The 71,701-nt window shown below is 48.2% G+C and overlaps 1 protein-coding gene across 1 annotated transcript; it reads right to left on the reverse strand.

Annotated features, from left to right (window-relative positions):
* Positions 1-44,064: 44,064 nt before the first annotated feature.
* Positions 44,065-48,539, reverse strand: LOC128110516 (alpha-1-antitrypsin-like). Its single transcript, XM_052738208.1, has 4 exons — positions 47,909-48,539; positions 46,220-46,490; positions 45,068-45,215; positions 44,065-44,274 (listed from the first exon to the last, which is right to left on the reverse strand). Exons 1-4 carry the CDS (start codon positions 48,537-48,539, stop codon positions 44,086-44,088), a joined length of 1,239 nt encoding a protein of 412 aa, XP_052594168.1. The 3' UTR covers positions 44,065-44,085.
* Between the last annotated feature and the right edge of the window lie 23,162 nt (positions 48,540-71,701).

The following is a 71,701-nucleotide window of genomic DNA, read 5'->3' on the forward strand; positions in this document are numbered from 1 at the left end:
CCTCGGGTCTGCTTCCTTTCCCTAAGAGAAGGGCAGTTTGGGAATTGAGAGTGTTTTTTGCTGATGCTGTTGAAATGAAGGCAGGGTGAGTTCTAGCAGGTCAGCTGCCCCTTCCGCTCCTCTTGTGGACACATCATAGACTTGAGTCATGGACCTTATGATTCAAGGAGGAATTTTATTTTATCTGAGTCCAACCCAGCCCTCTGAGGCTGGGATGGGTAGTTCCACAGGACAGGAGTGTCCAGGAGGATCTGGGCAGCAGGTACACTTTGCTGGGCTCTCGGGCTGTCTAGCTACAGCTGCCCTTCATCAGAGCCTTGGAAGTGGAGACAGGGCTGCTTGAGTCTTGTGAAAAACTCTGTGCTCAGGAGCCCTGACATCACACCAGACCTGTGGCTGGCCTCAGAATGCCACTGAGACAATTATGGCAAGAAAAAGCATGGTCACAGGCACCATTAGGGACCTGAGCACAAGGAAATGTGAGATGTCCCTGTGGCAGTGCCCCAAGTTGAGGGGGCTGGATGTCTCATGGTGAATGACTAACTGTGAACTCTGGAGGGTTAGGGGAGGTAATGTCCCCATCCATGTATTTGTACCAAGCATTGCTCTTTTGACAGAATAACTAAGACAGGCAGTATTTTCCTGCTCTATTAAACGTTAGTAAGTATTGTTTTGTTTGTGTTGATAGGGTCTCACATATCTCAAGCTGGCCTTGAACCTAGAATTCTCTGTATAGCCTAAAGATGACTTTGAACTTCTCACCTTCCTGTCATCATCTCCTAAGTGATGTGGCTAGAGGCATGCATCCCCACACCCAGCCTGTGTGGTTCTAGGGATTGGAACCCAGCATATGTGAGGCAAACACTCTACCAGCCGAGTCATATCTCTAGTCTAGCTTTTACACTGTTTTTTTCAGTAGCCCCTTAGCTACCAAGTCCCAAGACTGATTGACACTGGCTTGTAATGGATGACACTGATTGACATTGGCTTGTAATGGATGACAGTGGACATTCAGGGATTCCTCTCGCCCTCTCTAAAATATTTCTATATATACTTCTAACCTTGGAGTATACACAGTATTAGAAAAGCATCTGAGGAACAGTAAAACCAGTGGTATAAGAGTTTGAATGAAACCCAGAGTGGGTCAAAGATGGCACTCCCAAGGGCCGTAAAGTTTCTGGTAGAAAATGCCATTGCCAGGGGTAGGCAACCTCCCTATGCGACATTGTCCAGGGTGACATCTAAGGCCTCACACAATGCAGGCCTGGCCACTGCTGTTTGTTGTCTGCCAGAGCTAGACCCTGAGTCCCTACTGCTGGAGACACTGGAGATACTGGTTTCAGGAACAGAGAAATGGGGTTGGAGCTGGGCTGTAAACTTGCTCCCTACCTGCTGCTCCCTGAAGGCCAGAAAGTGCCCTGCATGCTGTTAGCTAAGGGAGAACTATTGCCAGTGGTCTGGCTATGGACTTACCAGACAAAATAGGCCTCTTGGTGCATAGTGGTTTGAATGAGAATGGTCTCCACAGGCTCATACATTTGAGTGTCTGGTTCCCAGTGGTGGACCATTGAGGAAGGATTAGGAGGTGTGGTCTTGTTGGAGGGGGGGTGGGCTTTGAGTTCTCAAAAAGCCTATGCCAGGTCCAGTCTCACTCTCTGCCTCCTGCTTGTGGCTAGATGTAAGCTCTTAGCTCCTGCTCTAGCACCATGCCTGCCTGCCACCTGGCATGCTGAACATGGACTCACCCTCTGAAACTATAAGCAAGCCCCCAATTAAATGCTTTCTTTTATAAGTTGCCTTGATCATGGTGTCTCTTTGCAGCAATAGAACAGTAATTAAGATATAGTGGAATAATAATATGGCTCATGGGTGGAGCCAACTGTTTTCTGACTGGATTTGAGATATGCACCACAGGAGGGAACCCTTATTTAGTACTATATGCCTGAACAAAAAACCTGTGGCTCAGGAGGTCAGAGGACCCACTGGGAGGTTAATGTTATTTGTTGTTGTTGTTGTTGTTAAACATTTGTGACATGTCTATCAATTTGCCTTCTAAACATGTTTTTTCTTTCTATAGATTACTGTTGCTTATAGGTGAAGTTTTCTTGCACTGGCAGCTGTCCCAAATAACCAACACAGAGACTTAATATTACTTATAAATGCTCGGCCAATAGCTGAGGCTTGTTACTAGCTAACTCTTACATTTAAATTAACTCATATTTCTTATCTATGCTTTGCCACGTGGCTTGGTACCTTCCCTTAGCAAGACATGCCCATCTTGCTTCTCCCTGCATATTCTGGCAACTCTTCTGACTCCCATGTCTCTGTGCTTCTTCCGCCCAGCATCCTCTTAGTCTGGTTTTCCCGCCTAACTTCTTCCTGCCCAGCTATAGGCCAGTCAACTGTTTATTAGCCAATGAGAGTAATATGTATTAATAGTGTATGGAACATTGTTCCACAGCAGTTGCTGGTAGCCTGGGTCAAGAAAGCTTTTTTGCTTTTTTTTTTTTTTTTTTCAGTGGATGGTGATTATTACACAGATTTACAACAAGTCTAATTGCTAATAATAGGTAACTACTAGGTAACTACTGCTGTTGCATAGTGGCCAAATGCTCAACTATAAATGCAAGAAAATGATCATACCTCCCAAGGCCTGGGGAACACAGTAGAAGAGGAGGACAAGGAAGGGGTGGAGTGTCGCTGCTTCCTCCAGATTGAAACATTTTCTCATGGAGGGAGAGGAACTTGAGAGGCTTAAGAAACAAGATTTCTGAGGTGACATAAGCAGTGAACAAGTGCCCAGATGGGTGCCTCTTCACTGGTGTAGCTGTGTGTAAGTTGTGTAAGGAACTTTGGTCACACTGTTTTTCCAGCGTTTCACTTGTGTTACTGTGGTAGGCTGTTCAAAAATGTAGCTTCAGAAAAGTCATCTATGTTCCTATAAATAGCCATGCACCTACACTCTCATAAAGAACCTCAGTGAATGGGTTGGGGGATTTAGCTCAGTGGTAGAGCATTTGCCTAGTCCCCATCTCCGGGGGAGCGGGGGCGGAAAGAACTTTAGTGAAGTCATTGGCTCATGTGTTCACCAAGCAGGACCTGGATAACAATCTTTTTTAAAATATTCATTTATTTATCTATTTATTTTGGTTTTTCATTGCCCTCTATACATGGGAATGACTAGAAATAGTCTCCCACCTCCTCCCCAGAAAATTATAAATGATGCCCATGCTTGAAGTAATCTAGGGAGAGAACCTGGTGGGGAAAGTGGGAACTGATGCTCAAGTATAATTATTGTGTTTTGGGATCCCCTATTTTGCCCACAATAAAAGGAAGATCTAAGGTTTTGTCTTTGATGATGACTAGAAAGGGTCTGTTGAACTTGACAGTGGGGACTTTAGGCGAGGAAATCTCGAATACATTAGAAAACTGAGCATTTTTTCTGTCTGTATCTTCAATTGCCAGCACAGTCTTATGCACAGCCTTCAAAGAGAGGGAGAGAGAGGTAAAAGTGGATCAGAAGCTAGGAAGTCCCCACTCTAGGCTGAAGCAAGACTATGTGGGAGCTTCAGTCAAGGAGAGACTCCCTGGGGCCTGTCTCCTCCTGGTCAGTCTTACCTTGTCCACGACCCCCTCGCTCTTCATGATCACTCAGAACCTTTCCTGACTTGGCCTGCTTTTCTATCTGTTCCCTTCATGACTCCCATCTCTCATACCCTTGGTGCAGCCTGAAGCCTTAGAGGGAACGACCTCTCTGAGCCCTCTGTTACATGTGTCCTGTTTCTATTGCACAGTTTTGACCTTCTTGAGACAAGGACTCTGAATGTGACCTTCAGAGGGCCCAAACTCCCAAAGTATGCAGCTCATGTTCAACCACTATTGTTTTGGGTCTACTGATTTTCCCTCATTAGTTAACTCACTCATAAATGGGACTTTGTGGTTCACATTTATGGAAGATTATAGAATGTTCTCTGAAATAACTGAGCCTAAGTAAGATTCTCTGCATAATTATGAGCAAACCAAATCTCAAACAGTAGAAGGTCTTGGGCAAAGATCATCAGGGAAACACCTCAGGGAAAAACCATGATACTACCTACATGAAAAGTAATTTCCCAGCTCTGACCATCCTCCCAGATACCTCCTGAGAGTCCTCAGAGTTCAACCTGGCCCCTACTCATGTGTCTTTATCTCCATCCTCAGCCTCATGCCTAAGTTGTGCTCTCTACATTTCCTTCTGACCTTCAGACATCGAGAACTACACACCAGTTAGGCAGCCTCACCTTGGATACCTTCACAGGAGCATCCTTTGTGACTTTTGAAAGATCAGCTTTGTTGCTGAAGATTTCGGTGATGCCCAGTGTCCTCATGACTGTCTCCAGATCATAGGTTGCAGAAACGGTAAACTTGGGGAAATTTAAGTTGACAACCCTGTCATAGTGGAAGAAAAACATAGGGGTTTCATGGCCTTCCCTGTTCTTCCAGCACTCACCATGTTGTGAAAGTGTTTTCTTTTCCCATTTACTGCCTTGTTGCTGTCTACAGCAGGACAGCAAGGCACCTTGGTGACCTGCCCTTGTAACTTCCTCTATATTTGGCATGGAGGTCTGGTGTTGACAATAATGGGACCATCTTGTCCTAGTAGCCCCAGAAGTGCCATCTTCTCTGAGAAGCTCTCCTGACAGATTCAGGGTGCTCACATGGAACCATGTCTCACCTCCTCCGTCATAGCTAGGGATACTCCTGAGAGTTGGTGGGGCCGATGCAGCTGGGTGACATCTAGTCAGACAAGAAGAGCAGAGTGACCCTGAAAGCTGGAGGTGGCCTGGGAACAGACTGTCTCTCTGCTTTGTGACTTATCAGAGTCCCATCTGGTTCTCTGCTCTCTGCTGGGGGTGCAGGGCCTCAGGGCTGTGTTCAACAGAGCAGCACCTCTGTCCACACTTGCCTCAAGCCCACAAACCAGACACCACGGCCTGGGATCACTGATGGAGAACACACTCTGACCTGTTGGTTCTCAGGGACCCAATGAACCACCCCGAAGAGTGTCAAAGGGCAGAGCATCCTGCAAATGTGACTCAGGTGCCCACTTTTAACCTTTCCCTCTCTAGGCCTCTCTAGCCAAACTCTGCCTGTGTCCACTGTGAAAGTCATGATACCCAGATGAACTCATTCTCTGAGAGAAGTGCCTTTTCAAGGAGATTCCAAGGCACAAGTACGGCTGAGGCACACGTCAATTTTTTTTTTTTTTTTTTAGCAGCCTGTATCATTTTCATTAAGAATGAAGCAATTCTGATAAGTGCTCTGGATAGAAAGTTTGCCCACCGATGATACCTATACCAATGTCTAGTCTTGCCTTCGGGCTCCACGGCCAGTAAACTGTGTATCCAAGAAGCTTATGGAAATTTCTCCCCCTTTTTCTTTTCTGTTTTTTTTGGTTTTTCGAGACAGAGTTTCCCTGTGTAGCTTTGCGCCTTTCCTGAATCTCCCTCTGTAGTCCAGGTTGGCCTCGAACTCACAGAGATCCACCTGCCTCTACCTCCCGAGTGCTGGGATTGAAGGCGTGCGCCACCACCACCCGGCTTCCCCCTTTTTCTTTAAAGCCCTTCCCTTGCATTGTTCTCCTTGACTGTCGTGGTGGGTGGTAGTTGTTTGCTGCTTGTGGGACAGTTATTCTATGGACATTCTCAGACTGGCATCCCTTGTGCACACTCTGTCCTGGAAATTGGACCAACTGGGGTCTTTGTCTCAAAGCCCATCTTCCTGTTCTTGGTTCTGTCTTAACATATGGCTCTGGTGACTGTCACAAACCCCAGCAGTGTGCCTTTGGAAGGCACAGTGTGCACATTGGGAAGGCAACTTCTAAGACTAGGACTTTAGAGTTCACAGTGAGCTTTGTGAGTCCACACAACCTGGCCAGCGCTACTTTCCAGAGGTTCCAGGTTGTGACTCATAACGGTGAGCCAGGGATTGGGCTCACCTGTCCTAACTGATGGCCAGTCCTGAGGGGTGACCTCAGGCATGTCATGGCTCAGAGAACAGGGCAGTTTTGAATAGGCCCCCAGACTAGGGAATCACCTTTGGTTCATGTTCCTCTGGATGCTATTGAGGTACTCAGGGCTCAGGTTTTGTAACAGTTGCTGCATCTTCTCCGGGTCTGGCAAGATGAAGAAGGCCATGGAATTCTCTACATAGTGCTGCATCAGCACCCAGCTGAACAGATGCCTATCCTTTTGCAGGTAAAATTTATCCAGGCGGTTTATCATAGACAGATAAACCACCTCTCCTGTATCCAGGTAGAACTCAGCTTTCATAGTATGATCAGCGTAGTTATCATTCCGGATTCCTGGGGAGAGAGAAGAGGGATTCAGGGAGGGGTGCGACCATAATTTAGGTGTCCGGGCAAGGGATTCCCGGTCCCCTGGGTGACACTTCCCTCTTAGCCATAGCTTCATCAAGCGTAAATGGGGTGAGTGTGGTCACAAAAGTCTGCTGAAGGTATTTTGTGAGGACCACTTGAAGCTGTAGAAGATACAGACTATTTTTGTATCAGACTACTTAGTGGAAAATTTGCAATTTCCTCCCTCCTTCTGTCCCTTTGCTCTTTTGGATATTAAGCATATTTGATAGTTTTATGAGGATTTGTTGTTTGTGGTAGAAATTGAACTTATGACCTCCCATATACTTAGCCCCCTCTCTATCACTGAGATGCAACTCTGCCCCTGTCTGGAGATTCTCAGTGAAAACAGGAACCTCCTGAGTCAAAGTTCCCTGCTGGAAGAGTCCTGCACCTTGCAGACAGTCATTTAGTCCGTACGCAGGGGAAACATCGTGTGTGCCGATGCCAGGACAGTGTCTCAGCTGTCGTGTGAGAGCCACCGCTGAGACCATCAGAGAAGGCAGAGTCCCAAGGATTGAGTTCATTGGAAAGGAGCAGGTGTTAGGGCTGGGGTGTGGACAAGGCCCACCTTTGTCACAGCAGAGCTAGGACCTCGGTTGTGCTGGATGTGGCCTGGGGTCTCTGTTCTGCAGGACTCTGCCCAGGGGCCAGGAAGCCATGGTGGAGAGAAGATTTTGCCTTTGATCCCCAGCCCCCTACTGTATGTAGGGGGGCCCCCTTCCCAGACAGGATGCCAAGCTGGGGGTAGGGGGTCTGATTAGTTACACTGGGCAACTATTAATTCTTTTGTCACCAGAAAGGAACAGTTAGCTTTCCTTACGAAGGTGGGATGATCATATCCTAAAGAGTAAAATGTTTTGTTTTGTTTTGTTTCTTTTTTCTTCTCTTTTGGATATCATGGTTATTAGATGGTTGAGTATCAGGGGCCTTTAAGCCTGATGATGCGAATTTGATCCCTGGCACCCAGATGGTAGGGGAGACCCGATTCCCACAGGTTGTGTGTGATGTGACTGCCCCATGTGCTCTGTGTCATACGTAGGCATGCACTTACACACACACAGCAGTAAGTAAATAAATGTAAAACCTCACCACTTCTCACTTCAAGCTGGTAATAGGTATGCTCCAAGTCATGGTCATCTAACTCATGATGTGACTTAATGATCATAAAATATGGGGCTAGTTAAATGATGTCCATGATACACACCACACTCATCATCATCTCTATGTTGATCCCATAGTGAGCAATACCCCACCTGTCCCAGGGTGATTATCACTCATGAGCCCATCAGGCTGCTCCCTAGCTTGTCTGCTTTGTCAAATACTGCCTCTTCTAAATAATGCTCTGACCTGCTTACTTTCTTGCCCATCTGTCCATTCTTTTGTTGTTGAGAAGAACTTGAATCCTGGGGTTCTGACCTCCGTGGTTACCCTCCTCAGTGTCAGCCCCACCTTACCTTCGAAGGAGAGGTAGTTCACCAGGGCAAGAGCTGTGTCTATCGGCAGGTCCTCGACCACCTCTGATATATATCCATAGCTTCTCTTCAACGTGTGTTTGTTGATTTGTGTCTTGGCTTCTTGAATGTCCCTGAAGTTGGTGGGGATGGTTTCCGAGTGGTACAACTCTGTAATCACCTTTTTGAACTTGTCTGCCACCTCCAGACGCTTATCAATGAACAGGCTGCTGCCAGTGATCATCTGGATCTGGTAGTTTGGCTGGAGGCATTTTTGGAGGAGGTGCTGGAAGCACCTGTGGATCTCCATTTCAGGCATCTTTAAGAGATTGAACCTCAGCCCACTGAAGATTTGCTTGTGAGTGTTGCCTTTAGCTCCCAGGGAGAGCATTGTGAAGGCTGCTGTAATGCTCACTGGGGAGAAAACAATATTGGTGTGTCCAGACCAATGGATTGCCTTCTGGAGCAAGGACAAGGATATGTTGGTAATGGTGAGGGCGAAATTCTGGCATTGGGGGCCCTTCTGTTTCTTGTCATGGCCTGAGTTACCTGTCATTTGATGACCTTTGGTCTGGGAGCCAGGGAGCAGACAGCACAGACCTGCTAGCAAGAGCAGGTTGTGAAAGAGAGAGGGTGGCATTGTCCTGTAAGACAGAGATGGGAACAAAAACCCCAAGTCAGCACTATGATGACTCGCTGACCAACCCAACCATTGACACCATGTAAAAGCACCTGCTTTCCTAAAGCTGGATGCCCAGCTGGGGCTAGGAATGTTGTACATTCTTATCATGGAAAGAACCACAGGAAACCATCACAGTCATGAGGGCTCAGATACATGAACTCATTACTTTAGTTTTCTTTTTAAAATTTTGTGTGTGTGTGTGTGTGTGTGTGTGTGTACATGCACGCGCAAATGTGAGCACCACATCAAGTACATAAGGGCCAGAAGTCAACTTGTGGGAGTTTGTTCTCTCCTACCATGTGCCTCCAGGGGTCACCAAGCATGGCAGTGACCATCTTACCTTCTGTTTTAAGATGTAAGTGCCATGGCCCAACTTTACAAGGTGTGGAGACTAAGACAGAGTGGATAAAATGGAATCCTAGAAAGTTACCCAACAAGGGGGTCAGACCAGGATGAGAAGGACTTCATTGCTTCATAGAAGGGTGGGTGGCTTCCATTGTCTTCATGATTTCGTGGGCAAAGAAGCTGCTGGCCAAAACAGGAAGGATCTTGTGGTGCCACACAGAGCCATAGCACAGAGTGGCTGTGCCACACCTCAGTCTAAGTCTTGCCCAAGCTCCCCAGAGGGCACAAACTTCTGCCACCCCCCTCTTCTCCCAACTACTGCAACCTTCACATTGTACGTCCCTTGAGCATGAATTTGTTGTTTTGTCCAAGTCCTGCGACATTCTGAGCCTGAGGATTCCTGTTGGTCAGAAGCCTATGAGACATGGAGGCATTTGTGCCTATTACCTATGGGTTCCACACATCAGGTTCTGTCCATTAGACAGGGCAAGGAAAGCAAAGCTCAGGGCAGCTCAGCAACTCCTTCAAGGTCACACAGGCAAGAAGGCTGAGCTGGGTCAGACTAGTCTCCAGCTTCTGGCATGTGCTCTGTGTGCAGCTGAGGCCCCATGACACTGCCTCCATTGAGCATGCCACCTAGGCTCAGGGCTGGGCACAGAGGATAACAAGAATTGGAGGGGTCAATTAACGTGTAGTGTGAGGTCCCCCTGGCAGCTCAGCAGTCCATCCAGGCCACTGGCAGTGAGTCAAAGAGAATCCAGACTCTAGGGAAACACCATTGTGGGGCATGTGAAGAGGTGAGAACAAGTTTGGGTTCCAATTTGGACTCTGACAACAGTCCTTCTGTGACAACAAACATTTAAACCTCTCTAAATCTCATTTTAAACAGAGCAGTTAGGGAAAATAAGAGTTAAAGGCGATATCAAACTTTCACCAAGATAGGACCTCAGGGCAGTTCCTGGGGGAGGAAGGAGGTGGGGTTTGTGAAATCTAGCCATCAAAGCTAGCTGGGGGCATAGAGCAGAGATGGAATTTGGGGTTATGAACCCAGATAAGAATGAGGGAGGAGGAGGGAACAGAGGGGCACGAAGGTTATCTGGAGAGTTAATGAACATCTCTTCCTTGGGGGCTGAGAGTTCCCAAGAGGAGATCAGGGCAGATGGTCGCTGGGCAGGAGGGTGGAGCCCAGAGAGCAGAGGGCGAGGACCTCAGACTGAGCTCTGGAATTTAGATTTGAAAAGCTAGAGCTGAAAGGAGCCCCTTTCTCTTCTAAGGCAGTTGAGGGTCATTGAACCCCAAAGTCACACACTAGGTCTGCAGTTGGGCCTGGGTTCTAAAAACACCAAGGAGTAAGAACCCCCAAAGCAGAGCAAATTCAAGCGAGAAGAGTGGGGTTCTCTGAAGCAGATCCTCTAAAGCCAGTATCCAGAGGAAGGCAGGAGGCCTAAGGCTAGCCCAGGCCTGGGAGGCACTGGAACAGACTACTAGCTCAGCCCTGCCCAATGCTCGACAGTGTCCCTCCAATGCGCTGGGTGTGCAGAAAGCAGCCACTCTTGTATCCTGGCTCTGCCGGAACCAACTATGGCTGGTGCCTGTTTCCCCTTTGTGCAGATTGGGCCAACCCAGCTAGGGAGGTTGATTGATAGTGCCCAGGTAAAGAAGAGGCTAACGCTAAAGAAGAGGCTGGTGAAGGACTTACTGACCAGAGTCGTCTGGGGCCGGTGGGAGGCCTGTGGGCTAGCTGTGCAGCGGTCTGTCATACTCTTATCCTGGGGCTTTATAGGGCAACAGAGGGCGTGAGATACTTGGTCCCTACGTGCCCTGGACCCTCTGTGCCAAAGGAGAACGTGGGGCAGCATGTGAGCCTGGCCAGATGATGGTGTGACCTGAGGGCATGGTTGTTCTTCCCTGAACTGACTTAGTGTAGTGTAACCAGCCAGAGCCATCCATCTGGAAGGCGGAAGGTGAGGGAGCCCTGTGGTCATTGCAGCCTACCTCAGAGAACTACTGAAGAAAGCCATGGGCCATCCAGGATGGTCCCCTGTACACACAGTGAAGACCTCTGTGAAGCTTCTGGCCTCTTGTTTCTCTTTCCTACACTTCACACATCCTTAAAATCTCCCCACATGCTGAGGCTGGGTCCAGGACCAACCTGGGGGCTTGTTCTTCTCCATGTCACCTATTTCTCTTCTGCCCTCTGTGGCCCACACCTCACCTTCCTGGAAGGTCGGGCCCCGGGTGGGCTCTTGGTCCCAAGATTGCAGTGTTAATGACATGGAAAAGGGCACTTGATGGTATAATCAGGCTAAGAGTGTTCACACGGGGAGAGTCTTTGGACTTGGTCTCAGAATGCAATCCCAAGGACTGTCATTGGAGAGTGGCTGAGTGAGTACATATGCAGAGACAGAGGAGACAGGGACAGGCCCATTCCTTAGAGGGTGTGACCAGCACAAGAGGGAGCCTGAAAAAGGAGCCGTGTCAGAGTCTTCATGGAGACACTGCGTATGGCTATTGATACATCCTCAAGAGAGGACCCCGAGGGCAAAGACCGCAAGGCACAGAGCTGCTGAGGCCCCTATGTCAGGCCTCACAGCCTACTCTCTCTCCCTTTGTAGCCCACACGACATCTCCCAGATGGTGCTTTTGTCCTTGCTGTGAGGAGGCTTGCCTCAGGGAGAGCACATTTCCCTAATTCCTGTACAGAAGCCACCACGTGGCCTCCAAGATGTGGCTCTGGCTCAGGTTGGCACTGAGCTGAGAGGGGCTGCGTGTTGTCTGTTGCACCCTGGGGACCTTCCTAGGACCTCAGAAGCCTTGCTCAGCTTGTGCTGGGGTATTGGAGGTGAGGGGGCTGCTGTTGGCTGTTTCTTGGGGCTCTAGAAGGGGTTTGAGCTGCATGCTGACTCTGTGGCCTATTCTTGACTGACTGATGCCCACCACCATGGAGCAACACCCCTCCATGTAGTTGGAAGGTTTTTCAGTCTTGTCATGAGGATAGAACCGGCATCAATGTGTTTGTTGTTGGCTAGAAGTCTACTCTTGGGTATTCAGAGAGTCTTTTAGCAGACTTCTAGGAGGAGACTTGATGTGTAAGCTCTATCTCCCGTTTCTGACTCAGTTTCTATCTAGGAGCCCAGAAACACTGGCCTCTGTCCCTACTTCACAGTGGGTCTCAGTGGGGCTCACAATGCCAGCCCAGCTCCCGGTGATCAGGCTCACCCCTGATTCCCACGCTGTTTCCCCTGCACAGGGTAAGGGAACATAAGGGCATGGTTAGGTTGTCCTTCGCTGAGCTTAGAGTTTTCTTTGTGTGGCCCACTTTCATTTCTCTGTCCTGGAGCAGAGCAGACAGGATCTTTGCCTGTAGGGGGACACTCACTTGGGGCACCCAGCACCCCAGCAGTGTTGCAGGAAGTTTGTATTAGCCAGAGCAGTTGGCTGTGTGCACATGGGTACAGCGATGGAGCACGTGACCAGCCTTGGGCAAAATGTGAAAAAAGCCATCCAAGGCTCCATTTATTCACTGTTAAACTTGAAAAGCACTCCATAGCAACAGATCTTCTTGTTGTCACCTGAGTGATCCTGGTTTTACAGACACCCAGAATGCAGGAGTTGAGAAGAGAAACCTTGGAAGCAGGTTATATGCCAAAGAGACAGTCTTTAGCGGAGCCCTTGGTGGGGCAGTCCATAGTGGTGCTGTGTGATCCAAGTGCCCTGGAAACTAGGAAGGTAATTTCCTAGGCTCCAGCACAATGGATGCCCACCACTGAAAGCTGTAGGCTGCATGCAAAACCAACCCCAGAGAGGAACCGTGTGGGCTTCAAACAGCAAAGTCACAGGGGCAGGATGGCCCAAGCCCTTGGGCTGCATCCCACCCAGTGTGACTCAGATGCCATCATCAGCGCTCTCTCTGCTGGGTTTCAGTTTTGCTTTGAACTGATTCTCACTTCCTGTCTATTTATCACGCTAGAAATAGGACTGTTGACCCTGTGGCTGCTCCACCATTGTATCTTGGAAGTTACTGCTTATTTTGGCTTTTTCCAGGAGGTCAGCTCAGTTTGCCGTGAGTATCAAATGAGACAATGGACTTAGGTTTTGAGTAATGATGCAACAGTTATGACTTTGTGGTGGAATAAACCCGCTTTGGTTTGTGAGATACACAGACCTACAGCAACTAGGAGCAAAGTCCTTTGGCCTGGGTGTTGACTGTCCCCCAAAGGCACCTATGGTTAAGTCCCGCTGCCTATGGTGGGGCATAGTGGGAGGTCCTTAAGTCATTGGGAGCATGGTCATCAAGGGGACTGTGGGATGCCAGCCTCTTTGGTTTGCAATATCTGTTCCCAAGTATGTTTCTACCATGATGTGCAGCCTTCCGCAGGGGCTAAACAGATAAGGCTGCCTGATCTAGGATGCAAACCACCAAAACTGTGAGCAAAATACATCCCATCACTCTGTGAACTCAGTTGCTTCAGGGATTGTGTTGCAGTCATGCGAAGCTGAATGCAGGTGCCTTTTGCTTTTCCTTCATCTGCAGATGGCACTTCCTGTGAATCACACTGCTATGAACCCTGCTTATAGATGCCGTGTCCAAAAGCAGTCAGGTACACAGCTGGGTAAACGCCCTAAGACTGGTTCAACCTAACAAAGCATATCTGAGCATGGAGGCGTTTTCATGACTAGGCATCACTGTGACCTCAAGAAGCTTAAGACCACTCCCTCTATGAATGGATAGAAGAAAGGACAGCAGGTTAGCTGAATGCACTCACGTCTCACCTTGTTTGGACATAATTTGGCAGACTTCTGCCTGGGCCTGGTTAAGATTGAGCTGCTGTGATGGTGCGCCGAGGCTCAGTTACAAGGTTATTATGGGCTTGCATAGATTAGGCTATAGTTTATTTGTCTATTAATCCAGGTTCTAGTTTTCCTTTAAGAGAGGTCAATTTGGACCACACATATCACCCAAATACATTAATCATTTGGGGCCAAAGTAAATTCTTTTGAGCATTTCTGCCTTCTGTTCTTCCAGCAAAAGGACCAACAGCACCATGATGGGTCACCACTGGTCATGGGAGTGACTACCATTTTCTGCAGCTATCACCAGATTCTTCTGGATTTGGGGACAGTATTCACAACTTCATAGTGCCGGGTTACTTAGATGATACTTTCATTTTATGTTGTTGCTGTTCCCATGACTAACTAAGACCATTTGATATACAAATGACAATGGTTGAATATGGGCTGTAAACTTACTAAAATTATTATTAACATATGTGATGTGTATGCTCATGCATGTGTCACAGCATGGGGGTTGGCATTCAGAGGACAGCTTTGTGGAATGGGACTCTCTTGCCTTTGTATGGATTCCAGGAGTAGAGCCCAGGATATCAGGTTATGCTTTTACCTGCTGAGCCAGGTCCCCCGCCTAGGTAGGTCACAAGCTTTTGAGTGAGCACAGCACTCTGCCATCAAAACTAAGAACACCATGGAAATGGCACGATCTTTCAGTACCATTGGGGAGAAGAAATACTACCAGGGACAGAAGACCTCAGACTGACTGCACGTGTCCCAGCCCCTGAGCAGTTTGCTTCTTGTATCTCATGCCCACGAAATGGAAGCATTAGCCATCCTGAGTTAAGTGCTCCAGGGTGTTTCCACTGAGGAACGCAGCAGCAGCAGCACCAGCATTCACTTTTATTCAGTACCAGGTACAGTCCCACAGCCAGGACAAAGTGGAGATCAAAACCCCCTGGAAGCATGAAGTGCTGTGGTGGGCAGAGACCTAGTTGCCACAGGGTGATCTCTCTGCATCTGTCTGATAGGTTACAAAGTCCAATTTTTCTTATTTATTTATTTGTTTGTTTTTTCGAGACAGGGTTTCTCTGTGTAGTTTTGGAGCCTGTCCTGGTACTCACTTTGTAGACCAGGCTGGCCTCGAACTCACAGAGATCTGCCTGCCTCTGCCTCCTGAGTGCTGGGATTAAAGGCTTAAAGGCATGCACCACCACAGTCCTGCTCTTTTTTTTATTTTTTTTTGGTTTTTCGAGACAGGGTTTCTCTGTGTAGCTTTGTGCCTTTCCTGGATCTTGCTCTGTAGACCAGGCTGGCCTCAAACTCACAAAGATCTGCCTGGCTCTGCCTCCCAAGTGCTGGGATTAAAGGTGTGCGCCACCACCGCCCAGCTTCTTCTTTTTTTTTTTTTTTTAATTTTTGTAGACAGTCTCATGCAGCCCAGGCTGGCTTCCAATCCACTATGTAGCTGAGGATAACCTTGAACTCTTCCTCCTCCAATCTCTTTCTTCCAAGTGCTAGGATTACAAGCATGTGTACCATGCCCACCTTTCCCAGCTGTCTTTAAATTCTATACATCAGCATTCTGTTATCATCATCAGTCAGCCCTCAGGAGCCTCGGTGGGGCCAAGGAAAGCTCTGGTAAAGTCACATGACTTATTGACTACCTGATTAATGACACTGTTTTGAAAAGCTAAGAGAGAAATCTGCTCAGGAGAGAGAGAGAGAGAGAGAGAGAGAGAGAGAGAGAGAGAGAGAGAGAGAGAGAGAGAGAGAGAGAGAGAGAGAGAGAGAGAGAGGCAAAGTCCTAAACCATGTAGGGGTGGGATAAAATAGGCTCATTCTAAGTAACCTTCTGAGATGGAACAGAGTGCCACCTAGTGGTGCTCATGGATCACCTCTTTTGAAGACAGGATGTTTGTTAAATTAATTCACCATGTGCAGCCCTGGTTCTAATCCCACATTTCTTCTTTACAAGTTTTCTACCTCATGTGTTTTTACATCAAAGGAAATCTGAGAACATACAGAGAATTTTGTTGTTGTTACGAACCCTGGAAGGAACTGGATTTCACAGAAGTGTCCCTTTTCTTGTTTGTGTGTTTGTTTGTATGCTTGGCATTAGCCCACACACCTCCAATCATTTTGATTTCCTCCTACAGTAGAAGTCTTTGGTAAAGACATTCACAGATTTGTTACCCTTTGGTTTCCTTCTGAGGATTTAATAAAGAGTTTTAGAGTGGCCAGAAATGTAGGAGATATAAAGAAGAAAGTGTCACCATGGTGGCAGACTTCGAGATTTGCCACATTGGGAAAGCCACATGGCTGAGTTTAATTCCTTATGCTGTGACAGAATACCCTGATAGAAAGCAACTTAGGGGAGAGAGGGCTTGTTTTAGCTCCCAGCTCTAGATTTCTGTCTGTAACTGTGCGGAAGTCTAGGCAGGGGCTACTCATCACACCCACAGTCGAGAGCAGAGAGAAAAGAATGCACACACACTCACCTGCTTGCTCGTGCTCAGCTTGATTTCTCTGCTCTCATACCGTTCAGGGCCCTGTGCATAGGGAATGGTGCTGCTCACAGTGGACTGGGTCTTTCCACATTAATTAAATTAAGAAAATCCCCTACAGACATGCTCAGAGGCCAACCCAACGTAGACAATCCCCAGTGAGATTCTCTTCAGGGATGATTCCAGGTTGTGTCAAGTTGGCAATTATATCTAACTAGTATATGACCTGTGTCTTACTAGGCTGTCTCCTTCTTTGAAGAATGTCTGTGCCTAGCTTCATCTTGATGTTTAATGGTTGTGTATTCCTGGAGGCTAAAAGACTTCATCTTCAGTTGTCAAAAGTGGACCCCATGTTTCAAGGGTCTTAATTTTAGCTGCAGTACATGCAGTGAGAAGAAATTGGTGGGCTTTTTTCCAGTGAGGTCAAGAGGCAACTGACCTTGGATGTCATTTCCAGGAGAATCAGCCTCCAAGCTCTTAACTGTGAACAGCCTGGCTGGTGTCAGCCAATGGGTCATGAATAGCTTTTTTTTTTTTTTTTAATTTGATGAGAATAAACCATTGCACAATATACATTTAGTCACCAGAATTCAGAAGGGTGGGAAATGCTTGGACCTTTATTCTTTAGAGATGAACCTTCCAGTAACTATCTCCTAAGGACTCCTAAGGCATGCTTAGGATTGTACCACTAAAGGGCGCCACTGCTGCAGCTTCTCCCTGTCTGCCACGACCACTCCCAGCTGCCAAACACTGACAAAACCACTGAGCACTGTAGCATGAGTCTTAAAGGTACTTATTAATAAAATCAAACCTGAGGCCAGGTATTGGGATGAATGCTGGAAGATCAGAGAAGCAGAACAAGCCACGGCCACCTCACCTTGCCAATTCCTCAACTGATCCAGTTTCCTCAGACTGGATGCCTCTGAGTTCTCATCCAGAATGAATCTCAGCTGAATTGTTACTCAGAAGCCTGAGAGCTTAACCAGCCTAGTTCCTGGTCCTCATGCCTTATATACCTTTCTGCTTTCTGCCATCACTTCCTGGGATTAAAGGCATGAGTCACCATTCCTGGCTGTTTCCAGTGTGCCTTTAAACTCACAGAGATCCGGATGGATCTCTGCCTCCCAAGTGATAGGATTAAAGGCGTGTGTTACCACTGCCTAACCTCTATGTTTAATATTGTGTCTGTTCTGTTCTCTGACCCCAGATACGTTTATTAGGGTGAACAATATTTTGGGGAACACAATATCACCACAGAGCGCATCCAGGACTCAAACTAACACACCATATAATCACAGCTACCCAATCCCATCCATAGGAAACAGTCTTGCCATCAACCAAAGCCCACAAAGTTGGAGAAGATGGGTGTTGCTTTGAAGCAGACATATACACAAAGATTTAAGGAAAAAGAAAAGTTAGGGATCAGGAAATCTCCAATGGACAAAGGAATTCCCCTATCCCAGATTTCCCATCTCAAAGGAATTTAAGAGCCTCCTGAAAAAGGAATTCAAAATAATGATCTCATGAGTACTCAGGAACACCCAAGAGAATCCACATGAACAGTTCAATGAAATAAAGAAATGATTAAGCTTAGAATGAGAAACTATAAAAGATACAGATATCATGAAACAAAATCAACAAATTTTGGCAGATGAAGTCAATGTGTATATTTTTTGAAATACAGTTGAGAGTCATAGAAACCATCTAGATCAAGGGAAAAAAAGAATTTCTGAACACACACACACATATGTTTTATAATTTTTTAGTGTCAAAATTGAAGTTAGATCTTTGCACATGGTCATCTGGTGCTCTACCACTGAGGTACACTCCCTATGACCTGTTGTAGGCATATAAGTCAGAGGTTGTGGAGGGAGAGAGTTAAAAACATTATTTTTTATTATTTTTATTTTGTAATTTAATTTAATTTTACATATCAGTCACAGATTCCCTTGTTCTCCCCGCCCCGCCCCCGCCCGCCTTCCCCCCCCAGCCCACCTCTCATTCCCATCTCCTCCAGGGCAAAGATTGAGTTCAACCTGGTAGATTCCACAAAGATACTCCCACAATAGACTACTGGCAATGGTCGAGAGACAGCCCAAACTGACCTACTCTGGTGATAGGATGGCCAAACACCCTAATTGTCGTGCTAGAAACCCCATCCAGTGACTGAGGGAACCGGATGCAGAGATCCACAGCCTAGCCCCAGGTGGAGCTCCAGAAGTCCAATTGGCGAGAAAGAGTGAAAAATATTATTTTATAAGACTGGTAATACACCTCTATAAAAACATATATATTTCCATTATAATGATACAAGAGAGATGAGACAAATAGAAAATGTAATTAATGAAATAGTAGAAAACTTCTCAAGCCTTTGTGGGTGGTATTTTCTGTCCTGCCAGCCAGCTTTCAAATAATCACACAGAGACTTATTATTAATTATAAAGCCTCATCTGATAGCTTAGGCTTGTTACTAACTAGCTCTTACGACTTAAATTAGCCTGTATTTTGGCCCCTTTTTTCAGCATGAACAGCAAGTTCATCTTGCTTCTCCCCGTGCCTCCTGGTGACTCTGCCCTCCTTCATCCTGTGCTCTCTCCCTGTCCACAACTCCCACCTAACCTCTTTCTGCTTAGCTATTGACTATTTACCTCTTTATTAAACCAATGAGAACAACATATCTTCACAGCACACAAAAAGGGCATTCCACAACACAGCCTTATGAAACTCATAGACTCCAAACTGCATTCAAAGAGACCCTCTTCAGAATACATTCAGAACAAACTGTCAAAAGTCAAAGGTAAAGAATTCTAAAAGCAGCAAGAAAACACATGGTGGATATTTCACATAAAGGAGTCTTCCTTAAACTAATAACAGGATTCTCAGTGGAAGCCTTGCAGCTCGGCAGAGGATGAAATGATGTATTCAAAGTGCTAAAAGAAAGTAAGCAAAGAGAAACCTGTGATGCCTAAGAACATTGTCTCCTCCTCAAAGATGTCCTTCATAAGTGAAGTCTTTCTCAGACAAGCAAACCTCCTAGCTAATGCTGTGGTTTTCTGTGGCCTCTCTTCTTTATTTCAACCTCACTGCCTTTAGTTTAGGGATTCCAGGGATGCCTGATCGTAAAGACACTTGTTCCCTCCATCCCGACAGGGTGGAGGTGTCAGGTAGAATATCCCGTGATGTTTAACTACCTCCTAAGGATTTTCAACAGAGCACGTCCCACTCCTGGGTTGGAAGGAACTTTATTGACTCAGCTAGGTACACATACATAAGGGTTTGAGTACCCAGAGTCTCGAGGCTCCTCAAATCCCCACAGACATTTAACAAATGTTCAGGATCAGCCCCAGACACTGTGGGAGGAATTAATCTCAGAGTGGTAGCTGTTTGTGCTCTGCTCATAATGAGTGTTTAAATCTGATCCAAAACACAGAGCATCCCAGCTGGCATGGGAGAGCTTGACCAGCAACGGGAATGTGAACTCAAATTTCTGTGTGTGTGTGTGTGTGTGTGTGTGTGTGTGTGTGTGTGTGTGTGTGTGTACCTGTGTTAGAGATTCTACAAGACTCATTTACTGGTCAGAACTTCTTCAGCTGTGCAGCTGGAATGTTACAGGTCTGGAGGCAAATTATCCTGGGCTACCTTTAGCCCCTGTCGTAGCCACTTCTTGCCCACTCCTTTGCTAGACCTAGCATTCTTGTGACGAATAGGTATAACAAAAGTTAACTTTTGTTTAGCAAGGTGAAATATAATTGTACAACTTGATGGACCACATACCAGAACTCTGTAGATAAAGTAACTGTACTTAGCTATGTGTTTATATCAGTCTCCCATGTAAGGAGCATATTCCATAATTAAAGGAGGCTGCCAGATACTCTGTCATCAAACTCATAGTTTTAGGTATTTATTCAGACCACCCAAGTGGTGTCTTTGAAAACTTGGCCAGACAATCCTATAAAAATGTCTCAGTGGGATTCCATTTCGCTTTTAACTCGCCAATTTGATGCTGAGTTTACCTGACTTCTTCTACAAAGCTCCCAGGTGCTATTCCTTATGCAGGAGTCTGAAGTGACCAGCACCAAGCACAGAACCTGGGTAGAAAACCTTGAGGTCTCATGGAATTAGGGCCACCTGGGAGGAGTGACTGGCAACTCAGGTGAAGGTCCAGTGGCCTAGCCTACCTCCTCCTTATTTGAAGGAATATTAACATTTTTTTTTTTTTTGGTTTTTCGAGACAGGGTTTCTCTGTGTAGCTTTGCGCCTTTCCTGGAACTCGCTTTGGAGACCAGGCTGGCCTCGAACTCACAGAGATCCGCCTGGCTCTGCCTCCCGAGTGCTGGGATTAAAGGCGTGCGCCACCACCGCCCGGCTGGAATATTAACATTTAATAAGCCCATCTGTCATTGTTTTAAGCAGGCACAGTTGGAGTTCTGAAGATTACCATTGTTCAGCCAGGTATTGTGCAGCACCACCTTAATAAGAGAAAGTCGAATTCAAATGACACACTCAGAGTGATGCAGCAGATTAATATCACCTGTGTACATTCTGTAAAACAATTACACCTTGTAACTTTCCAGGTAAACCCTATAGAAAACATAAGACAGCTTCTATAACTTACGTTTCATGTAAAGTTTTTTTGTATCATGATTATCATTTAATTTATGTTTACATCATCTAACAGAATTTAGCTGAGGAAGCCCTATTAAAACCATGATGCTGGTGTTATTTTTGGGATTGTGGACAGAGGGTCCCTGTTGACTGGTTTTATTATAGATACTGTTGTACCATGAAATAAGCAATAGTAGCCTTTATTGACAATAGTTTACCTCTTAGCTGTTTTCAAGCACACAATGTCTTTTTTTCCTAGGGCTGCTTTGTTGATGTCTTTCTCTCTGTCACAGAGACAGGGGACCAGCCTGACCCAGGAAAGAGGCTTTGGAGGAAGCTTTGAATAAATATGCTTTGGTCTAAAGTAGGTAGGCCAAATCCCACTGCCAGATACAGCTTTTCAGTGAAGTAAAACAGCCCGTGACAATTTTTGAATATTATTCACACCCCAAAGACATTTGAATCTCTGTAAGGCTGGATCCAGAGAGTTATGTCTCCATAAGCGATTCACATGTGTCTGTGGATGGGGGCAGACAACCTGAAAAGCTTAACAAATAACTGAAAAGTGAAATAAAAGCAAGAATATGCAGGCTTGGTGGGGCAGAAACAAAGGCATAAGGTAAAGAAGTTCCAAGAACTTATCTTATAAATACCATCTTATCTAGCTAGGGGAAGCAGGCTTTGAAACCCACTAGAAACAGAAGGCATTAAGACCCAGTATATATTCTATCTCCAGTCTCTTTCCGAGCTATATTAAGCCTGGGCTCTGGGCCAGGTTGTAAGCCAGTGTTGAGTGGTAGGGATGAGAAGGGTTACAATGAGCTGGTTAAAATTACATGGGGGAAAGCTGGCTAGGTCTACTCAGATCATCAACACTGAAAGCTCCAAACTGAGGACAGTGATGGCCATATGTGAGCACTTGGGTCATATTTGGGTAGATAATTCAATGAGTTTGGTGGGCTGGAGCCTGCTAAGATGGAGCTTGGAGCCCATTTGAAATGACAAGCAGGACTGGTGGAGTGTCTCATCCCACTGCCTGAGGTGTCTCCAGGTTTGGGGGAAGATAAAAGTGAGCTGAAGTGTTAGGAGGGGGTGTATCTATATTCATAAGACTCAGGGAGTCACAAAGTCAGTCAAAATGTAGGAGGACTCTGGAACCTCCAAGTCTTTAGAGAAGGCATAAGAAGCTCCTGGAGTTTCTGGGGTCAGGGCAGGGGACCTTTGAGTCAGACTCAGATGGATGATTACCTGTCCTGAAGAATCTGAGTGTGTGCATGGCAGTGATCAAATGACAAAATGCCTCTCAAACTGGAGACCAGAGAATTGGGGAGGAACAGACCAGAGAAGGATGGATGGGGAGGGCTTGGAGGAGAACAGAGGATGAAGGTCAAGCTGAGTGTCTTAGTGTTCTACAGGGAAGGGTGTGAAGGGACACCATGACCACAGCAACTATTTTTTAGAAGGGTGTAAAGTGTTTAAGTTTGAAAGACATCAAAAGATAGTTTTCGATTGTTAATACAAGTTAGGATAGAAAGTGAATTAGGTACACTTTGGATTCACCAAAATAGGATAAATAATGGAGTGTTTTCTCTGGATTTGTCAAATGCTTATGGGCTGGACATTGTTAATGTAATTTTTGACTGTATATATTGTATACACTTATTGTACTTATTGTATATAGTTTTTCTTATATTAGTTATAACCTTCTTTTATTTTAGACAAAAAAGGGGAAATGTGGTGATATATTGTGTACCCAACAAAATTTGCCTGAAGATCAGAGAACAGAACAAGCCACTAGATTAAACATAGAGGCCAGGCAGTGGTGGCACACACCTTTAATACTAGCACTCAGGAGGCAGAGATCCATCTGGTGCAGAGACCCCCATGTCTGCTCGAAATGGGCAGTGCATACACAAGACAGGAAAATCTCAGGGGCAGGGGACAATGAGTGTCTTCAGTTGGATATCTGGCTGCTATTGCCCTTTTGCAGGGCGCTTGAGGGTGAGAAGAGGACTCCTGGGTTCTGTGACAAGGATTCATCTCAGGATCAACTAATACCATGTCACTACACCTGAGGCTGTCCCTGGAACACTAGGAGGAGGGATCTAGGTAGCAAGTGCCAGGTATATATGGCCTCATAATGAGCCCAGACTGGGGTGGGGTGGGAGATGGTTCTGGTAACAGGAGAAGCCTATTTTCCTCCTGCATCTAAGGGCCTTCCAGAACCAGACATATACAAAGGACACATGACTGGAGAGGACAGAGGGAGCATCTTTGGGCCCACTGGCCTGACTGGCTTGAGAAGAAGACAGAAGACAAGACTAAGATAATTTCCTGCCATACCAACTCCAGTGTCGTCTGTGTGACATGAACAATTATGTCTATAATAGCGGATGGGAGATACATGACCCACGGGACTAAGCTCCCTGGAGGTCCCTGGCAGAGTGCCCGTGTTATGCTTCCTTCTCGAAGGAGACGTGCTTCACGGATCATGAGCTCCCTGGGCTATGGGTTCTGTATAACTGCCTTTCTGATAATGTTCTAATTAATCTATAAAGCACAGCCAAAATTAATGAATCCTTGGGTTGTGAACTATGGAGGAAAGGGGAAGCTGGACATGGATCTTAATCATATATAAGAAAATGAGCTATTTTTTAAAGACCCCAAGCTGCTAGATAAAGAAAGTATAAAAGGTTCAGGCACTTCTAGGGAATGAACACTCACCCACTAGGAATCCTTTAAGAATCCCAACTAAAGTGATTTATGGTAAAAAAAACAAAAAAAAAACAAAAAAAAAAACAAAAAAACAAAAAAAAAAAAAACAAAAAAAAAACGTTATCTCATAGGAGGCAGATGGTGGGCCCCTCTGTTGAGGAAGTTCAGCATGGGAAACTTAAGGACTACAACAGAACCCCTTCCCCTTACAGGTGTAAAACTATACGAGTCCATATTTCAGCAGGTAAAAAGGTTTTATATTAAAGAGATATATGGTAAAGAACTGAAGAAAGACTTAGGGAGGATCTGCAGCATCCAGATTGGCTAAGTGGGTCATGAGAACCAGAACAGTAGAAGTGCATAATAAACTAGTGAGCGGCTGAGATAAAGATGAAAGATACAGCCGCAACCGCAAAGAAGCCTTCACAAGTCTGGGGACTGTACTAAGTTTAAAAAACACAGACTGCTCTTTGGGTCATAAAGTTCTTGTGGGTGAAGGGATATGTCTAGCGCCGATTAATAATTGTGTGCTTGCTGTTTTTTAAAGATGATGTAATTAATTATTGCCAAGCTCTTGTTCCTTGTATGACTTGATGGTTTTCTTTTCTGTATATAAACTACTGATTTACAGAAGTAAAATTGCAGCAGATTCAAACCACTTCTGAGTGTGTTGTCTGTCTGTCATTCGCCGAATCCTTGCCTTCCTGACTACCCAAGCCCTGGTCCCCCTACAGTCGTGGTACCCCTGATGGGCCAGTCCGTGGCAACTTCCTGTTCACTGGGGGATTTGTGAGACTCCTCTGGCAGGGAAGAAATGACAGGGAGAGAAGCTGGAGTCCTGCTCTAGCCCTGAGGAGTAAGAGCTCTCCCAACCATCTCCTCCAGGCCATTCTCAGGAAATTCCCGGTGAGACAGAGAGGACAGGCCCAGTGAGGTGACACAGTGCAGCCAGGAGGGGACATGGCCTTCTCCCTTCAGTGCTGGAGATAGGACAGCACGGGGTCTCCCAGGCACGGATGCAGGGCACACGGAGACGCGCTGTGACATGGAGTCCCCACACACCTCTGGGAACAGAGGAAGACACAGACACCACCAGGAGAGAGATTTGCTGGTCACACTCAGGAGTGAGTGAAACTATCCCGTGTTTAATGTCAGCAGGGAGGGGACATGCTGGGACAGGGTGGTAAGGATGACTGGAATTTAGAAGCAACTATTTTCTGTGGGATTTGTCACTCTTCCCACAATGAGGGGGACACCGGTATATTCATTTTTAATGATAATTAGGAAGGGCTTGTTGAAACGGATGGTGGGGACCTTAGTCAAGTCCCCCTCACTCAAACCAGTGTTCCTTGCAACTTTGGTTGATTTGTCGCTGAAGGTCAGTACAGTCTTGTGCAAAGCCTATGGGGGAGAAGCAGAGGAAGTTGGAGGTAGGTTGTCCCACCCCAGGCTAAAGCCAGGCCCCATGTGGGGTCCCCATCCATGGAGAGCCTCCCTGTGATCATGCCCTGACCATGGCCCCCTGAACCCTAATACTCAGTAAAGGCCTTCCCCAACGTGCTCAGTCCTTCCATTCTCAGACTGCTCTCCTCTCCTCTCCTTTCCTGAACCATCTCTCATAGACTCAGTTTCAGAGGGACCCCTGTACCTCATGTTCCCCATAAACAGTTCCTTTCCAGTGTGTGCTGAGACAAAAATTTTGGATGTGACATGAGACAATGTCTTTCTATATTAGTATAGGTAAGTTGAGTCTCAGGGAATCAACAGCCTTGGGCAAAGATAAAATTAAGGGTCCCCGAGTCCCCTTCAAGGAGATCTTTATGACAGCCAAACGAGTCCTTATCCTGGCTCTCCTCTCTGATCCTGCAACCCCCAAGGTGCATCTCTCGAGTCTGTGGGGAAAGCTGTCTCCGTCCCTTGGCCCTTTCCCCAGACTCATGTCTGATCTGCCCTCACATCCCCGTTCAAGCCCTGTTGGCAGCTGGAATACTGCCATTGCCATGTGACCTCACCTTGTTGAGCTTCAGCGGAGCATCCTGTGTGATCCCTGAGAGGTCAGCCTCATTGCTGAAGGCCTGGGTGATGCCCAGTGTGCTCAGGATGATCTCCAGGTCATAGGTTGTGGACATAGTCAGTTTGGGAAAGTACACACTTGCAGTCCTGGTATGCAGGAAGATATGAAGGAGTTCTTTAGTATCATGATCACATCAAAAGTATCTTCTCATCCTGGCACCTCCTGGAAGGCCACCCACCTCATCTGGAAAGGCCTCCAGGGAGATTCAATGTGTTCTGAGACTCATGTTTGTGACTCCCCAGGGTGAGGCTCAGCATTCAGTTTCCACAGACAGGGCAAGGACCCTGGAGGGTCTATGCTAAGAAAAGAGACCAGCCCTGAGACTGTTACCAGTTCATTCTCATCCTGCCTGACTCTTTGCTTTCTGTTGGGTGCAGGGCCTCAGCAGGTGTGGGGCTGGGCATTGAGACAGAACATCTGTCCACAGTTACCCCTGAGCCCACCTGAGCTTCTGTGTGTACATCACCTCCCCCCGACCCCCCCGCAAGGGAGAGCAGGGCCTGGACTCCATAAGAGCAGGCTTAGTGATCTGGAGGGGGAGGGGCACGTTCTAGACCTGGTGGTTCCCTGGGACCCAATAAACCTCACTGAAGGATGACAGGATCATAGTCTTCTATAGTTGTGCCCTGAGCTCTCTGTGGCTGACCCTCTCCTGTTCTAGGCCCTTCATTGTTGTGATATATTGTGTCCCCAATATATTGTGTACCCTAATAAAACTTATCTGGGGTTGGTCAGAGAACAGAACAGCCACTGGATTAGACAGAGGCCAGACAGTGATGGCACACACCTTAAATTCCAACACTAGTTAACCATAAAGGTCTGGAGGTCCGTACAGACAGACAGGAAATGACAGAACTGGACAGGAAGAGGAAGTGATGTAGCTGGGCAGAGAGAGGAAATGAGATGGCAGAACAGAAAGGCATATAGGCATGGGTATACAGAAAGTAGGTTTCTTTGGCTGAGGATCTCCAAGTGGTGAGAACGTGGCTGGCTTCTTTCTGCTTTTCTGATCTCTCAGTTTTAACCCCAATATCAGGCTCTGGGTTTTATTAATAAGACCGTTTAGTATTTCATGTTACACTTCCCCCCTTGTCTCTCATGACCTCCAGTTGCAGCTGAGGCTGAGTCCTAAGATCTGTCCCTTGTTTTTATTTCTGCCATTATGTATGCTGTTGTTGAAAACCCTGTGATGGGCTCTGGCTGCTAAGGATGGAGGCATGTCTTTGCCAAGGAGACTTTATTCTGAGCATTGTCTCTGTCTCTGAGCCTGTCCTACATTATGTCTGTCTATCTACTCTGGCTGAGGGATGGGAGCCAGTCCTGAAGAGCCCCAGCCATGTCATGGCTCAGAGGCTGGGTAGCCTAGACCCCTCCACTGGGACTTACCTTACGTTGGTGAGCCTCATGATATTTTCGAAGTGATTTTGATTCAAGGTTTCCTCTAGTCTCTTCATCTTCCCCTGGTCAGGCATCATGAAGATGGCGGTGGCATCACCCATATAAGGCTTCATCACCACCCAGGTGGACAGCTCTTCCTCTCGGTACAATAAATATCTATCTCGGCGATTGATCATGAGCACTTTCACGGTCCTGTACTTGTTCACATGGAAGTCCTCTTCCAAGGTGTGTTCAACCTCGGCTTCATCATACTCTTTGCCTGGAGAGAAGGGAGGGCATATGAGCCAGTGGTGGGGTCAAGGGGCAGCCAAGTTTTAGAGGAAAGAAGTGTTGAGTGCCTTGTGAGACACTCCCTCTGAGCCTCAGCTTTATCAGCTGTAAAACGGGATGGAAATGAACCCATCAGGATGCTTGACAGCACTTTAGAAAATAGCGTGAAGCAGTAGGAAGGGGCTGAGAGAAACATGTGGGCTAATTTGTGAAAACCTGGCTCCAATGAAGAAGCCGTTTTGTTTTGAATTCTTCTGGTAGTCCCCTGAGGATGCTAAATGGAGACAAGTGGGCATAATCCCAACCTCCTATAATCTTATATGTCAAATCTCATATGGGTATCTTTTCTGGTGTCTTCCTGTACTTTGTAGGTAGTGCTTCTAGGAAAGCCTAGTGGGTAGTTTTGGATCTCTGTCTCAGGCCCATGATAAAGTGCATGTACATAGGAAGACTCTGCTGTACAGGTGCCTTCTGTCAAGGCTGTCAGAGAGGGTAGGGACCCCGGGGAACCCCGAGCCTTCCTAGCATTGGACAGACGCTAAGCTCCCCTACATCAAAGCAGACCTGGGGGCTCCATGTGCTGACGCTCCCCTTGGTGCTCTGTAGTACACTGCTCTGCTTGGCAGTGTGGGGACTATGCTAGAAAGGTGCAGCCATTGCCTTGACTCCCATCCCCGTCCTCTGAGCGGATGCTTCCTGGAGGATGTGGAGCGTCTTTGGGATGTGGACTCGTGAGGCCCTGATATACTCAAAAGAAGCAATTCAGGCTAAAAAAATCAAGGTTATTTGATCAGCTCCTTGTTTTTGCTTCCGCCATTCCATATGCTGCTGTTGAAAACCCCGTGGTGGGGCCTGGCTGCTGAGGATGGATGTGTGTCTGCACCAAGGAGAAGACATCTCTTTATGCTGAGCATTGTTCCTGTCTCTGAGCCTGGCCTGCACTGTGGTATTGAGCATTGTGTCTGTCTACAAGTTCTAGACTCTCCCCCATAGCTCTGGCTAAGGCATGGTGGCCAGGCCTTTAGGGCCCCAGCTGTGTCATGGCTTAGAGGCTGGGAAGGGGCATTTTCCTCCCTGGATGAGGGGCTCACCGTAATAGACAAACCTGAAGTCTCACATTCTGTGTAGCTTGGTTAGGTAACTGTTGAGGCAAGAGTTTATACAAGTTGATAACAACAGTATTGCTTTCCCCCACAATAAACTAGGACACTCACATCCTGAACATTTATGTTAGCTCTCATGATATCGTGACTAATGAATGGTGAAGACAGAATTCAAACCCAGGTCTTGCACACTTCATTGCTAAACTCTGTTCTGTTACTCAAGACTTTACTAAAATTAAGTCACCCAAAGCACTATTTGTTCTATGCCATCTGTAGCAATTTGCATATATGACTGACAACTAAGGAAATGTCATGTATCTGGTATTCACCCCGCTTAGGGATTTCCAGTGAGCCTGAGTATAACAGTGTAACAGAGCCCACAAGGAATTAAAATTTCCCCAGGAAACCTCATGCTGAGAATGAGACTAGCTGGAAGCCCTGGCATCGGAGGAGGAAGCCATCTTCCAGAAAATGAATAATCTATGTTCTGAAAATGTACATTGAAGTCAACCTACATATGAATATTTCTCGGCTTTTGTTTCATTTTTTTCCTATTAACTGTGACACCACACAGACAAGGCAGAAGAAAGATATAGAGATTTTTCTCTCTCCAGTTCCAGCCAAGACTGGAAATAAGGTCATTTCCTTCAACCAAGCTTTAGTTCCTATTTTCCTGGCAAAGTGGCATGCAGTCACCTTCAGATTCTGATAACATTTTTGGCAAGCCAGCCAGGAGAAAGGGCTCCAGAGGAAGAGACTTAAGGCTTTTCATGGCAAGCTAGCCCTGTGTTTAGGATAATGACGGATATCCTTAGTTCCTCAGCTTTGGGGACATGTCTTATATACATGGATTTTCCCATTCCTCATTTAGATAGCATTGGCTGTGAATTAATAAAACTCACCAAATTGGTAGTAGAAAAAAGAGGTTGATTTTTTAAAATGGTATCCATACTAAATAAGGTAATGATACTGCCCCCAAACACAGACTGTGGGGGACATGTGACACTGGGGGTGGGGAACTCACTTCTGAGAGGCTGAGGGATGCAATTACTTATTCAATCTACACACATGTGTGTTTGTATATGATGCTAGATAAGGTCTCCCAGATGCCTCCTAGTTCACATGACTTAGGTAAATCTTTGACAGATCAGTTAATTAAATTTGTCATAAGATAAATGGAAAATGCTTTATTTTGTTAAAAAGGAAAGAAATCAGAAGATTGTCTCAAATTATATATGAAAGAACAAGAAGAAAGAAAAAAATGAGACAAGTAGGAAAAAGATATAGGGAGTTTGTTTGTTTGTTGAGACAGAAGGATCTTACTGTGTAGCCCAGGCTGACCTGAAGATCACTATGTAGTGCAGGATGGCTTCCGACTCATAATGACCCACCTGCCTCTACCTCCTAACCCTGAAGATCATATTGGGGTGCTGCTTGCTACATTCTGGTACATCAAGGAAGGAGTAAGTACTAGAACATGAGTGGCTTCCTTGAGGCCACTAACTCTGGTGGTCTTACCTTACCTTGGAAGAAGATGTAATTCATCAGAGCAAAAGCTGTGTCTTTCTCCAGATCCTTGACCAATCCCACTATTTTCCCTTGGGTTTCATCCTCCACATACTCATTGATCTGTTTTTGGGCTCTGTAGGTGTCATTGAAGTTGACAGGAATGGGTTTTATTGAGTTCAGCCAACGGATCGTTTTTACAAACAAGTCTACCAGCTTCAGATTCTGGTCAATGAATATGCTGCTGTTTATGGTTAGGTGCTGTGGCTTGTGGTCTGCCAGAAGGAGGTTATTCATAAGCTGCTTTATACATAATAGAGAGTAATATATTGTTTCTGTAACATTGATATGCAGTCCCTCCAGGATCTGGTTTTGGGTATTATTTTTGGCTCCCAGGGAGATGATTAAAGAGGCAACAATGATGTTCACTGGGGAGAATAAGATGTTGGTATCTTTTGTCCAACTATCAGACTTCTGATACAAGGTAAAGGTTAACTGGATGATGTTGTAGTGGAACCTTTCGCAAAACGCATACTCCACATGTTCATGGTCATGTTCATCCACATCTCTCTGCAAGGAATCTTGAGGCTGGGAGCCAGAGAAAAGGCAGCACAGGCCTGCTAGCCAAAGGAGTCCCCAGGAGACAGAGGATGACATTGTCCTGCAAGACAGAGATGGGGGCACAAGTCCTCAGTCAGGGCTCACAAGGATTCCTACATGTGCTACAACTGTCCTACATTCCTACAACCATGTGCTCAGCTGTCCCAATGATTCTCTCTCTGTGAAACACCATTTGCTCTAATGAATGTGGTTTGCTCCTTCAAACTCTGAAGAGTCACAGTTGCTGGGACAGGAAGGATGACAGCGGACTTGAGTTCTAGTCTAGATTCTGCTTCTAATGACTGTTTGACCCATACACACAAAAAAATCTCAGCTTTGAAATGAAATCATTGTGGGTAAATGAATAACTGCAGACAAATCACTGATAACATTCAGATACAACCTCACAGCAGTTCATGGGGGAAGTGGGGTGGTGGGCTTAGCAAACCGCCAACAGTTAGGACTAGCCAAGGCCCATGAATCCAAAAGAGAAAAAAAGGGACAGAGGGGGAGCCCAGCTATGCCAGGAGTTAGTGAGCACATTTCTCCCTTGAGGCTCTGGTGTTCTCACCAGGATATCAAGACCAGAGTGCTCTGGGGCAGGGGGTGCACTAAAGGAAGAGGCCTGAGGAACAGACTGTACTCTGGAATTTAGCTCTGAAAATCCAGAGCCGAAAAAGACTCCTTTCTCCTCTAAGATAGTTAGGGTTGTAGATGGTCATAGATTCACAAACCCCTTGGCAGGGTCTCTGGCTCAGTGTGGGTAGCCCTAAGAAGGACCCCCCAAGGCAGATCAGGTGCCTGCGGCAGGGTGTGGGGGGGGAGTGAGTTTACCCAAGGTGGCTTCTCACCACTCTATAGGCAGAGAACAGGAAAAGGCCAGAGATCCAGGGCCCAAAGCAGGTCACCAGCCCTGCCCTTACCAGCACACACTGTGAGCCTACTATATGTTGAGAAGACAGAGCAAGGCCTTACTTTATCCATAGGATCTAAGCTGGGTGCCTTGGTTTCCCATGTATAAACAGGATGTTGGGCCCAAGGGATGGAGGCTGACTGTGCCCACCCTGAGGACTCAAGTGGAGCATGATGAAGGACTTACTGAGTAGAGTCAGCTGAGGCCAGCAGGAGAGTCACAGGCTGGGTGTGCCCTGCACAGCCTTTCCCTGGAGACTTATAAGCTGATCTGATTGCAGAGGTGGGTAGGTATAGGGACACTCAGTCCCAATGCTTACAGAGACACTTCAGGCTGGAGAAGATCCTGGGGCTGATTGTGAGGCTGGCCATGGAACTGGGCCATGTACTACTATAACTCGAGGGCTTTGTCACCTTTCCAGGGATTGGCTTAGCCCAGTGCAAACAGAAAGTGGGGAGAGAGGGGGGGTTCCAGCGTCACTGCAGTTTAGAGTAGGCAATAGGTACACACTGTAACCAACTGGATAGGAGAGGAGATATTTCAAAGAGAGCAACTTCTATTATCAGACTATTGAAACAACAGACCCCAAATAAATAATTTTCCAGGAATTCCATGCCAGATAAAGGGAAACGCTAAAATCCTGGTGCCAGCCATAGCAGACACTTGCCTCCCCAGAGGAGATCTCACTCAGTTCTGATTAGTTAGGCTGACGTACTATATTTCCTGGCTTGTGTTATGTAGTGTCTTTACTCAGTGTTCTATTGCTGTGAAGAGACATTATGAGCATAGCAACACTTATAAAGGAAAGCATTTATTGGGGCTTGCTTACAGTTTCAGAGATTTAGTCCATCATCATCATGGCAGAGGGCATGATGGTGTGCAGGCAGACATGGTGCCGGAGAAGTAGCTGAGAGTTCTACATCTGGACCTACGGCAGCAGGAAGACAGAGCCAGTGGGCCTGGCTTGGGCTTTTGAAACCTCAAAACCAACCCCCAAGTGACACACTTCTTCTTCCAAAAGGCCACACTTCTTAATACTTCTCAGGTAGTGCTACTTCCTGATGACCAAGCATTTCAATCTGTGAGTCTATAGAGGCTGTTCCTGTTCAAACCACCACACGTATCTTCTATAGAATTCTAACACTACCGTGGGAAAGGTTATAAGCAAATGGGACCCTTTTCCTCCTTGGTTTGACTAAACTGTAGTAAGTCTGTTTCCCTTCATCAGTTTGCTCCCCAGTGTCTTTAAGAAGCAAGGGTCATGACTCTAAGCGCCCCACTTAACAACTGTAACAGAGCCTGTCAGAGGGGAACCCACAACTAACTGACCCCCTGGCTGGGAAAAAGGTCGATTCTGGTTCTGGGTACTTCCCCTCAAGAGAAGTCTGCTTTCCCTTACTTTTACCTTAAATAAAATTTGACTTTTGTGGGTCTTTGAGTGAGAATGGCTCCCATAGGCTCATATATTTGAATATTTTGGTTCCCAGTTGGTGAAAGTGTTTGGGAAGGATTAAGAGGTGTGGCCTCCTTGGAGGAGATGTGTCACTGTAAGTGAGTTGAGGGTTCAAAAGCCCAAGCCATTACAGTTCTCTCTCTCTCTCTCTCTCTCTCTCTCTCTCTCTCTCTCTCTCTCTCTCTCTCTGTCTGTCTGTCTCTAACTTGTAGATCAGATGTAAGCTCTCAGCTACTGGTCCAGTGCCATACATGCCATGCGTGCCTGCCTGTTGCCATGCTTCTCATAATAATGCTCATGGACTCACCCTCTGAAACTGCAAGCAAGCCCACAATTAAATGTTTTCTTTTACAGGTTGCCTTGCTTCTGGTATTTTGTCATGGCAACAGAAAAGGAATTAAGAAACTTCAACCCCCACCCTCCCTTTTTTTTCATTTTTCTTTATTAAGAAATTTTCTACTCACTCTATATACTACCCACAGATCCCTCCTCCTCCCTCCTCCCTCCCCCCAGCCCTCCCCCCCAAGCCACCCCGCATCCCCACACCCCCCAAATCAAGGTCTCCCATGGGGAGTCAGCAGAGCCCGGCACACTGAACCTAGGCAGGTCCAAGCCCCTTCCCACTGCACCAAGGCTACACAAGGCGTCACACCACAGGCACTGGGCTCCCAAAAGCCTGTCCATGCACCAGGGGCAGATCCCAATCCCCCTGCCTGGGTGCCTCCCAAATAGTTCAAGCCAAACAACTGTCTTCCATGTCCAGAGGGCCTAGTCCAGTCCCATGGGGGCTCCACAGCCACCAGTCCACAGTTCATGGGCTTCTACTAGTGTGGCCGGTCATCTCTGCACGTCTTCCCATCATGATCTCAACGTCCCCTGCCTGCAGAATCCCTCCTTTCTCTCATCAATTGGATTCCCGGAGCTCTGTCTGGTGCCTGGCCATGGATCTCTGCATCTGTCTCCATCTGTCACTGGACAAAGGCTCTGTGATAATGGTTAGGGTATTCACTAGACTGGTCACCAGAGTAGACCAGTCCAGGCACCCCTTAGACCACTGCCAGCAGTCCAAGGCCCCACCCCCTTTTTTTCTTTTAGTTCTTTAATCATCTGAGAAAATGAACCTATGCCTGTACCCCAGATAACATCAGGACGGGCTTGATACTTTCCATGGTTTGACAGATCACAGCAGAGAGCCCCTGGACACCCTGGTCTCTCTGTCTCAAATGTACCCACACAACCTTAAATGGCTCCATAAAGAACAACACGTACCAACCTTCCCTGGCAGGCATCAACATGTATCAACCTTGGACAGCACATGCCCAGACAATCCAACAGAGCTCCAACCTTGCTCAGAAGAGTTTCCAGATGGCTAAGACCTGCCATTCACCCCAGGAGTCCAACAAAATAGCAGCAGTTCAGGAGAACATTCACAGAAATGGTTCAAAAAGAACTCATGTGGCTCAAAGGAACCTCCAAACAGAAGGCAGGCAAAGCCCCAAGGTGCCCAGAGTGAGAAGAAACTTACTGAGGGCCAAACTTTCTTGAGAGTCTAAGGCAAAGCCTAAATTCTTATTTCTTGGCTTTACCTGACAAAGGGTAGAAAAGCTGCTGAAATGGGAAGGTGAGAAAAATCCCCCTGATATGAGGTCACTTCAGCATCTGCGTGGCACTTTCCAGTCTTCCCTCTCCATCTGGGGTCAACCTGCTGCTCGTGGCTGGCATCCAAAATTAGTCTTTTCTCCTGATTTGCCAAAATTGTTAGCAGAGTCCTTAGCTTTAGCGTCAGGGCCCTGGCAATCCTAACAAGACAGACATGTCAGCTCATCCTCAAGAGGCCAATTAAACAGATGGGTATTCGTGAAAAGCAAAGAGATTTATTCCCTTTGTATTTACACTGGAAAAGAGAACAGAGGCCCAGAGACATTCTCCCTGGCCCTGAGACATTGTCTCAGCTCCCCTCCTGGAGGATGATGGAATAAGTTCTCAGACCTATAGGAAATCTCTTCCTAGAAGATGGGTTACCCCACCCCTCACCCAGCTGTCCCCAGGGCAGATGTGGCCCTTTTATTCCCCGGACAGGAAACTCTGGGGAAATTCCAGTTTCCTGGGTCTGTTGTCTCAAAAGCGTGTGTTTCTTCTGATCACAAAAGAGTCTGATCACTCAAGTGTCTCTTTGGAATGTTTTCTTCCAATGTGTCAGGAAGAGGACAGGCCTTAGTGGGGAGATTAAAATCTGCTCAAGTAATAAAGCAGTTACCTGGTAGTGCCAGCTCTGTGTCCACAGGGTGAAGGGTTTACTGTTTGTTTGTTTCAGTTTTTGTTTTTTTGCTTGTGTGAGCAGGGAGGTTCAGGAGTGGCCCCTTGACCACCATTCCAAAGGGGTCTTCATTAGGGTTTCTTCTGCTGTGATAAAACACCATGACCAAAAGCAACTTGGGGGAGGAAAGGGCTTATTCAGTTTCTAATTCTACACTACAGCCCATCACTGAGGGAAGTCAAGGCAGCACCTGATGTGGGGGTGGGGGTGCTGCTGCTGCTGCGGCTGCTTGCTGGCTTACTCCACAGGGCTTGCTCAGCTTGATTGTAGCACCCAGGACTACCTGCCCAGGGGTGACACCACCCATAGTGGTCATTAACCAGGAAAATGATCTACAGACATGCCCACAGACTGTTTTTTCAATTAAGATCCCCTCTCCCTAGATATATCCAAATTGTGTCAAATTGACCAAACAAAACAAAACAAAACAACAACAACAAACCACCAAAACAACAACAACAACAAAACCAACCAGGACACAAGGCCACACCACAGGCCCTGCACTCAGACCAGGCCCAGTACCCTCACGGTGAGAGACACCAATCTGCCTCCCCAGATCAGCCTTCCCCAAAGCTTGTCCCATCACCAACTTTTCTCTCTAACCCTTCATTTCCCACCTGTGACAAAAAGGAAGAAGCCTGCCTGGCTCCCCACTTGGAGAAATAGCGTTCCTGAAAGACTAGTCAACGGGAAAAGGGTTGTAAAAACAGGATGCTAAGGTGAAGTGTCTTGCGCCCCTTGGAGAAGTCCATCAGGCTCAAAGTGTTGTTGGCTGAAGTCTGAGCAGGGAGAAGGATAGGCTATGGGAGACTAGAGAGGCAGGGAGAAACCATGTACTCTATCCAGGGAGGCAACCAAGACTCAGGGAGGATTCCCTCCTCCTCTGCCCACTCTTCCTCCTCCTCTGCCCACTCTTCCTCCTCCTCTGCCTACTCTCCCTCCTCCCCTACCCACTCTGCCTCCTCCCCTACCCACTCTCCCTCCTCCTCTGCCCACTCTCCCTCCTCCTCTGCCCACTCTCCCTCCTCCTCTGCCCACTCTCCCTCCTCCTCTGCCCACTCTTCCTCCTCCTCTGCCCACTCTCCCTCCTCCCCTACCCACTCTGCCTCCTCCCCTACCCACTCTCCCTCCTCCTCTGCCCACTCTCCCTCCTCCTCTGCCCACTCTCCCTCCTCCTCTGCCCACTCTCCCTCCTCCTCTGCCCACTCTCCCTCCTCCTCTACCCACTCTCCCTCCTCCTCTGCCTACTCTCCCTCCTCCTCTGCCCACTCTCCCTCCTCCTCTGCCTACTCTCCCTCCTCCTCTGCCCACTCTCCCTCCTCCTCTGCCCACTCTCCCTCCTCCTCTGCCTACTCTCCCTCCTCCTCTGCCTACTCTCCCTCCTCCTCTGCCCACTCTCCCTCCTCCTCTGCCCACTCTCCCTCCTCCTCTGCCTACTCTCCCTCCTCCTCTGCCCACTCTCCCTCCTCTGCCCACTCTCCCTCCTCCTCTGCCCACTCTCCCTCCTCCTCTGCCTACTCTCCCTCCTCCTCTGCCTACTCTCCCTCCTCCTCTGCCCACTCTCCCTCCTCCTCTGCCCACTCTCCCTCCTCCTCTACCCACAGTGCCTCCTCCTCTGCCCACTCTCCCTCCTCCTCTACCCATTCTCCCTCCTCCTCTACCCACTCTCCCTCCTCCTCTACCCACTCTCCCTCCACTCTCCCTCCTCCTCTGCCCACTCTCCCTTCTCCTCTGCCTACTCTCCCTTCCTCCTCTGCCCACTCTCCCCTTCTTCTCTGTCTACTTCCCCCTCCTCCCCCTTCTCCCTCCTCTCCTCTCAATCACCTGTCTTCTCCAATTCTCCCTCCCCCTTCCTCTCCATATCCTCTTTCTCCATCTTCCTTCTATGATTCCTACTTGGGGTGAGGGTGGGGGCTCCATCTACTTGAAACATATGGCATGTGACAACGATACCATTAGAAAGTGTCTAAAACATGTTCCTGAGATGCACACAGGTCACAACTGCGGATCTCCCTCCTGGCTAGAGTCTGTGCACAGGTATGCAGTAGCACCCACCTCAGAACCCGCTGCTAGAGGGCCCGAGTCCGCACTGCTCAAGACACTGCACCTGTCTTCCAGCTCGGGCCCTGACCTCGCTGTGCCCACCCAAACTGATGACTTCATCTGCTTCTCCACATCTCCTGAGTGGGCTGTTTCACACTCTGGTCTCTGGATCTGGGCCTCAGGGGCGAGGGGAGGGGTCCCCACCTGGCCCCTCCTCTGACTGGTTTCCTTCTTCTGGGCTTTATTTTCAGGTGGGACCTCTATGGCTCTTTTTTTTTTCACCTGCTCGCTGTTTCATTCCTAGCCTCTGCATCATTCTCTCAGTGGTAAAGAAGCGCTATGGCATTGATTCTCAGCAGGGACCCTGGTGGTATGAGTGTCTTCATTCCTTGAAGACACAATGTCTCCATGGGTGGGGAAAGAGTCTTTGGAAAGGGAAGGTTAAGCTTTAGGATCTCGCCACGGGACGTTTGCGGAGTGATACCCAAATACTTCACAGAGCAAGTGAAAGCTATGAACCGTCGAAAGCAGAGAAGGACACAGTCACAAGGGAAGAGATGCTGGCAGGTGCCTGAAGATGGCAGCAGATGGAATGGCACTGTTCCTAAAGATTCTGAGGGCACACACACCCAAATCTTGACTTGGTCCCAATGATAATGATTTCTGGTCTGTGTCTTGAGAACAATGGCAGAATAAATTCCACTCAAAGCCACCAAATTTGTGTCATCTGGAACAGCAGCCCAAGGGTTGCTCAATGTAGCCCCATCTCCACCACCACCTCCACGTGTTAGTCCAGCTTGGGGAACAATTGTCTTGTGTCCTCTGCATCCCTGGCTTCAAGCCAGTGTACACAGTGAGGGTACGGATGATACAGAACACCCAGACACAGTGGCATCTGCACAGAATGTTACGACATCAGAGACCTTCGTGCTTATACCTGCCAGTGAGGACACTGAGACTGTAGGAGGGGTGAGGACATCCCGTAGTCAAGTGGGACACAGAGCCTGGGCTATCTGACTCTCTGTCTTGGGGGACTGTGATTAAAGAGATCAGCTAGCCATTCTAGCACCGATTATGGGGGCTGCAGAGCTGATAAATGCCAACTTGGAGGGAAGGCCTGACAAGACCATGCATTCTTCTGTTGGGGAGAAGCCCAGGATTTGCCCTCCTGTTCTGCAAGTGAGGAACTAAGGCCAAGGGAGATGTGGCAATCACATGCCACCCTGAACTGACACCTGGAAGTGGTGGTAGAAAGTGGACTCAGGACACTGTCCCAAATATCTGCCAACTTGGTGGCTGAGCAGGGAGGCACATTTGTGGGCTCCTGTGTTCTGACACAGCTCTTATGTTCATGCTGTCAATTCGATATAGGAAGTTCCCTTATACATCAGTTACTCCCCTTGTTGCTGAAACAAAATGGCTGACAAAAGATACTTAAGGAAGGAAGGCCTTTACTTGGCTCACAGTTTGAGGGGATATACTCCACCATGGTGGGGAAAATGTGACTGCAGGAGCTTGAGGTGTCTGGCCACATTGTATACACAACCAGGATGAAGAGAACAGTGAATGCTGGTTCTGAGGTTACTGGCTCTCTTTTACACAGTCCAGGATCCCAGTCCACGCAGATGAAGGAGAGTTAGAGGGGCCGAGGGAAACAGGGGAGGTCAAAGTGGACTTCCTAAGATGGCTGCCTCTCGTTGCCAAAAAAACATTTCGAGGAGAAATGGCAGGAAGGTATGGGAGCAAGTATCTAAACAGGGCCAATAAGGGAGAAGGGAAGACCCAGGGGCACTGCACAATACCCAATCCAGCATCTGTTTAGTGGACTTCCTGTCTTAGCTGTTGTCCATGTCAAATACATATGTATGTGTGTACATGTATGGATAGATAGATAGATAAACAGATAGATAGATAGATAGATAGATGGCTGCTGCTTTCCCTTTTTTCTGTGGCTTGGCCTGCTGTCTTTCCCAGTCATTCAAATCCTTTTTCATACCAGGGATTGAACTCTATAGTCTGCTACGCAACCACCCTCACCCTTGTTACAGAAAGGTACCACCCACCTTAGGCAGGAATTCCCATTGCAGTTAACCTAATCTAGGACCTCCCTGATTGACAGGCTCAGAATCACTCCAAGTTGATTCCAGATCCTGTCAAGTTGACAAACCTATCAGACCTAAGGAACAAAACCGATCATATTGCTAAATCCTTGCATTTACCCACAGAGCCCTGGCTGAGGAATAGGCAGAGTGGTTTTGCTTCATGTACTTCTCTAGTTTGGCTTGTTCTGTGTAGGTAACACAGCAGAGTTTAGGTCCATTCTTGTCTCTAATCGTTTATTAATTCAGTTCCCTCAGTTCCCAGATAACACAGGATCAGCACACTGGTTCTAGTAGAGTGACTTTGACTGCTCAGAGCAAAGGAGCCTGGGTAGCTAGGGATCAAGGCACCTGCCCTTCCTTGGTGTAAACTCTGCAGTGACTCTACCTGGCCCTGAACCCTGCCCTGCTAGCTTGTTCTAATGAAGCCCTTATGGTAGGCTAGCCTCAGCCCCCTTGTCTGTGTGAGCGTGCATGGGCACCGAGGCCAACAGCTGAGTGTCCACCTCTATCCCGCCCTGTCTTAGTGTGTTGAGATGGTCTCTCACTGAGCCTGGAGCTCACTAATTAAGCTGGGATGGCTGGACAGCCAGTCCTGGGGATATCTCTACCTCCCTAGTGCTGGGATCACACCACACCCCGCTTTTATGTGGGTGCTGGGATCACAGGTCCTTACCATCTTACGCAGAAAGTGCCTCACTGTCTCCCCAACCCCTCTCATCATCCCTTCCAGATCTTTGTCGTCATTCAGATTCTGGTTAGCAGGTGGAGATGTCCCTGAGTGGCATTAATGAAGCCTGGCCACACAGTCATCATGGGTTGGATTGTGCTATCGCCACAAGGAGCCCGGTCCTCAGTGATTGACTATTGATGAGGCTGAATTCTTGGTTACTTTACTTGTCCTACAAGGGAGAAGCCAAGAGCTGTGCCATCCTGGCGACACAAAGGCTGAGGGAGGTCTCATTTCCCTCCATTCCTGCCTCCGGACATCTCAGTGCAATTCCACTAGTCACTCCTCAAGTAATAACGTGACACTAACGCTGGCAGTGTAATATGAACAGGCTGCTTAGAGGACACCCACTCCTCATGGAGCCTGCTGTAGGGGCTCTTGACCCTGGCCAGTGCCAGCCACTAGAGACAAAATACAAAAATGTGGTATGTTTGGGTTTCATTTGTGATTGACAGATGTTAGAATGACTAACTTATGCCTGTGTGAAGTAGAGCTTCTAGACCCAGGCTGGCTGAGCTAGTGGCATGTGCCTGCCTCAAGGGGGATGAGACCACCTTTCCACTGCACCAGCACCCAGGCCCACAGGGAGGCTGGGCTTCACGGAAGCACTGGAGATCAGATACCAATACATTTACAAATGAGAATCCAGAGACACAGAGAAGTTGAGAGGCCTGCCTCAGGTCACACAGCCTTCTCTTTCACACTCACTGCATCCAAATGTTGTAGTGTGTCTCCTGACCCAGCTGTTTCTGTGTCCTTGTTGGGGAGGGAGCTTGCCTTAGAGAGAGCGCCTTTCCCTGAGTCTTATACCAGGGGCCACATATGGCCTCCAAGGTGTGGCTTGTACAGCAGGAGCTGCTGGCATTGGAGTTGTTAATTGTGGTCCTGGTAAACCTGACCAGGACTGCAATGACCATGCTCTGCCTGTAGGATGCACTGGAGTGCTGGCGGTGGTTGGTTGCCATGGCTCATTTCTCAGGGCTTTCCAAGGAGTGTGAGTTGCATGCAGATCCCTTGCCAAATTCTGTACTGACTGATACCCATGGCCATACGGCAGCACTCTTCCAGGTTAACTTGACCTCAGGATGGAACATAACGTGTTTATTGTTGGATACATGTCAGTCACTGGCTTGTAGATTATTAATGAAAAGTTTTGGGTTGGGCCCGAGCTCCTGCAATAGTCTCTGGGAAAGCAGAGCAGACCAAAATGGCATCTTTACCATAACTACAAATAATCAGGGTAAAACTAAAGGAAGGGGAAAGATTCCAGGGCCCACCAGTTTCCCCTGAAAGCAAGAAATTCCAGTTCTCCTGAATCAACATAATAAAGCATCCCCTACAAATTAGCTAGGACCACTCCCGCCCCAATGTCCTGTAGTAGCCTGACATTAACAGGGGCATGTAGCACAGGGGTAAGGCCTTTACTGTGTCATCCCACACTGAGCCTGTTTTTGTGTTTCCTTCTCACCTGTCCCAGAGTCCAGGGAGTCTCTGCCTGTGGAGGAACAAGCCTAGAGCACCTAATACCCACCCCCCAGCAACTCTGCGGGTTGCTTCAACTGGGGCAGAGAAATTGAGGTAGTTGGATCAGTGTGCACTTGATAGTTCTGATGCTGGGTGGATGGGGTGTGTGGACAGTGGGCAGCCAGATTTAGGATTAGAAGACCCACATTCTGGGCTACACAAGGCAGCTCAGTTACCCTGTTGCATTGTGGGCAAAAAAAAAAAAAAAAAAAAAAAAAAAAAAAACACCTGACAGTGCAGCTTGGTAGGAGGTAGGAGTCACGTTGTTTCCCCCGAGGTTGACATTGGAGGCAGAAGTCTCAGCATGGTTCCCAGGGTGCGGAGGGACTAGATCTGTGTGCAGCCAGCAGTGGACTGAGGGGCTAGGGTTTGGAGGATCTGGTGCCTCCCAGTAAGTAGGTTTTGCTACTTACTAGCTACCCAGCTGAGGAAGAGGGAAGCAGCCTCTCAGAGCCTCACTTTTCTCATCTGCAGATTGGGTGAATGAGAGCGCAGCCCATCTGCACCCAGGGTTGGGGTGTGGCCACAGGACCCCACGAGAAAATGCTGGGTACCAGCTAGGGTGTCTGATCTGCAGGGGCTCAGAAAGGCAAGCCGCAGAGCCAACTCCCCAACCAGCTCTCGTGGTTTTAGGAAAGCAGTTCCTGGACCAAACCTCTTGCCAGCTCAAATTCAGGTTGTCAGTGAGGAGGAACAGGGTTCAGAGAGGGGAAAAAAAGTTTGCCAACTTTACTCAGGTCACACAGCAAGTATTTTCATAATATATGTCATCAGAGCCTCAGGGTTTAGAGCCTTTCTGGTGACTGATGGCGTTTGTGTCATTAGAAGCAATTGAGGTTGGAGACCCTGAGGTGAGTATGCTGTTTGTTCAGTCAACAGTCAGGACCCAATAATAGGCTAAACCGTGTGACACTGCAGACGGGTGACCTTTTATACTTAGGGGAAACTCCATGACTCAACCTTGTGCTTTTCTGTCCATTCTCATCCGGAGAGTAGCCAGCAGGACCCCTAGGTCAGCTTAGGGTAGGCAAGGCACCCCCAGAATAGGTGCATCCTGGGAAAAGTCAGACAACAGGTCCATTCTTCTTTATCCAATGGACTTCTGGTTGTTGCAGTCATTGGGGCTGTCTGGCCTGGTGACCAGGGCAGCTCCCAAAATATCCTGCCACAGCTCTGGAGATGTGACTACACCTAGAAGGCCATGGTGTGGACAGAGAAGGGAAGAACTGGAGTATGGACATCATAGAGAGTCAGGCAGGAGTGACCATGGAGAAACCCTGGGGCCCGTAAGAAGTATACTCTGTCCCACAGCTTAAGAGCCCCTGCGATGGCCATCCAGAGCCATCCACAGACCATGGTCCTGTGACTGAGGATGAAGATGACCTGGTAGGCCTATGATTGTGAGACAGAGACAGAGGCTGAGACCCAGAGGTGCCCACCCTGCTCAATGGGGGAAAGGACTGCTTCTAGGAGATGCATGAGCCCCCCTCCCAAACACCTAAGCAGGGAGGGAACCACAAGGAGTGGGTTGGGGTCCTGTTCCAGCTCCTTGGAGGAAGGGCTCTGTTGGGTAGTTGTTTCGTTGGGTAGTGATTTGCTTTGAACTGAAATGTTCTTTTCTGGAGGGAGGAGGAAGGAGAGGGGGGTCACACATGACAGAAAGTGGAGAACAAGACTCAGGAAGCCTATAAAAGTTATGAGGAGATTTATGAGCTCCTCCCTGGCCTACAAGTCCCTCCCTGACCATACACATGGAAGCAGTAAGCGACAGCGGTGGAGAGCAAACGCTGTACTGTGAAGTTCCCTGCAAATCATACAGGAGCTCCCGAGATGCAGCTATCACAAGCTGTCACTCATGCTGGGGGTGGGCTTTTCAGTGATGGGTTGCCCTTGGGTCATCTACGCTCTGTAAATTACCCCCAATAAACCCACTGCTTCACCAAGCTAGACTTGGGTGCAGTGACATCATTAGTACCCTGCCTGGGGTGAGGAGATGTTCGTCCACATATCCCGAGGAAAAGACACACAACCATCTCCTCCAGCCATTCTCAGGAAATTCTGGGTGGGATCGGGGAGGGGGGCAGTTGTAGTGAGGTAACACGATGGAATGAGAGGGGCATGTGATCCTGACTTTATGGAATCTGGAGATGCTGAAGGTGACAGCCAGGTCCTGAGCTGGCAGCTCTGATAGCCTGAGAGGGTTGCCATGGAGTGTGGCCCCACTGGCAGTAGAGGGACATTGAGCACTTGGTGGACCCCGGGTCTTTGAGCATGAGCCACATGGTCCCTCAAGGTTTCCAGAAATGACAGATGTTTCCAAGAGCAGATAGTTCCAGGTTGAGTCCATGGTCTCAGCCATGGTCCTCTGCCTGTAACCTATTTGCACGGATGGACATCAAGACGCACTGTGACCTCAAGTCCACAACAAATTCAAGGCATAAAGGGGCCCAGAAACCACAGAGTCCAGGATTTGCAGTAGCACTCAGGCATGGGCCAGGCCAGCCTGTGTTTAATGCCATTGGGGAGGGGACCCAATCCGGAAAGGGTGACATCTGAGAATAGTGATTACTGTGTGGGATCCACCACTTTTCCCACAAAGAGGGGGCTCTGAGTGTGGCTGTCATATATTATGGCAATGAAAGGCTTGTCAAATTTCACCTCAGGGGGCACAGACATGGGGATGGCTTCCAAAACTGTGGCCCCTGCAGCTTCCGTCCCTCTCTCATCGATGGTCAGCACGGCCTTATGCACAGCCTGTGGAGATAGAAGCAAAGGCTGGTCGAAGGTGGTGTGATGGCCACTCCTGGCTGGAGCAAGATCTCATATGGGACTCATCTAGGGAGGATGTCACTCGAGAATGTGTCTCCCTCCATGTTCCCGTGCTGCTTCCCAAGTTCCCTTCCATGGTGACTGCCTGAGGGCTCTCCTTGTCTCTTAGTCTTGGCCTGCCTTGGTCCACTCCCCTCCATTTTCCCTTCCTGATTCCATCTCTTATGGCCTTGGGTGTAGCCCACAGCTTCCCAAGGAGAGGAACTTCTTGTCCTCTGCACAAGTGTCCCCTTTCCAGTGTGTAGCTGTGAGCAGTTGACAGGGGTTCCGAAAATGACCTTCAGTGTCTAGACTCTTCAGGATGTTCTGCCCATTCTGAACTGCTTTTCATTTCTCTGAACCAGTGGCCTGTTTGGTTGAACTCAAAATTCAAAATTGGCAGCCCACTAGTTAGCTCTAAACGCCAGAGATGGAGGATTCCTGAACACTCTCTGAGGTCACCAGGCCTAAGTCTCTATGTGAATATATATAAACTGAGTCCAAGAACTCAAAGTCCCTGGAGACCAAGGATTGGGGCAGCACCTCAGGGAAGGCCCTATAATTCCATCCACCCTTCCACCTGACACCTGAGCATGTCCTGTCCAGGTGAATCCAGAGTGTCCTCAGAAAGAGCTCAGCCTGGGCTCTGCCCACCCTCCCTCTCCCCCAGCCTTGTGGCCGAGCTACCCCACAGGCTATGCTGCCCTACAGACACACCGCCAGAGTCAGGTAACCTCACCTTGTTGAGCTTCAGGGGGACATCCTCTGTGATTCCAGAGAGGTCGGCCCCATTGCTGAAGACCTGAGTGATGCCCAGCGGGCTCAGGGCTGTCTCCAGGTCATAGGTTCCAGAGATGGACAGTTTGGGGAAGTATAGATTGGCTGACCTGGTAGTCAGAAAAGAGTTAAGGTTAAAGGAGTTTCATGGGACTACTGGGTTCTGCTGAGACCCATCCTGTTTTGGAGTTGTTTCTGGCTGGTTGTCCCACTGAACATGTCACTACCCACAGAGGGATGAGAAAGAGTTTGGATGCGCTTTTCTTTGACACTGTCCCCATCTAGCATAAGAGAATGAGATCCATCAGATTGGCTCCTGGAAGCCCCTAAAGTGCCACCTCCTCTGAGAAGCCCTTCAGGCAGATTTGGGGTATTCACATGGAACCATGTCTCACTATATGCCCTGAAGACTTTGGTCAATCCCCCTTCTTGAGTCACAGATACCCCTTGAATCTGATTCTCAGGGGAGCTAAGGCCAATGCAGCAGAGTGACATTTCTCTTCCAGGGCTGAAGGCTCAGCTCTCAGCTTCCATAGGGTAAGAGGAGGTCCCAATAGGGTCTTACTGGCCCTCAGAGTAGGTCCTCTGACCTGTGGAGCACACTCCAGGATTGCTGGCTCCTGCAGACCTATCAGCCCCTCTGAAGAGTGACAGAAGAACAGAGCCTTCTGCAAACCTGCTCAGATATCTCTATTGCTGGTCCTTTCCTCTTCAGGGCTGTCCATGCATGCTCTCGTGCATTCCCCTATAAACTTCCCACCACAATTTCTACCTTCAGCTGTGGCCAGGGTACGAAACCAGTCTTGGTTCTTAGTTCAGCCCTGACATATGCTAGTACTGCTGATGTCCCAGTCCCAGGCTCTGGGTTAGAACATGCTATGTCCTCTAGGGATGGAAGTCCCTCCAAAGCAGGGCTGGGGCTCTCATCAGAAGCACTGTCTCCCGCCCACCACACCTCCGGATGCTACCTGGCACTATCTGAGCAGAAGGATTATTTTAGCCCAAGATTATGCACTTAACCGTGATGCTGGGATGGAGTCCACCCTCTGCAAGCACTTGGTGACCTTTGGACAGGCTTGGACCCTCAGGAGAAGGTCTCTGTCTGGGGAGTTACCTTGTGTGCCTGCTATCCAGGAACTTGCAAATGATTTCCTTGGTGAGAGTTTGCTCTAGATGCTGCATCTGGCCGTCATCAGGCAGGATGAAGATGGCAGTGGCGTTGCCCAGGTAATCCATCAACAGCACCCAGCTGGATAGAGTGTTGCAGTGATGCACATCAAACATGCCCAGACGGTGCATCATGGGCACCTTCACCGTGGTGGACTTATCCACGTGGAAGTCAGCTTCCTTGGTGTGCTTTGCATCGAAGGGCTTCTTCCACTTGCCTGCAGAGGGGCGAGAGTTGGGAGTGGAGAGTGGAAAGAGAGCTTAGCCAGTGAGGTGGTGACCCAGGGCCTTGGCTTTTCGTGTGCACAGGGGGCCACTACTAGCCTTCCAGGTTACCCAGGGACTTTAGTGAGGTTGACTCAAGGCTAGAGGAGAACTCAAACTATACAGATTACAGATGCTGACAGCTACCATTCCTGATACGCCTAGAAAGCATTTCAAATAAGTATTACATGCTTATCGAATGGTGATTCGGGGTTATAAATGGAAATCTTGACAGCAATTGTATTTGCTAGCTTCTTATCAGGGGCGGCACACTCACTGGTAAGTGTGAATTCAGTTATCACTCAGGACAAATGTTCTGGGTACCTCAAGTCCCTTTGGGTTCAGTGCCGATGGCCATCTACTGTATAAAACCACCATCATCTAGATCACTGGAGTGGGCAGGGACCTCAGGGACCCACCAACGAGGACATCAGAGTGGGTAAGAGTCTCAAAGACACATCACCAAAGGTGTCAGAGTTGGCAAGGCTCGTAGGGATCCACCATCAAGGCTGTCAGAATGAGAAGGACATAAGGAACCCTAACCCCACTTTCTTATTGGCTAGGAAGAGGTAAAGGGGTTGGGGAGGGGTTGATGCCTGCTCTTGTCACGAAGAGCTGGGACTTGAGCTGTGCTGACCTGGTACTCTGCTCATAAGACTCTTCCTAGGGGCAAGGAAGCGGTGGTGGATGGAGCAGCTCCTGGCTTTGACTCCCAGACCTCCTCAGATGGTTTCTCTGGGGCACAGGTGCTTACCATAGACTCCTGACCTAACCACTTCCAGGCAGGAGGCCATGCCTAGGGTCAAGGATAGTTGATCAAGTGCTTACATCCAAATAGTCCCTGTTTACACCGTGTACACTAGTCACTAATTCTTTCATTACCTCACAGCGGTCAGCCAGCTTTGTCTCTGGTCATATGGACAGTCATACCTCAAACACATAAAATGTCTTGTCCAACATCAAGACTAAAAGACAGCAGAGACAAAATGTATAAGCCCATGTTTTCAGAGTTCATACTGGTATGCAACAGAAGAGCTGCTGAAAGTATGTTCCATGGTGCTCTCTTCACCCCCTGATATACTTGGTCCTGAGGTTGGGGAAGGATTGCACATCCCGAGCCTCCTATGTAGGGGTCTTCAGTGAGCATTAGAACATAAAGCTTCTGGTCAGTCCTTCAAAGAAGTCAGCGGATTTGACTGTTGACAACTCCCAAACTTACTGATGATTTAAAATATGAGTTTCCCCACCACAGAATACGGAATGTGATGAGACAGAGAGAGTGACACAGCCCAGAGGGAGAGCTCAGAAACTGGTCCCTGAGAATATGCATGGAGACACCCCTAACCAGCTCAAGCTGGTTATGCCATCTTACCTTTAAAGAAAATGTAATTCACCAGGGCGAGAACTGTGTTTTTGTCAAGTTCCTTCACTAAATCAGCAATCTTTCCTTGGGTTCCTTTTTCCACAAAACCATTGATCACTTTCTTGGCCTCTTCTGAGTCTGTGAAGTTGACATGGAAGGCTTCTGAGTGGTAATAGTTCTTGACGTCTGCCAGGAACTTCTCCACCAGCTTCAGTTTGTTGTGGATGAACAGGGCATTGCCTGTGGTCAGTTGAAGCTCATTGTCTGGCTTGTTGAGGGTCTTGAGGAGGTGATGGAAGCTCTCATGCGTCTCAGCCTCGGTTATTTCTGTGCTGTTGAATTCTAGGCCCTTTAGAATCTGGTTATGAGTGTCACCCTTGGCCCCCAGGGAGAGCATAGCAAAGGCTGTGGCGATGCTCACGGGGGAGAAGAAGATGTTGGTCGTATTGGACTGATGGACCAGCTCCCGGTACAGGCTGAAGGCAAAGTCTGCCAGGTTTGGAGCGATCTTATTGCCGGCTAGGTGCCCCTGATCCTGCTGGGAGGCTTCTTTCTCCTGGGCATCCTCAGCCAGGAAGCTGGAGACCAGGCAACTCAGGCCTGCCAGCAACAGGATCCCCCTTGAGATGGAGGATGTCATTTTTCTGCAAGACACAGGAAGACATGTAAACTGCAAGGGAGTCGGGGCTGTGGTGACTCTCATCAGCTACCACTTGGCACAATGCAAAAGTAACCACCATCTATTAACGGCTGCTGCGTGCCCAGCTTAGATCAAGCACTGTTCCAGATTGCTGTCATTGGAGAAAAACTGTTAAGAAGAAAATTGGAGACAGGTCTGTGGATAAAACACTTGTTATGCAAGTGTGAGAATAGGAATTCAGAAAATGTGGGCATAGTAACCACCTGCAATTCCACCATGGGGGCAGGCAGGAAGGCGGTGGGCAGGAGGACGGTGAGTGGGGAAGAGACAGGGAACTCCAGAGGCAAGCTGGCTGGCTTGTTAACCAGAATCTCTGAACTCGTGGATTAGCGAGAGACACTGCCCCAATAAATACAGTGGAGAATAGTTGAGGAAACCATCCAACATCAGTTTGAATCCTCCATATGCATGTTTCCACATACATGTGAGCACACACACATGCTCACACTTCACACACAAGCATGTGTGAAAACAAAGAGAGCAAGATCAGATCAGATGCTCTCCATCTGCCCAGTGCTGTCCTGAGCCTTCCCGTGTGTAAACTCCCAGGGTCCTGTGGGGAGACAATTGCTCCCCTTCAGTTGGCTGGTAAGGGAGATGTTAACACACACATTCAGAGTCCACAAATAACAAATAACACAGCCGATCTAAGTCGCGTACAATGAGTGGTCTGGTTCCGGACCCATGCTTTCATCTGTTCAATTTCCACCTGCCCCGTTTTACAAGGAAGAAAGCAAGGCACAGGGTGAGAAATGGATTTGTCAGTAATTACAAGGGGATTAGGCGGTGATCTGGACTAACAGTCATTTGAAGCCGGAAAAATCCATGGAGGGTCTCCAGAATCCAGGTGTGGGTGTCACCTCTGGTCCCCAAAGAGACCATGTTGAAGGTGTGGTGGTCATCACAGGAGAAGAGATGAATGCTGGTGGCCAGGAACCTGGGCACACAGGGAAGTCTAAGGCTCTAAAAAATACCAACCCAGGTGGACTGGAAAGATGGCTCAGCAGGTAAGAGCACTTGGTACTCTGGCAGAGGACCTTGGTTCAATTCCCAGGACCTACATGACAGATTACAACGTGTTGCATGGCTGAAGTGAGGCAAGAGGGAGGGGCAAAGCCTGGGTTGCACCACAGAGGACAGACTCTGCTTGGAGATGGTCAAAGTCAAGGTCACATCTGCAGTCCCAGCCTACCCTGTTCCACAGAATTCCCCTACTCTGCCATGCCACAAGCCTCTACAACCCCATGCTCTGGTTACAGATGAGGAAGCCGAGCTTGCAGTTATGAAGAATGTTGCTATTAGCTCAATAATGAACTAATTTAAAAAATACTTTTTGAGATAATCTCATGAGTCCCTAGGCTAGCCTTAAACTCATTATATAGCTGAGGATGACCCTGAACACCAGATCCTCCTATCTCTACCTCTTGAGTGCTGGGATGACAGGAGTGTACTCCCATGACCTCTGTGTAGCTCTGGGCTTCACATGTGCTCAGTGAACATCCTACCAAGTGAGCCACAGTCCCTAGACCCATAGTTAAAATTATCATCTTATTATAATAAAAGGCACCCTCCAGTCTGGGATCTGCAAGTCAGGGTAAAATTGAAGAGAAAAAATACTGAGTTTTGCCTGCCCTTGACCTGGGAAAGGATCTTTCCGACTATACGACAAAATGATGCACGACGTCTCTCTGCCCACCATGTGCCTTCTGCTCTTCGCTGTAAATAATCTGAAGAGCTGACCACATGTTACATAATACATGTTGATGTTTTCTTAAACAAGTCAGTGTGTTACGGCCGAGACAGCGCTGAATCTAGTTCTGTATATTTCCATCTCTCTCGTGTCTCTGTTACTTCCTGTTTGGATTTTGGTGACTCTTGTGGAAATTTCCCACCTTCATCGAGAGGCTAGGCCTTCACTTAGTGAGAACACACCAAGTGATCTCAGGCTGGAGGCTGTGGCTCCCTGACATGGCCATCACTATTCACTAGGTATCCAACAGCATTTGGAAGGCAGAACCCAGACAGCCTTAGGTGTATGAAGTGGGTCTGGGGAGAGCTAAGAGGAGGATATGCCTTGTGCACAGATGCTGTACTCTGTATATGCAGGTGCTGGTATGTGTGTGTGCACATATATGTAGAGGCCAGAGGTCCTCTTCAGGGGTGGTTCCTAGGGTGTCATCCAACTTTTCTTATGAAACAGTGTCTCGTTGGCCTGGAGACTGACAATTCAGCTAGGCTAGCTGGCCAGCAAGCCAGAGAATTGCCTGTGTCCATCCCCCTAGTGCTAGAACGCAAGAGCATGCCTCTACACCTGGCCTTGTTACTTGGGTTCTAGGGAGCAAACTCATGCTTGTGTGGCAAGTGTACAGACTGAGCCATTTCCTCATCCCAGACATTGGACTCTAGTTCCAAGGGTCTTTTTCTAGGGAGGGATAAGAGGGGGTGCTCTCCTATTTGTGGGCTGCTAAGCTTTAAGGAGGCAAGGCTAGCATGGGGAAGGAGAGAGGCCCTGCTGGGGTGAGCACACTCTCTTCCATCTTTCCCAGGTCCCACCACCTCCCCGATTTCCTCCTTGGATGGTGAAGGCCTGGAGAAAACCCGCCACTGACTGGCACAGCAATGAACTCAGGTTTCACATTTGGGAATGTCAGGACCAGGTCACATAGTTGGGAAGTAACTTAAGTGGGAAGAGGTTCATTCTGGTCACAGTATGAGGGGAATGGCACTTCATGGTAGGAAGGCATGCTGGTGGCAGCAGCCTAAAGTGGCTGCTGGTTCACATCTCAGAGCGGGAGGAACTGGCAGCGGAAGGCTAGAGCTCAGCTCACTTTTTCCTTTTTGTTCTACCTGGGACCTCCACCCATGGGATGGACATCTGGAGCAGATTACCATCTCAGTTAATCTTCTTTGAAAAGGCCTTTGGTGCCTCACTACTGCCCTAGGCAACCAAGATGACAATGGATATTAACTGTCACAGGCCCTGACTCTGGGCTCACAAGTCCAGTCAGGTGCATTTTGCATGCCAGCATATTTGTACCTCGGGGTTCTGAGCCCTGCTTTCTCTCTAATCTGTAAGAAGTGATCTCCTGTGACCCCCAGGTCAACCGGAAAGGAGGAAGAAGCTTAATATCTAGTGGTGTAGGGTCACAGAAGCAAATAAGCTGGAGATCACTCAGAGTGACATTCTGACGTCAGAGGCTGGTGGGAGTGGCCCTTGGGAGGCCAGAGAAAGGTGATGCCTTCCCCTTTGCTTTGTTCTGCACCAGTTCCAGCTAAGAACAGCAAATGAAATCAACTGCTGCAGGCCACGGCCTGTGGGAGCCCACAACCTGTGGGAGCCCAAAACCTTTGGGAGCCCAGGTCTGCCACTGACTGCCAGTGTGGACTTAGGCAAATGGCCTCATCTCTTTAAGCCTCAGTTCCTGTTTGCACTGACAGACAAAAGGCCTTTGAAGAAAGGGGTGTGGCAGGAACAAGCCAGGCTCAGAGAGCAGACAGGCACTGGAACCCCAAGCCTCTACACACGGGAGCTTGTCCTGAGATCTGGTTAGCAGCCAGAGCCCCCCATGACCAAATAAGGGCTCCTGCTAGGTAGTGCCTGCCCCTGAGTCAGGTGCGTGTCCCATCACCTCCACACGTCCTGCCTGTTAGCAGCCACGCACGATGTAAGTCCAGTCCTTCTGGCCATGCTCACTAAATGTGTTTTATACCTACCTCATCTAACCTTCCCTCAATGCTTAGTATTAGTTCCATTTTATGGGAAGAAAAACTGAGGTCCAAATCACATTCTAAAACTCACAGAACCAGCTGCGAAAAGAGCTAGCGTTTAACCCCACATTTTAGTTCTAGGGTTGAACCCCTCTCTATGTACAGAATTGAAGCCCGAAGACTTGAAATAGATGTCAGAGGTGGTTTGGCTAAGTGACAAAATCATTGGTGCTAAAATGACAGGTCTGAGGCCCGATCGTTTCTCTCTGTGATCTTACACCAATTGCTAAGTCTTTTGGCGCATCAGTTACCCGAAGATGAGGTGACTGGCCCAGAGAACCAGTGTGCAGAGACACACACAAAGTACCCAGAAGTTCCCCCTTATTATCCTGCTTTGGCTGCTTCGGTGGGCTCATGGGAACCTGGCCACCTTGACCTTGCCCACCTTAGTCTCCAAAATACCACGGTAATAAACCAAACCCCTTCCACCCTCCGTAAAACAAGGCTGGCTGGGGGAAGGGTAAAGCTCTTCTGCCCAATAGAGCAGAGAGATTAGCAGCTATCCAGTGCTACTATCAGATGCCTGGAGGCTAGCCCAGAAGGGAGAATGGCTCTGTCAGCAAGGTCAAGAGTAGAGTCTGGAGCAGCTGCCCCGGTTTGGACACTGGGCTGTGTATGATCGGGGCAAACTATTACCCTCTCTGTTCCCCATTTTCTTGTCTGTAAAGTGTGGAGAAGTACAATAGCCTCCTCCAGTAAGGACCGTGAAGCTGAAATCACACACACACACACACACACACACACACACACACACACACACACACACACACACACACACACACACACACACACACACACACACACACATACACACACACACACACACACACACACGATGCAAGGAGAACTCATAGGCCACTATGCCTGGGTCAGCCAGCCACCCTGAGGCCTACAGGCTGAGGCCCCAGAATGTGATCTGGGTGCAGCTGGAGAGGCCAGCCTGCCAGCCATAGGTTCCACCATCCTTCTAACCTTACCTTGCTTATCTGCGGAAGGGGAAGATCCACACCCCAATACAGGAGCGGGAGGGGCTGGAAAAGACCACACAGGAAAAGCCAGAGAAGGGCAGGTGCTTGGAAATGGCTCTGGCTGCACCTTGGCCCTCTACGTCTTAGTTGTCTGTCACCTGAAGGTACTAGCTAGGTACTGGGCAGCTTGGTTCAAGAAAGGACCTTAGGGACTGCTGTTCCCATGGCAACAGGAGGCCTAGGTGCCACAGGTGCGATGAACTTTATCTTCCTTGTGTTGCCCTGGTCTCAGATCTGCTGTCTGCTTGGGAGGTGCAGGGACCCAGGGGCACCTACAAGATCTCCCCAGGGAAAAATATACTCACAACTTGCTGTCCCAGAGCTGAGTGGTGAAGGCTGGACAGACAGAGCTGTGTTCTAGTCTGTATTTAAACAGTGGGTGCCCTGTTTAAATAGGGGAGTCTGCTAGTGAATATTAACCAAAGTCAGCATAGTTGTCGGAGGAGCAAACAGAGAGGGACTAAGTCCATCGACTGGTCACTGAGCTACCACCCACACTGTCCAGGACAGAGCTCAGCCCTCTGTTCCCAAATCAAAGGAGTCAAAGCTTCCCTCATAAACACAGTATCCAGCATCCGAGGTGCATCTGGTGGCCTGAGTCACATGACCTCTGGGAAGGCACCACATGACTGGCCTTGCACTCTCCTGGGGAGTGCTTGGGTTGCCTCCATGCAAACAAAATCAGTACTTACTGAGCTATCTGCAGACAAATGCCTGGGACTGAAGATTCACTGCCTCCCCAAGGGCTCAGTAGGTTGTGCACCCGCTTGACAGATGGAGAAACTGGCCCAGAACAGAGATACTGCTCCTTCTAAGTGTGGATATACAATTCTTATTTCCTTTACAGGAGAATGGAATGTGACTGACAGGCTACATTCAGGACAGGCGGGTGCACAGTGCCCAGGGGACAGGCTAGGCGACAGAGAATAGGTCTGTAAGGAAGAGCTGTGCTGCCCCAGACAAGTTGATTTACCTTTCTGAACCAGAGACATTTTCCCCCTGAAGGACAACAGATTGGATGCCAGCCAATCAGATGCCAGCATGGTTGCTAGGGGTACATGAAGCCCCTTGGGTAAAGAGTGCACACAGTAAACTCTTTATCTGAGTCTAAGAAGCCCTTTCCAGCCTTCCCAACCCCCATCACCCCCCTCCCCTGAGCAGTGCCTGTTTCCACACTGAAGCTAGTGTGGGGATTTTCCTCCTAGATGGGGACTGTCCTTAAGGATGGGGAGATTATGCAGGAGCAGTCTTTCTACTCTGGGGGGAGGGGAGGATGAGGTAGTTCTGGAAGGTTCTGTCTGTGGTTTGAAGGAGTTCAGGGTGAAGGCTAATGGGCTCTCCACTCTGATCCTTTTCTTTTCTTTTTCTTTTCTTGGTTTTTCGAGACAGGGTTTCTCTGTGTAGCTTTGAAGCCTGTCCTAGAACTCGCTCTGTAGCCCAGGTTGGCCTCGAACTCACAGAGATCCGCCTGCCTCTGCCTCCCGAGTGCTGGGATTAAAGGCATGCGCCATCACCCCCCGGCCTCTGATCCTTTTCAAAACCTTACCCACATCCCATTGACCCTGTGAATGGTGTGTGTGGTGAGTTCACCACCCCCTCACCCCCCATGGCCCCAGCCCTCCTGGCTCTTGGCAGGGCACAGCAGGTGTTAAATAGATAATTGATGGTCATGCTTCCATCTTCTGCCATTCACTAGGTCGCTTGTGTTCCACCTGAGGACTCTGTCCAAAGGATGTGCCACAGGACCCTGCAGTGCGTGATGACTTCAGACCTCAAGCCATCAGACAAGTCTTTTCATGCCCCGCCCCCGTGCCTCAGTTTCCCTATCTCTAAGATGGGGACTAGGACTGCACATAGCTGCTGCAGGAACCATATGCTCCAGTTCAAGGGAAACTCAGAGCCTAGTGCTCATCAGCTCTTTCAGATGATGTCCCTGTCAGTGGGTCTCCTTGGTGTCACTGGATGGGGGTGAAGGTATAGGGTGGGGTGAGGTGGATTGCATTCTGAGGGCTTCCCTCCAGGCATTATCTCATTCAGCAACCCCTGTATATCTGGGGAGTGGGTGGGAGTGTGCCCCCCTCACGATAAAAAACTCAGATCTCTCTCCTTCCTTCTCCCTTCCCCGTCCCCAACACCCGTCTTCCTGTCTTTGTGTGTGAGAGTGTCTATACCACACTCCCCCAGCATTTGGAGAACCAGACTGTGGTTGAGGTGCAATTCCATCTGCACCCCTAGGGCATGTCTTCCCCTCTCTGGGCCTCAGTTTCCCCCTCTGTGTGATGCCCACTCTTGTGACCCAGCTGCCCCTCCCATTTGTGGCACCAGGTGGACTGCAGCAGGTGCAGGTCTCTTTACTGCCCTCCCCAAACTCTGCCCCCTCAGGCAGGCGAAGGCCTGCAGGCAGGCGGGAGGTCCCTGCCCTCTACCTGAGATCCAGGCCAGGCTCCTGACAGTCACGCCTCTGTTTCCCACTCTTCCTCAGAGTCAGATCCCTCAGAGTCAGATCCTTGGCTCCCAAGGCTGTATCAGGAAGCTGGTGTGCTAAGTGTTTCCAGTGTCTGTCCACCAGGGAGGAGAGCAGCTTTGGGTGGCCGCACTAGGTCCGGGAGGGGCGGGAGCTGGGCCTCGCCCTGTGCCGGGAGCACAACAGACCAGTCCTTCCTGGCCCAAGCAGTACTGGGTGCCACCTTCTGTACTGGCTGTGTCCACACAGTATGACCCAGCATGGGCTCATCCACCCTGGCTTGTAAAAGGACTGGTCACCTCTGTAAGAAGAACAATGGGCCTGGCTTAGAGGACCTCAACAGAGCTCAGCCCCAGCATCTTGCCGGATCTTCTGGAACTGCGGGAGCAAGAGGGTTGTGCTACTCTTCCATGCCCAGCTGAGCCCCTGAGGCTGGGGCAGGGGTGTGTGGGTGGGTGGTGGTGGTGTGTGTGTGCATGTGTGTTTTCATATCCTAAGTGTGTCAGGAGGGACAGGGGGTGGGCCTGGCCGTCTGAAGTGGGAATGAAGAAGGCCACAAAATGAGAGCTTCAGGTGGAGAACCTACCCCTTTTGGTCAGGAGTCCTATGCCCAGTCCCCCCTCTCCTCTGGACCAGTATGGGAACATGGGCAGAATCCCTGGGGGGCAGGGACCCACAGCCATTCTCCAAGCCACAGTGGGGAAAGTCTTCTCTACTGGTTACTTCTAGAACTATCTATGACTACATCTAGGGAGCTGATTGGGAGGTCAAGGGCTCATGAGAAGAGGGTAGGGACGCCCTACACAGGTTCTGCCTAGATATGGGGGCCTTGAGTGTGAGCTGACAGTGGCTGAGCACTGAGCTTGGAGTCCGCAGAAAAAAAGAGAGTAGGGCTGGGCTGGGGGAAGGCTGGGCCAGTCTCATCAAGGATGTAAGGGAGAGTGATGGCAGACTTGGGAATAGCATTGTGGGAGGAGTATGACCTGCCCCAAACAAACACACACATAAGTGCGCACACACACAGAAACACACACTCACAAACAGACATACACAGACACACAGACAGACCCCCCACACACACAGGCAGATAAACACACTGACACATACATACACCCACAGGCACACACACTTGTATACACAGACATATATGCACATGAGCACATACACAGTTACATACACAGGCATGAGTACACATATATACACGCACAGGCACACACACACACACACACACACACACACACACACACACACACCCTCCTAGGTGCCTACTACAGAACCCTGGATTCTAGCCTTGCTTCCACCACCCTTTTATTAAATCTTAGACAATCACTTAACCTTTGTGCCTCAGTCTCCTCACCTGTAAAACAGGGCTAAGAATGTCACAGAGGCCTTTCTGAAAGGGTTGCAGGCTCTGAGCAGAGCACCTGCTACATGTGGCCTAAGGGGGCAGCACCCTTTGCCCAGGGCCAACTCACACTCAAGCATCTGGTTACCCAGAAGACCTTGGAGCCAGTCCCGGGGGAGCAGACGGTGTTCATTTCTCTCTGTGAAGGATCAGGCCTTAGTGTGCTGTTTCTTTTTCTAAACTTGTGTGGTGGGCAGAGCATTTGGGATGACTGAAATCAGGCAGAAGGAGTGTGTGGACGGCCTCTCACCTCTCTGAACCTCAATGGAGATGAGTTCTTGCCTTGTAGTTGTGATGATACTTGGATGGGGTAGTGTTTGCGGGCATTTCACACAGAGGCCGCTCTATTGGCAGAGTGCTCGCTGTACCTGATCTAAGTGGGTGGTCCAGGTTTATCTTCTGGTGAGGAGTGGAGTCAGCATCTTCCACCTGGCATCTTCCAACATCCCAACCACCTATCCCTGATATATATAATATAGATAAATTTATATATAGTATATAAATATAGATATTTAACCTTCTGGGTTCATCTGGTAGCTTCCTATGAAGGGACAATTATTCTTTTTCTGGAACTATCTGTAGGCCATTTACAGCTTCCTGTTTTCATTTCTTGTCTTTCCTCAGGTAGAAAAAGAAAGATTGACTTATGCATCATTAACCCAAGGAGTGGAGGATATGACCGTAGCTTCATTTCCTTCTTAAATTAATGAAACGCGAGGGTGTGTGTGCTGGTTAATTTTTACAGCAAACCCTTTCCATACTTTAACTTTGCTCATCTGAAGTTCTGGACCAAGGGCTGGAGAGATGGCTCAGCCATTAAGAGCACCGACTGCTCTTCCAGAGGGCCTGGTTCAATTCCCAGCACCCACATGGCAGCTCACAACTGTCTGGAACTCCAGTTCCAGAGGCTCTGGCACCTTCTTCTGGCCCCCTAAAGGCACCAGGCATACAATTGATGCACAAGCATACACGCAAGCAAAATATTCATGCACATAAAATAATAATAATAAGTTCTGGACATTATGGCCGTTACACAGTTTTGGTGAGACTAAACCTATCCCAGTTCCCTTTTTGGTGGTTAATTTGTCACATTTTACCCAACAGGAACTCTTGAGGTGGTGTGTGAGGGTGGGGAGGCGGGATTTCTTTTTTGACCCCAGCTTACGCTTTGGAAACCTTGTATGTGGGCAGCGACACCAGGTCAAGCCATGTGCATTTTCTCCAGACATGACAGGCTGCTGCCCCTGTGGGAAACAAACAAGGGGTGTGTGCAAGATCTTTGGTGAACCACTTGTGGGGCAGGACATGCAGGACTTGCCCTAGAGGGGCCAAGGGACAGCCAGTGGCTGTTTGGGGTTGGTTATGCACTAAAACAAGCCTTGGTGGGGGTGGCTCAGACAATACAGGCCTCAATTCTTAGAACTTGCCCAACTCAGACCTTGGCTTGAAATGGTTCGATTGACCTTGTTGACTCTCTGGTGTTGACCTTGAACTTTTATGTTTGCTCTATTTTACCCGGTCCCTCCCTTCTGTCATTTTACCATACAGATCCTCTAATGGACTCCGAGATGGGGCGTCACCTAATAAATCATAATTGACACTTATCAGGCACTGTCTGGCAGAACTTTTTCTAAAAAGCATTTAACTTGCAGGGACCCAGGCAGCGAACACGCTTCCTACCTCTTGAGAAAAAACAAACCAACAAAAAATCAGAAATGCAGTTAAAATGTGGCAGAGACATTTTTATTTGGGTGCTGGATAGCTGAACACATCAGAGGTCATAGGCTGAGTGTGGAAGCTGGGTTGCTGTTCCCCTGAGGCCAAGAAGCAAAGAGGCTATTGTTAGGGAAGGCAAGAAGGCTGCAGTCAGATGTAAGCAGGGTGATAGCAGATTTTCTAAGACCACGTGGGGTATAGAAGCTCACTAACCAAATTAGTATTTCTTAAACCTTGCAAGGTATAGTTAGGTTCCAGAAAATTGTTCTTTCTGGTAGAGTCAGTTCTGGACAAGATGTTTTGCCATTCTGCAGCCAGGCAGAACCTTGTGGGGGAAGGGAACCTAGAGAATGATGCAATCCACCCCTCACCACTACATCTCTCATTCTCACAGCTCTGCCTGTTCTGACCTCCCGAACATGGTCCCCCTTTTCTCCTGGAGCGGAGGGGCAGGTGTGGAAGCAGCCCTGGGCATGATGGGATGGCTGGCTGACCATTCTGCAGCCGTTTTGTTTTTTAGGACAAATGTGGAGACTGCTGATGGTGCATGGCCACCTCCTCCTTTTCCTTCCTCTTGGCTGCTTCCATAGCCTTTGCCCACATCTGTTATAACCCGATCACAGCAGTGGACGATTAAAGAGCACGTGGTGCTTCTGAGATGCCTTTCTGAGCACTGTGTGGATGCTGGGCCTCACACTGAGCCCTCAGGTCCATGCTTTTCTGATTTCTACCTTATAGATGAGGCAAGAAAGGCTCAATGGAGTCCAGCAACTAGCCCTAGCTCACCCACAAGGCTGGTAGGAGACAGAAAAGACAGTCTAATCTGATATGTGACTGAAGGACCGTGGCATGGATCACCAAGGCTCAGTTGTATCCCTAGATGGCAAGATAGCTGAGTCAAGGACTCATGGTTTCTGTCTTTTTGTTTTTGTGTTAAGCATAGAACAGGGTGTCTGAGGTGACAGAAGGACAGAGTTAATCGAGGAGAAGAAATAGAGTACTTCTCTTATTGAGTAATGGTTAAGGTGGAGCCTCTCCGGCCAGAGTGAGAATATTTGAGATGTTAGTATGTTTGTATGGGGCACATCACTTCTTAAAAGAACAAAATGGAGCCACGAATGATGCAGAACTGAACTATTCAGTTACTCGAGGCCAGCCTGGGATCTATATCATAAGAACTTGTTTCAGAAAAGTTTTGCCGGGCATTGGTGGTGCATGCCTTTAATTCCAGCACTCTGGAGGCAGAGCCAAGCGGATCTCTGTGAGTTCGAGGCCAGCCTGGTCTACAGAGTGAGATCCAGGACATGCACCAACCCTACAACAACAAAAAACAATTAAACAATAAGTCCCATATGCCTTATTCTTTGAGCTGGAAGGGAAGACTAGAGAGAGAGAGGGAGGGTGGCAGACAAGATGGCCAGCCCCGAGACCCTACCACACCCAAATCTGCTTCCTTATCTGGCCTCTCTGAAAGGGGAACAGTTCCTGGTAGGAAAGCAGTGTGAAGGCTGAGCTGTGAGGATGGGAGTCAGTACCAGGAAAGGGGATTGCATCATGGATTGGGTGTCCCTCTCTGCCTAGGGTTCCACCCAGCCTGGATGGTACAGGAGCCTTTCACCTTGACCTCCTAGCTGACTAGCATATTCCTAGCAATCAGCCCATTTCCTGATTGGCTCCTGGCTGACAGTTATTCTGTTAGCCAATTTGTGTGCACAAGCTCTCATTTCCCAGAGGGCTCTGTAAGAGGAATTCGTCGTACCTGAAGTGAAGGGGAGGCTCAGAGAGGCTTTTTAAGAGGACCAGCGAACCTCTCTGGGCCTCCTTCATTCCTGTGCCTTAACTGCTGAATGCTCACATGCACCATGCTCTCTCCCCTGCCTTTAATCTTAGGGCTACATTTCTTTTCTTTTTTTTTTTTTATTAATTTTTTAAAATTTATTTTACATACCAACCACATTTTCCCCTCCCTCCCCTCCTCCTGTTCCCTCCCCTCCACCTCCTTTCTTACCACCCCCATCCACTCCTCAGAAAGGGGCAGTCCTCCCATGGGAGTCAGCAAAGCATGGCATAGCAAGTTGAGGCAGAACCGAGCTCCTCTCCTCTGCATCAAGGCTGAGCGAGGCATCCCACCATAGGGAATAGTTCCAAAAAGCCTTACTGAGGCATTCTTAACGTGCAGAAAACAGTGAATTCCCTGTTCAACAGATTTTCACATCTGCAGACAACTGTATAACCGTTCCTCTGAACAAAACAAATCTATCCATCCATCCATCCATCCATCCATCCATCCATCCATCCAGAGAGTCCCTTGTGTCCCTCTGTCAATCCCTCTGACAGTGAAGTCTGTTTTTACCCCTTCTCTGAAAACTGGGTTTGCCGCTTTCAGAACAGCATATGCCTTTGATAATATCCAGCAGGTTTTGCATCCGGCTTCATAACAACAAGGTTCATACGCCTTCTGCACGTCTACAGTTTGCCCATGCTTCTTGCCAAAGCTTTCTGTTGCATGACTAGCCTACACTGAGTCCCCCTACTGAAGGATATTTTTGATTTTTTTTTTTTTGAGACAGGGTCTCATTATGTAGCCCAGAATAATGTCAACCACAAGAACCCTCTGCCTCTGCCTCAAGTCCTGGGATAACAGTACATTTGGGCTTTTCTGGATGCAGCTGCTGAGAGTATTCACGCATAGCAAAGTAAGTCTTTGTGTGGTCATGGTTGTCTATGGAATAGCACACACTGAACTTTAAGCGTTGCTGCTCTCTCCTCTGACATTCCTCATTTCTCCTGCAGCTTATAAGGCTTCTGGGAAGACAGTGAAGACAGTCTCAATCTGCCCTGAACACTGAGAACCTGGGTCCAGGAAATCAACCTCTTTTACCTATGGGATGGGGAGGGGGGCGACAAACCTCTTCTGGGGGCTGGGGATTGCTGAGCATTGGGCAAGTCAGGCAAACACCATAGGTCACCATGTCTCTGCCGCCAAGGCCTGTACAGAGCAAACATCTAGAAGATGCTCTGGGCTTCCGTGCCCTTCCCCCATCTCCACCGGCCACAGGTCTCAGCAGTGGACAGCAGCTGGAGGAAGGGTCTGTTGAGCAACTTGAACCCAACAAATGGAAGCTGTGTGGTCAGTATTAAGACAGTCAAAGGCACCTTGAAGAAGCCCTCCTTCTACTGTGGTGCCCTCTGGGGGCCACTGCAGGGGCTGAAAGCAAACAGGGCACACACAGGCAGGCACACAACCAGTCCCATTCAAGACTTTGGGGTTCTCCATCCATATACAGAGCACTCTGAAAACAATGATGATCCTGACACCCCATGAAGGTTGGATAATATGGACTTTGGTAACATCTCAGGGTCTGGGGACAGTGAGAGCCCGAAACATCAGAATTCAGTTCACTGTGGACAAGTCAGTTAACACGGTGTGGTTTTGTTGTCTGTACATATGAATAATAAATAGTTTGAAGGTCTTAAGGTTGTTTGTTAAGACAAATGAGTGCATGGAAGTGCACTTGGCACACCTGAGAGTGCACTTGGCACCCCTGAGAGTGACTTGAGTCCTTGGGAGTGACTGGCACATGGATGGGTACCCTGCAGTGTGGTCTCTCTTCCCACTTTCCTCTCTTTGCTCTTGGGCTTTTTCTGTAAGCATGAAGACGTGAGAGAAGAAGATGGGTGTGGTAACACATACCTGTCATTCCAACACCTAGGAGACAGAGGCAGGAGGATCACTGCAAAACTGAAGCCAGTTTGAACTATAGACTGAATTCCAGGCCAGTTAGACTGCATATTGAGACCCTGTCTCAAGCATCAACCATCAAAGAAATGAAAAACAGAGACATCCATAACTCACTGTAAAGGGTAAGAATATATATATATATGTGTATATATATATATGTATATATATGTGTGTGTGTACATATGCACACACATATATGTGTATACACACACACACTCACACACATACGATTCTAGGAGACAAAGTGGTGATTATCCCAGAATGCAGACTTACGAGCTGGGGTCTCTTAGACTTTGTTTTGTATCTTCTCATGCGTTGCTTATGTTTTTACAAGAACAGCATGCCTTTGTAAGAGAGGCCTTTCCTTCATTTTGATTTAATCAAATGGATGCTGCATTGGAGTGTGTGGCTTTTTCTTTTATGATCTTCAGATGGGGCCTTTTCCATTGTCTTCCCAACTCCTCCCAACACAGCCTGAGGCAGTGGAACACTGCCCAGCAAACTGCTGGCACTGGGCTCAGATCCTGGGCAGTTGCTTCCTGCTGTGAGAACTTCGGGATGTTGATTTTGTTGGGGAGGTCCAAGCAAGCTCAACACATATGGTCCAGGCACAGAGAAGCACCCGAGGGAGCCTTTCTCCCTGTATCACATTAGCTCTGTCTCTGAGGGCATCATCTCCACCTTCCTGGGCAGGAGTGGTCCACGGCATTGCCTTCCTTTCTAGACAGAGAGCCCGCAGCTGTTTTTCTCTCTGTGTTCACAGTACAGTGTGCACATTCTCTGAATGGCAGAGGATTCTCATATGGACATGGGTCCTGGAGAGGGGCTTAGGGCTATGTGGACAATAGGCTTGTCTTCCTGCAACTTCTACCAGGAATGTCTCCAGGATAATTAGCATGGCCTGGGAGTCGGCATGGCTTGGCTTTAGAGAATTAATCTGTTAGCCACCTTTATGTAGAAAGACCTTGGGTGATGCAACGTTTTTATGTCTAAAGTCATGTTTTAGATGCAAAGGCAATACCTGGGAGGTCCCTGCTTGGAGTCTTTGCTTCCCTGTTAAGCATGTGGATCATCAGCCATCTGTGGTGGGACACAATGGGGATCATGACTTATCTCTTTGAGGATTTGCAAACCACCCCCCGCCCTCCACGCAACCCTTAGGGCAGTTCTGAGACAGTCTCCCCATGTGCTTCTCCAAACTATGACCCTAGATTGTGATGGTTGCCATTGGCCATCAACTTGACAGGTTTTAGGATCCCCTAGGAGTTGACGCTCTGAGCATGTCTGTGAGGAGTTTCTAGATTGGTTTAACAGAGGTGGAAAGACCGGTCCTGCTGGCAGCTGTACATGCCGTGTGCCAGGGTCTTGGACTGTGTATAACAATGGGACAGCAAGCTGAATGTCAGCGTTCATCAATCTCTGCTTCTTGACTGGAAACAATGTCCCCAACTGTTTCATCCTGCTGCTGCCACCATGATGTCCCCATCACTCTGGACTTGTGATGCCAAAATGAGCCAAAATGTGAGGCAACTGTGAGCCAAAATGAGCCCTTCTTGCCTTAAGCTGTTTTTGTGAGGTGTTCTGGCACAGGAATGAGAAAAGTAACTAGTACGTGGACTGTGAATCCCTGCCCTCCCGTGCATGAATGAAGCAATAAAGACACTGTTTGCACATCTTTCTCTACTGGCATGTGTGGTGCACACAGGGGAAGGAGCACATGCCTATGAGCCTCTGGGACTTTATAGGGCTGAGTCTCTCAAAGACCTGGGGTTGAAAAGTCTTGATCTAAAGAAGTTTCAGAATAAGTGGCTCATTCCATAGGTAATGGCATTCTCCACGCATTGCTGCAGCTCTCTCCTCTTTGCTGACCTTGGCATCAGTGAGGCTCCTGGCATGAAGGTAGCCTATTATCTTCAGTGTTTATTTATTATTAGTGCAGGAAGAGTGACTCCTGAGCAAATCGCTCACATACATCTCTCCTGATGCATTTCCTCATGGCTGCCAAGGATGCCACCTTGACAATTCAGTTTCCAGAAATATTTGCTCTCTCTATTCCTTCTTCTTCTGTGGGTGAGTACCACCCTGCAATGGGCTGCTGGGAGACATGGCAGACATCACAGCAAATGCCTGTAAATGCTCAGCTGTCTGTGGCCTGGCAATCTGGCTTCCAGAGGTCACCAGGAAGGAGACACCTACCTGCTGATGTGAGCAGCAGCAGTCAATTCTTCAGTAGGAGATCTCTGAGTTTGTAATCTCTGAGATAAACAACAACACACAGACACACACAAACACACACATACACACACATACACACACACACACACACACACAAACACACACACACACACACACCATGCTCAACAATTCAGCAGTTGGCACTTAAACAATTTGCAATTCATACCTGCTCTACCTCCGAGGCTGGGGAAATGGCGAGCTCCTCAGTAGGGGCATAAGGGGCATGTGTAGTTCAGGAAAAGAGCAGTGATAAGCTGGGCTAAACTCCCTGTGTCTGATCAGGATGCCCACAAGCCTAGGAACTGGCAACCACCAACACAGAAATGCCTGGTTCCTGGGCCCAGCCAGCAATGGACTTGGCATCCTTGTAGCCCAAGGAATCTTGAGGAACCCACTAATCCGAGCAGTGTTTACAGGACAAGGACACATTACATGACAGTCTGGTTTGTCAACTGTAGAGATGACAAGCTGACCTCATCACATCAGGGCACCAGTATCTTGGTGCTGTGCTACTCTGGAAGCTAGATACCAGGCTGAGTGGAAACTTCTAGAAGAAAGAATGGCTGAGTTGTAGTGCAGGAGGAATGCTACACTTATTGATGTCTGGTTTTCCTTTGCTTTGGGGCTCATGGGAAGCAACACTTCCCAGCCAAGCTGCTGGTGGGTCTATATTTTGTCTCGAGACACACAAAAAAGACACTGTCTGCCCTATGTGGACTGAAGCATTGAAGGCCCTGAGTGAGTCTCTTTTATCTCACAATGGTCAATGTGGGGGTCTTGTGCTGAGATGTGAAGCTATGAAGAGCAACACCTCATTCATGATGTCTGGAAGGACAGGTGTCCAAGTGTCCTCCTGACCATGACCAGCTTGCATGGGAGATGTTTTATGATGACACCCCAAAGAGCATGGGACTAAGACTGAAAGAAACACGATCTACCAGGGTAAACATAAGAGGACATTGGGATTTTGCTGAAGCCTCCTCATGGTAGAGCCACAGAATATTCCTGATCCTAAAAGTGCCATTTAGCTAAAATAATACATCTCTTATTTGCCTGATTAACGTTATTATTACTTTTTTTTGGCTAGTCAAAATTAGGAGGAATGATTTCATGTGGTTGACGTAAGGCTAGAAGCTAAGTCTTAGTCTATATACATAATGCAGCTTCACCATTTCTATTTTAGTTTTTATGTATATGGGGTTTTGCCTGCACATATGTCTGTGTACTGCTTGTGTGCCCAGGGCCCATAGAAGCCCCAAGAGGGCTTTGGATCCCCTGGCACTGGAATTATGGACAGCTGTAAGTCACCATGTGGGAGCTGAGGACTGAGCCAGGTCCTCTGGAAGAGCAGCTGTTGCTTTTGACGGCTGAGCCATCTCTCCAGCCCCAGCCTTATTATTTTTAGAGGCAATTCTCGAAGGTATTATTCTGGCAGGTCAGGTGGATCCACCTTTCTATGTGCTGGAAAATGGATAATGTGTTTATTCACCTCTGTGCATCCCACAGCACCTGATACCAGCTCCTGCAGGAAAAAAGGTATTTGTTAGCAGAGAACAGAAGTTCAGGCCGAGAGGGGAATTGCGGTGGAGCAAGGAGCGGGAGTGGGGATTTGCCAGCCTTGTCTCCGTGTGGTCAAGGTCCGTAGCCTACTGACTGTAGTTGGTGGCAGGGATGCTTCAGCCTCTGCACAGAGGATGGGGAAGGGCTCGGGCTTCCCTGTCAGAATATAGCAAAGGACTGAGAGGGAGCTTCTAGAAGTTCCCTTCTGGTAACAGAGTAGCAAGACATAACTTCATAGGCTGAGAATAAAAGTGGGCAGGAGGAGAGAAGATATCTTAGGAGGTTGAGGAAACAGGAGATCATAAGAAATAGTTACCTAGAAGACTAAGAAAAGAGCAAATTAGAGAAGAGGGGAATGATGTCCGGGAACCACTGAGGATGCATTTGGGATTTCAGTAATTGTGAAGTTACAGTGGGACCAATCATTAGAGTCCCATTGTTCCCTGTCTCCTGAGGGTATGAGGTGAGCACACAGAGTACTCGCTTAATTAGGGGTTGGTTGATGAAAGGAGAAAGGTGCATGTTGGCTGAGGGATTCAGATGATGGGTCCCAGTCTCGGATAAGGATGGAAGCATGACCATGGAAGTGTGTGTCTGCAGTGAAGTTCAGGGACCATCATCAGAGGGGAAGGGCAGGCACTGGAAAGATCTACTCATGTGACTATCGAAATTACAGGTGACCCGAGGAAGGAGGTGTGTTGTGAAGTGTGACAGTAGGCAGTAGAAAAGTCCCCAGGGTCAGTAAGCAGATAAATAACACAAGTGTTAAGTTATGTGACAGGGGAAATTGAAAAACAGCTGAGATAGAAAGTCTGAATGCCCATGGGAAACCATGCCAGGCAGGATGATTAGGGAAACCATTTATGAGGGACTGAGCCAAGGTTCATCCTGGAAAGGAAAACATGCCAGGCAGAGGGATGACATCATGTATAAAGTCCCTGAGGCAAGGAAGAGCTCGCTCCAGGATCTACAGGATGATTCTTGTAGCTAGAAAAAAAAAATAAGATGTGGAGAACTATCAGGAGATGTTATTGTATAGAGTAAAGTCAGAATATCACTTTTTACTGTGGTTCCCAAGGACCACATGGACTCTTTAGACTTGAAAGAAAACCTGGTGAAACCAGGCCTCCCATGCTGATGTGGTGGTAGAGTGTGACAATTTTATCTCAGAGGGGACGCCATGCCTGGACTCCAATCATCACACCCTCACAGTCGTCCTTAGTGATGGGCAAGCCCTGAATTCAGGGAGATTTTATCTTCCACCCACAGTGGCTATCAAAGGGACATGTTCTTGTTAATCTCCAGGATCCACTTGACCTCCACACAGGGCTGTGTTAACCGTGACCACCATCAAGACCCACCCCTGTCTCCTTTCATGTCTTCTCTTATTCATTATTGTATCTTAAAATTCGAATAAAAAACTTTAAGAATTTTAGTCAAATCAGTGCCCCTGTTTTAAAATCAACCCATATATTATTATGGCCAGTGCTGTAGCTTTTACATGAGAAAACTGTGGTATCTCTAAACCCAGTACTACTAGTCAATGATCCGTTTGATTTCTTTGCTTGCTTGCCTTTGACTTTAAAGCAATGCCTGGCTGCCCCAGGTGATTCTCGGGCCAGCACGGAAGTGCTATGTTTCTCAGATGTCGACTCAACCAAGAACTAGTGGCCCTGTGTCCTTTTTGTTTGCAAAGGTGTTTTTATTGCACACAGGTCAGATATGCAGTTTCAAAAGAATAAAGATCCACCCTTGAACATGAGAACACAAAAAGTAAAGTTACTCTACATAGAAGTGGTCATAAAGCCCATCTCTACATAGGAATAATCATGAAGCCCATCTCTACGTAGGAATGGTCATGAAGCCCATCTCTACATAGGAATAATCATGAAGTCCATCTCTACAAAGGAATGATCATGAAGCCCATCTCTACAAAGGAATGATCATAAAGCCCATCTCTGCATAGGAGTGATCATGAAGCCCATCTCTACACAGGAATGATCATAAAGCCCATCTCTGCATAGGAGTGATCATGAAGCCCATCTCTGCATAGGAGTGATCATGAAGCCCACCTCCTTGGGTATTGCTATTAAATTGACCCTTCATAACTTACTTAGATGAAACTGCATAGTTAATACAGGACTCATGCCACTGAAGAGTTAGGTCAGGGCCTCACAAAACAGTTTTATTGGTGGTTTTTATGTGAAGGGAGGAGACAACTGCTTGCTGTCGATAGCAATCATGTCTCAGGGGACATGACAGAACAGTGACACTTTTTATTTTATTTTATTTTGAATGATGTGTCTATGTGTGGGTATGTGCCTGTGAGTGCAGGTGCCCACAGAGGCCAGAGGTATCAGATAACCCCTGGAACTGGTCCTGAGGCACCGGCATGGGTACTGGGAAAGGTCCTGCGAGAGCAGCAAGTGTGATCTCTCTCTGTCTGTCTCTGTCTCTGTCTCTCTCTCTTTCTCTCATTCTTCTCTCATACAATACCTCTGGACAGTAGCCTCCCCTCCCTCCACTTCTCCCAGTTCCTCCCCTATCTCCCCTCTCCCCCAAAACCACTAGTTCTCTGTTTCCCTTCAGAAAAGAGCAGGCCTCCCAGGGATATCAACTGAACACAGCATAACAAGATTCACTAAGATTAGGCACAAACCCTCATACCAAGGCTAGACAAGGCAACCCAGTAAGAGGAAAAGGGTCCTAAGAGCAGACAAAGGAGTCAGAAACAACCCCACTCCCACTGCTAGGAGTCACACACACACACAAGCCAAACAACCACAGCATGTATGCAGAGTGCAGCCATGCAGGCTCTGTGACCTCTGCTTCAGTCTCTGTGACCCCCCAGTGAGCCCTGCTTAGTTGATTCTGTGGGCTGTGTTCTCCTGGTGTTCTCAATCCCTCTGGTTCCTACAATTCTTTTCCCCCCTCTTCCACTGGGTTCCCCAAGCTCTGCCTAATGTTTGGCTGGAGGTCTCTGTGTCTGCTCCCATCAGCTGCTGGAAGAAGCCTCTCTTATGACAACTGGGCTAGGCGCTAATCTATGAGTGTAGAGTATAGCAGAACATCATTAGGAATCATTTCATTGACATTTTTTTTTTGCCAGTCATATTTGGTTCTACCCTAGGACTCTGGGCCATCCAGCTTCTGGTTCCTAACCATCCAGGCAGTGTTGGGCATGGGATCCTCTCATGGTGTAGGCATCATGTTAGGCCAGTCACTGGTTGGCCACTTCCACAAGCTCTGAACCACCATTGCCCCAGCACATCCCAGCAGGCAGGACAGGTTATAGATTGAGGGTTGTGTGGCTGGGTTGGTGGCCCAGTCTTGCCTCTGGAAGCCTCCAGCAAGCACTCTTAATGGTTGAGCCATCCCTTTAGCCCTAACTGTGGCATTTTACATTCTAGAAAGAAATCAAGTATTGTATTGGCTCTTCTAAATGTACCTAGACTAGGATCGAGTGGGAGGCTGAAGGACCCAGCTGGCCGAAGGACCCAGCTGGCCTTTGGGGATAGATGGCCACTGTGCATGGCAGGCTGGACCTACTGAAGAAGCCATCTGTGTGTCTGGAGGTGGAGGCTGGGTGACCTGCAGGAGTCTGTCATTAGAAAGCACACTGAGTTTGAGAAGGTGAAATCCCCACCTTCTTGCCATGTCTCTTGAGGTCTCTTTGACTGCCGAGCTTGAGTTCAAGCTGGATGGCAAAGGAAAAGGTTACACGAAGGACTCAGATCTGTTTTCTCAGAGCTAGCAATGATGACTGAGTCTGGAGCTGAGACTATAAATTGACAATCTGTATAATTGCAGCTTTCACAATTCATTCCCAGTAGAACATCTGAGCGGCTCTCCTTGCAGGAAAAGTGCAGAATATGATGACCTTTCTCTATCGATATGGTCCCTGCCAACCTCACCTCTTGCATGGGTTATTGCCTGCTTCCTGGCTCATGAGTGGGAGGCTTGGTCTTAAGAGTGTCATTGTCGACACAGTGGAATCTTTAGGAGAAAGGGCCTAATGAGAGGTTGTTAGGTTACTAAGGCCCTGCTCATGGACAGGATTAAGGTTCTTCTGGTAGGTCTGAGTTGGTTCTGTAGAGGTGAACAAGCCTGGCAACTCCACGACCTCTCTGGTTTTTTTTTTTTCCTGGCCACAGGATCCCTCCTTCTTTACATGGTTCCACTCTTCTGATGCCATCTGCCAGAAGGACCTAGGACCTCCAGAACCACGAGCTGAACAAACCTCTTTTCTTTATAAAGTTACCTCACCTCAGGCAGTCTGCTATACTCATAGAAACAGGTTGATGGGGCTGGGGAAATGGCTCATGGCTAAGAGCATTGGCTGCTCTTCCAGAGGACCCAGGTTCAATTCCCAGAGCCTACATAGCTGCTCATAACCATCTGTATCTCCATTTCCAGGGGATCTGACACTGTCTCCAGGCCTCTGTGAGCATATGCACCTACATGCACATTTCTGGTACACAAACATTCATGTAGCCAAAGTATCCATACACATAAAAATAAATAAATCTTTTTAAAAAAATCCACCCAATGTGGAACATGGCAATAGCTCCTACATTTAAGGTAAGCCTTCTGACCTCAATAGACTCCCTCACAGACATGCTCAGAGGTTTAGCTGTCAACACTAACATCACAGTCACCTTTTCGGGATGATCTCAAGCAGCATTTGTGTTCAGATTAGAACTGGGTGTGTCCTTTGTGGGTTCCTACAACTGCACAAAAGGGAAATAACACCCCAAGGGGAGTGTTGTGGGAACAGAAAGCAACATGTTGCAGAGCCTGGCTGAGTAAGGACTAAGCTATCTGGATTTTCATAAAGCAAAGGGAATGCTTGGAACAGGCCACATATCCACCCCAGTCACCCTTTACTGAATGCTGATCTCTCTGCAGAGGGCATCTGTCTCAAGTCCCATCCCTTTGTGTGAACTATCTTTCAGGCCACCTGGATTCTTGTCCTCTCTCTGATCAGGATCTGATCATGTGCTACTGAGGCTGAAGATCTTCCCCCACCCCCACCAAAACACATACCTGGTTTCTGCTTTTGACCTCAGAATTAATTTTGCTCTTGAGATTTTTTTTTTTCAAACTTTAGCCTTCCTGGTTGCTTCAAACAAATACCTCGCCAGTACTTAGAAGTCACTATTTATTTGACTAGCTGTCTTTTCA

The sequence above is a fragment of the Peromyscus californicus genome, unplaced genomic scaffold, assembly GCF_007827085.1.
Source record: "Peromyscus californicus insignis strain IS unplaced genomic scaffold, ASM782708v3 Scaffold_15__1_contigs__length_86483966, whole genome shotgun sequence".
In the NCBI taxonomy this organism is placed as follows: Eukaryota; Metazoa; Chordata; class Mammalia; order Rodentia; family Cricetidae; genus Peromyscus; species Peromyscus californicus.

What these genes read in the sequence shown, in the direction of transcription:
- LOC128110516 (XM_052738208.1), bottom strand. Translation starts at nt 48,539, where the DNA reads ATGACATCCTCCATCTCAAGGGGGATCCTGTTGCTGGCAGGCCTGAGT. An exon ending in GAATTACATTTTCTTTAAAG is followed by an intron (nt 46,491 to 47,908) that starts GTAAGATGGCAT and finishes GCCCCTCTGCAG; the next exon opens with GCAAGTGGAAGAAGCCCTTC. An exon ending in CTGGATAGCAGGCACACAAG is followed by an intron (nt 45,216 to 46,219) that starts GTAACTCCCCAG and finishes TCTGACTACCAG; the next exon opens with GTCAGCCAATCTATACTTCC.